At 41.5% G+C, this 72,089-nt stretch overlaps 4 protein-coding genes across 7 annotated transcripts in view; all 4 read right to left on the reverse strand.

Moving 5' to 3' along the window:
- kiaa1549la (KIAA1549-like a) overlaps positions 1–4,356 on the reverse strand; it is a 104,619-nt gene extending 100,263 nt beyond the window's left edge. The window contains exon 1 of the mRNA XM_080438154.1: positions 4,308–4,356. Within this exon, the coding sequence (XP_080294280.1) occupies positions 4,308–4,332 (25 nt within the window). The 5' untranslated portion in view covers positions 4,333–4,356. The remainder of the gene's footprint in view (positions 1–4,307) is intronic.
- Positions 4,357–12,002: 7,646 nt separating this feature from the next.
- On the reverse strand, positions 12,003–48,169 carry LOC308092460 (homeodomain-interacting protein kinase 3-like). 3 transcript variants are annotated; one of them, XM_080438368.1, is made up of 18 exons: positions 47,828–48,169; positions 42,037–43,103; positions 41,120–41,311; positions 40,089–40,270; positions 30,981–31,104; positions 27,202–27,321; positions 26,582–26,668; positions 26,249–26,433; positions 25,475–25,640; positions 24,159–24,282; positions 23,631–23,725; positions 23,063–23,202; positions 22,525–22,695; positions 21,496–21,861; positions 20,870–21,031; positions 19,987–20,261; positions 17,153–17,307; positions 12,003–16,655 (listed from the first exon to the last, which is right to left on the reverse strand). In XM_080438368.1, exons 2-18 carry the CDS (start codon positions 43,099–43,101, stop codon positions 16,062–16,064), a joined length of 4,203 nt encoding a protein of 1,400 aa, XP_080294494.1. In that variant the 5' UTR covers positions 43,102–43,103; positions 47,828–48,169; the 3' UTR covers positions 12,003–16,061. The 3 variants fall into 3 exon arrangements, with proteins under 3 accessions (XP_080294494.1, XP_080294493.1, XP_080294495.1); XM_080438367.1 differs by having other exon boundaries at positions 23,063–23,205; XM_080438369.1 differs by lacking the exon at positions 20,870–21,031 and having other exon boundaries at positions 23,063–23,205.
- Positions 48,170–50,041: 1,872 nt separating this feature from the next.
- Positions 50,042–56,573, reverse strand: tcp11l1 (t-complex 11, testis-specific-like 1). The gene is made up of 11 exons (XM_080437476.1): positions 56,440–56,573; positions 56,258–56,353; positions 55,223–55,377; positions 54,837–54,969; positions 54,259–54,379; positions 53,712–53,932; positions 52,803–52,939; positions 52,048–52,226; positions 50,947–51,128; positions 50,553–50,725; positions 50,042–50,351 (listed from the first exon to the last, which is right to left on the reverse strand). The coding sequence occupies exons 3-11, from the start codon at positions 55,356–55,358 to the stop codon at positions 50,128–50,130; spliced, it is 1,506 nt and encodes a 501-aa protein (XP_080293602.1). The 5' UTR covers positions 55,359–55,377; positions 56,258–56,353; positions 56,440–56,573; the 3' UTR covers positions 50,042–50,127.
- An 8,363-nt stretch (positions 56,574–64,936) lies between these two features.
- wt1a (WT1 transcription factor a) overlaps positions 64,937–72,089 on the reverse strand; it is a gene marked incomplete at both ends in the record, with an annotated part of 22,298 nt that continues 15,145 nt past the window's right edge. For both annotated transcript variants that reach the window (XM_080438737.1, XM_080438736.1), the window contains 5 exons: positions 64,937–65,058; positions 65,557–65,649; positions 66,468–66,557; positions 67,165–67,309; positions 70,501–70,591. In XM_080438737.1, coding sequence (XP_080294863.1) covers positions 64,937–65,058; positions 65,557–65,649; positions 66,468–66,557; positions 67,165–67,309; positions 70,501–70,591 — 541 coding nt within the window. The remainder of the gene's footprint in view (positions 65,059–65,556; positions 65,650–66,467; positions 66,558–67,164; positions 67,310–70,500; positions 70,592–72,089) is intronic.

Genomic DNA, 72,089 nt, shown 5'->3' on the forward strand with positions numbered 1-72,089 from the left:
CAAAGAAAGAATATTGCTGGATGCACGTGTTAACAGGTAAGAAAAAGAGTCATGCCCCCAAGTCATACATGCCTGCTTTTAAAAATAGAACGATCAATGAGTGGATGGTTTGGTCAGACTTAACAGGAAGGAGGGAAGATACATTTATGTTTTTGTATCTAATGTCTTGGCTCCTCATTGAAATTAATATTTCAAATTCATATAATATATATTTATTTTACAAGCATGGTGCATTAACAAACACGGGCCTTGTTCCAAATGATCATCTGACTCTTGTAATTTGACATTATTCACTGACAGCCATCCACTACAATCAGACAGCAAGATAATCAATCCAGTCAGCCAGCCAGTATTAACCAATCAACTAGTTCTTATAAAGATCCATACGCGTAACTGAAACAGACTCCAAAATAGACCTTTTACACAGCAGACATTTTGACTGGTAAACGTTATTACCTTCAACTGTATTTACAGTACCTGCTGTCATAATGCCTGAATAACCCTGCATATGGACCCTAAAATAGGCCAATGATGTAGGCCTGTGTTTCCTCAGACAATTTTTTTTTTTTATAATGATTTATTTATTGACAATGTACAACGTACACATCATTATCACATTTCTTCTTCTTTTTTTTTTTTTGTAAACAAGACATAATAAAAATACAAAAAATAAAGGAAAAGACACAATACACAAAAACAAAACAGAAATAAGACAAAAATACAAAAACAGTCCTCCCATGCCCTCCCCCCACCCCTTTCCCAGAATGGTACACTACTCAACAGTCAACATTCTCTTATTTTCCTTTTTTTTTCTTTTCACAACACCTTTCAGACAGTATCAAATATCATAAAGCAAACAAAAAATAATAATAAAAACCAGAGGAGATAGAAAAATCAGCTGTTAGGAGATAGTGATGGAAGAACTTCAAAGAAATTACCCCAGATTTTCTGATATATTGCAGGTTTTCTTCTTACATTATACAATATCTTTTCTGGTGTGCAATAGGATGAGAGTTCATTTAACCAGTGTCTCTGTGAAGGTGAATTTTCGGATTTCCAATTAACTAGGATGACTTTCTTCGCGGCTGTACTGGCGAGCGACACGAAATATTTTTTATTAAAATTTATATTGAGCGGATTGACGTCCCCCAGTAACCATATTCTTGGGTCATGTGGAATGTCAGATTCCACGATCTCCGAGTCCTCAGACAATTTTTGCCAAAACAATCTTGACAATGATCTGTAGCAAATGTTGGTTTCAACATATCTAACACATTGCAAAATTGGTTAGATAAGACATAATATAGGTCTCAGAAGTAAAACCCGCAGTAGCAGGCCTGCTTAGTAGTTGCATCTTCAGAACGTTAAGACTTTGCTATAGGCTCTATAACCGCACTGATGCTAGGTCATGCTATAGCAAGGCTGAACATCCTAAAGGCATTAATTTACAACGTTGGTTTTGAAATTTTACATTCAAAACTCTAAATCACATTGCGACGTGTTGTGGAGCTTGTGGATCTGCTATTTATGAATATTCGAATATTCAACCAGAAAAGGGATACTGGGGTTCAATTGGGTAAATGATAGGCCTGTGCGTAAATTCAAGCAGCACGCTCTCTTTGGCACTACTCAGAAATGGACTCTCTTAGGCTAATAAAACATTTAATCCATTGCTGCTATTGTTCTGTGCATGGCTATATAGAGATCATTAATTATTTGTTTATAGCGACATGAGACGTCCTCCTTATGGATCTGTCCATGGTAGCTGATCCCAGGGTTCAACATGGAGTTTGAATGAATAAGTGTTTCCTCTGCTCCCATAACGTCAAAGGTAATTGTACAGCTGTCAGACCCAGGCTCTGTCTTCTATGCCATTTGATTGGAAAATCTAAAGACAGCTGGTTAAGTTTAGGCATGGATTTGGTTTGGTGTGGTTTAATTAAGTTTAGTTTAATGTCAGATACTGTTTGTATGGTTGAGAGTAGGCATTTGTTGTGGTTTCGTTCATTTATTTTTGTTAATATTATGTACCGATTGTGTGGTTCAAGGAGCACTTCACCATCATATAATTGGTCCTTATTAACGCTGAATCGCTGATTATCAGATAATTCCTGTCTACTCACTCCAAGTCTCTGGAGGGCTAAGGACAGTTTAGAAACCTGCCTACCAATGACATCATCGATGCAGATTCTAGGCTAATAGAAACTTCTGCTTTTCTCTTACTGGAAAGCTAGCACACTGAAATAGAAGGCAGCCATTGTAATTCCATTAATAAATTTTAAAAAAAAGTTTGAAATGAGCAAAAATGGTTAAAGATTATGTCACCAGTAGGCATGTTTCTGAACTGTCCACAGCCCTCCTCTGGCTCTGAGACAGAACAGACAGGGACTATCTTATATGAGCCTAGTGAGGACCAATTATATAATGAAGGTTGAAAATGGGTGAAGAGCTCCCTTAAGCTTGGGTATGAGTTCTGTGTGGCTTCATTAATTAGGCTAATGTTATTTAAGGTTGGTCACTGTTTGCATGATTAAGTTTAATGGGTTTAGTGTAGTTTCATAACTGTTAATATGGTTGGGCATTGGGGTGCTTTTATTTAGTTGGCTTAGGCGCTGTATGGATACGTTTGAGTAGGCTATGGGTTTGGTTTCATTATTTAATTTTAGTTAGTAAGTTAACGGCTCAGTCAGTGTAGGCTGCGTAGCCTTGGATCAAGACTATCATAAATGTATTTGATCGAGTCTGACTTTTACATTCGTATCTACGATAGTCTTGGCCTGCACTCCCCAGTGCGTCCTGTGTTTTCACCAGTAAAGCCCGTACTTCTCCGTACATGTACAAAAAACAAATATAAGGTGCTTACCCGGTTGCCCCAAATGTTAACTCGCGCTTCGGAGTCTTTGTGCAATGTATTAGTCCGTATTTTTCAATAAAGTAGTGTTTTAATCCCGTCTGTGTCGGATTCTGTTCCCTCAACTTCCCTGTATTCCTCAATGGGCGGAAGTAACAGGGCGCATCCGGTGAAAGTCGGAATTACATGCAATGTAAACAGGAAGTAAACGAGGGGGAAATGAAGTTCGGCCACAGACGGGATTAAAACACTTCTTTATTGAAAAATACGGACAAATACATTGCACAAGGACTTCGAAACGCGAGGTGACATTTGGGGCAACCGGGTAAGCATCTTATATATATTTCTTGTACATGTAGGGAGAAGTACGGGCTTTACTGGTGAAAACGCAGGACGCACTGGGGGGTGCTAAACAAGACTATCGTAGATACGAAAGTAAAAGTCAGACTCAATAAAAGACATAATGATAGTCTTGATCCAAGGCTCTGTCCAGCGGTTGACTGTCCACTGCCAATAATTAGCGATGCGCCTCTGTTCCGGCGCGCGCAATGCTTCGGTCCCCACCCCCCCACAGAGCAAAACAAAACAAAAATCACACAACACAAAAAACACAAAAATAAAACGTATAGAAATTTAAAACAAGCTGTCAAACCCTAAGTACTAGACCAGACATTTTCATCAGTTCAATAAAAACATACAAACAGTTGACCACAAAATAACACACCCCTCATGTTCTATGACGACAGCAACTTTACAAGAATGAAACTCAGACCAGCCTACAATGAACAGATGAGCCAAAAGGTCTATGCGCTAACGTTGGTACAGCTTGCAATAGGTTAGCAGCCTATCTCTCAATGTGTTCCCCAAAAACATTTGGGGGACTGATCGATAATGGCTATTTGGTGATGATTGGTCCATGTTTTGGGCCAAGAGCACAATGCCCATTACAACTCTTACACAACACAGGGCCAGGGGTCATCGCCATGCTGGCTTGTAGTGGACCTTTTTGTCAAAATTCAGTTTTTGCCATGAATATACAAAATGAAAGTAGACAAACACATAAAGAGCTAGAGCCCTAAATGACCATTTACAGGTCTGTAACTCTGAGAGTGTACACATGTAACTTGGTCACGTTTTACACTCTTGAGTTATGGCCGGGGGTCCTTGAAAATAAAACGTTTGAACCACTGTCCTAGTGGCCTTCTAATAATGTGCCATACAGATACATAGTGTCCTAGACAAGTAAATCAGTGTCATACATATTCTGAAGAAAACATGGAGACTGACATTCAGTAATTGAGTATTGTCTTGTGATCATTATAATGGTGTGTAAAAACAAAATAAAAAATGTGCCACGGACAACGTGTATGGACATATTGATGACCCCATGCTCTTACAGGTTGGTCATGGTCAACAGCACAAATCCAGTATAGCTGCCTTTGGTCACATAACTTACCAGTGGCAGCCAACGAACACTGCATCAGCAGCAGGAGAATCCCAGTGGTTAGAAAACACCTGGCCAACATCGTCCTCCTTCCGACGGCCACCGTCCCCGCAGCAGCATGTCTCCATCCCGCGGTGTTTATCCCTCCGCCAACAGTCCAACAAGCACCGGGGCCGTTGCTGCCGATCCTCCCGCTGCCGGAGCCGCGCGCATATTTGGAAGCCATTTGGTCAACCAATTAATCCTGAAACAAATTCATCTAACGCTGTTTGTTCCTGTGAACGGCATCTGATCAACCTGACACGCGGCGACAGTCTCTCCACGAGCCCCTGCCAGGAGGCTCAGTGGACGAGAGGAGGGCAAACGATATGCCGTTCGCGTGTCAAGTCCCCCTAATGCGACTGCAATAAGGCGCTCTCCATTTCCACTTGGTGCTGAAAAGCCGCGTTTATGTCATTTACCTTGAACAAAAGCCCCCCCCCCGCCCCCGCCCCCAAAACGCTGGAACATCCACGATCGCCCCGGTCAGTTATTCCTGCATCCTCCTATTCCTCCTAAACGCTTTTCTGGCGTAAGTTTAAGGTTTAAATCATGGTATCGTTCTCTCTTGTTGTTTACCGTCAACCCCCCCCCGTGCTATCGTTAGAAGGCAAATATCAAGTCTGTGACGCCAGCACTGCCTTGATGTACATTTTATTTAGCAAATGTGGGAACAGCCAGGAACTAGGCGTCCTCTGGTGGGAGCTGACGGCAGAACGGGTCGAGCAACAGAGTGAAGGGAACAGTAAATAACTTAAATTAGGAGACCATGCCATTGATGGGACGCTTTTCCCTCTACACCCACTTATTCAGTAAAACCTATTGCAGGCAGAGGTGGGTATAATGAGTTACATTTGCTTTACATTTACTTGAGTAGTTTAAGTTTTTGAATAACTTGAACTTGTAAGAGCAGTTTTAATGCTACACACTTTTCAATTTACTCAATTATATTTATGAAGAACAAATGTTACTTTTACTCCAAATGTAAAGGAGTAAAAGTAAACATTTTCAAATGCTTTGTTTGGCTACATTCTGCTTGTTACTTTTATTTCTATCAGTTTTTTATTATTACATGCATGTTCTGTTTGTTTCATTCTCTCAGAGACTTCAGCAATATTTTATTCTATTCGACAAGCACAATTCAAGTCTTATTTTAGACATTACATTGAATAACCTTAAATAAAATGAAGTAACTCAGTACTTTATTAGTCTTTCCAATACATAGTTTCTTACTCTTATTCAAATAATTATTTGGATGACTATACTTTTACTTATTTTTACTACTTTAAAAGTAACGATACTTTTACTTGAGTACAGTTTTTGGCTACTCTATCCGCTTCTGATAGCAGGTGAATTTGTAAGAAAAAGAGAAATGCAATCCCCTGGGTTCACTTGCTTCATATTTTAAAAAATAGCTAAAAAAAAGCTTTTCTTTAGGAAATATAGCCCAAGTTAAAGTCAAAGCTGTCTGCAATTTGATTCCTTGCTAATATAATATAAAGGGCCAACAATAATCGCAGTGTGGTGTTGATATTTCAATACAAATAATTGAGGAAAATACAAGAAACATGGTGTCATTATCCCAACACCGAATGGTGAAATTGAGTTATTTGGTAATTTAATATGATGACACACTTGGCAAGCAAGAGCTTGCTGGCTGTAAATTAGGTAATTTTGGCTATAGCAAGTGTAGGCTTTATACAGGTTTTACAGAAAGGGCACTGGGAAAGCACATGTCTAATGAGCTTTCCCAGTGCCCTTTTAATCTAGAAGCAAGTCCTCAAAAAAGGCTTTCGTTTTTGAGATACCCTAACCGAAATAGAACAAAACACAACAGCGTTTTCCATTTGTTCCAATTATTCAAAAAAGTGACCCAAGTCGCTGAGTAAATGTAACTCATTACCACCTCAACCACAGGGAAGCGAAACAGGAACTTAACGTGTTTGTTCACAAGCACCTGGAGTTCCAACAAGCACCAAAGTACCTCAGCATAATGTCTGGATAGGACACTGCCCTTCAATCAACACCAGTGAATACTGTGCCTCAACCAGGTGTAGGAGCCCACATGTCAAAAAGGTTGATGCTGCAATCAACAACTTTCTCCCAATCATAAATGGCTGTCTGAAGCCCACCCATGTCCTACCTGCCAGTCCTTGCAGGAATAGGCTCTATACAGCAGCTACATTGGAAAGAAATTGGGCATCTTCATTACTACTTCACAGGTCTTTTACCAATTATACTAATTGAGCTAATTGAGCTCTTGAGCCTATTGCAATCTACAATTACAATTTAGGCATTTAGCAGACGCTTTTAATCCAGAGCAATTTACAGTAAGCAAGGTAAACACATACACCAAATGCATAGAGACAGTGTAGTGTCTAGCACCAGTCTAAACAATATAATATATAAATAAAATAGAAAATAATGATCTGTACATTGAAACTATACAAATAGAATGCCAGCCAGGTCAATGATGAACCTGGCATCTGTCTAAATAACATGCTGCTATCTAAATTACATTTTAACCTGTGCATAAGACTGCATGGTCATCAAGACTAGGTCAAGTGCTACGGGCTACTGGCGTCTGAAGAGGTGAGTCTTCAGATTATTACCCCAGCCGGCCTCTGACGAGAGCCCATACCATCAACCTAGCAACGACAGGCCAGATACTACATGACTGGCATATCCTGCAAGACAGTGCCTTCAAACAGGCTCAAGTCCCCGCACCTATACGATAAGGTGGCACCAGAGCTGCTCGGTTCCATCCCGGAGGACTGCAGGAGCGCATGTCTGGCGGCATCCTGGAAGCAGGAGTGGGAGTCTGCCAGGCCCTCACGTATCCACCACTACATCTGTGAGCCAATCTACCACACCGGCAGGGGACCTCACCTGCGTACTGGGGTCGGCAGCTTAAAAACTACTATGGCAGACAGCGCAGCATTCGAGTGTGGCGAGCCTGAGCAGCCTGCCGAACACATAATCACCACTTGTGCCCTGTACAGACCACCTTTGGAGGCCGGCCTCTTCCACCAGAGACAAGGGCAACACTGAGTTGGACAGTTGAGGCTGATACATGAAAAAATAAGAAGTGTTTTCCATGTCTCCAATGAATGAAATGGATTGTTGTGAATTAGGCCAGTCCGAATATGGGAAAGCCAATAACTTGAGGATAGTACTCACTTTTCAGATTTACTGATTTATGAAAGAGGTATCTGCCCTATATCACCATAGTCAGAATGTACATGTAATTTACCTATAAACAAAAGATACTTAAATATATCCAAAGGTTGCTGAATGTTAGTTGGTCATAGACAGAGTAGGCCCCTTTATTTTCAATAAGATTACTTGTATTAAACACAATCTCTAATGTCTGTTTCCGCAGGCTCATCATTAATGAAACAAGAAGATACTTGCAACTAACTTGGGTTAGAAGTTTCTTCACACAGCAAATCAAGGTCAACATAGTTTCTTCAACTGGAGGCAGCAGAAAAAACAATGCTTAAAGATTCCTCCTGCAAGCGTAAGAAAACAATCAGAATCGATTCACCTCTCCCTATGCCACCAGATGGCGCAAAGATTCACTTACTCACATCCTCACAGGGACGTTCATGTCCCTACTTTATAATAAAAAGTTATAATAACCAGAAAGGCACATATGCAACACCCATATGTACAGTAAGACTGATTCAAACGAAAATATGACGATCAAAATCTATAATATTATGTGGAGGTCATAATTGTAAATAATGTAATACTGTAGGTAAGACCTAAATACTGTGTTACAAATAGCCTACTTTACGCATTATATACTTGTGTATATACTGGTGTATATACAGTACCGTTGCTGTCGGTATCTTTCCCATAAATCAGAACACCCTTTACATCTGTGTGTTGATTAAAACAAAAAGGCTTCTGACAAAACCTCCTCCAACTCCATTGGATCCTCAAACTTTCTGCTAAACCAGCTAAGTCCACCAAAGGGGGGTGGAGTTGGCTGGTTTTGCTGACTCCAGGCTCCGCCCCCTTTTGACCTCCAACCTCATTGTGAGCATGGAGGTCCATTTAGCTGTTCTTATCAATGATGAACAAAACCTCCTAACTCCACTTTTTGTTTTTTGTTTTTGTTTTTGTTTTGTCAAAAAAAAAAAAAATTAACATTTTGCAGTTAGCTGGTTTCTGCCCGACAGCAGAGATATATATACTGTATACTAGAATTTCAGGCCGCATAGCGGCTTTCAAATCCAGTCCTATATTGCGCTGATCAGAGCAATTTGTGCCATGTGGTGGTGTTTGGTGTGCACACTGTGCATGTGGCCTCTGGCGTGAGTATTGTCTAGACAGACCCCTGGCCCTGAACAGTGTTTGTGTCAAGTTTGGTAAGGATTGGTGCAACAGTGTAGCCCCATGGGAGCCCCTTTCTTTTTTTTTCACCCTTTTTCTCCACAATTTGGTCGTTATGCCAATTGATTCCTCTCCCATTTCTGTGTTGTCACTGCTGTTGTATCCTACTGTCTCCTACCTACCAGTGAGGAGTCCCCACCAGGACGACGTAGAGCCTTCGTCCTATTCCCCCCGCCCAACATTCCCTGCTGACAGGTGCCGCAACCTCCACGGTGGTGGGCAGGTACTTAAAGGATCTACACCATGAATTAAATTTTTTTTTTTGATATTTAATATCATATGGTGTATGTCCCTCAAACCTTTTTCAAAAGGTTTGAGCCTAAATCATCACTCAGATATACTCATCCCAAGTCAATTGTCTCTGGCTTATACAGCACTTTCAGCTGCAATACCAAAACGTCCTCTTGGGCAGGGGGGGGGCTACTGAGCAATTCTGTCTGTTAATAAAAAAAAATATTAAAAAAAAATATTAAAAAAAAAAAAAAAGGAACAATTCTGCATAAAAAGAAGCATCTAAGAAAAATACAAAATCGAAAAAAAAACACTTTGAACATTTTTGAACAATTCCACCAAGTGTTTGAGGTGCCTGTTTCACCCACTTCCGGGGGGCGGAGCCAAAATCCGAGCCCGAAGTATTTGTACGTAGACCCCCACTTAGGGGGGGTAGAAAAAGTTTCGGAGCGATTCGGGCACTTTTCATTTAACATTGGGTTTGCCATCATTAATGTTTGTGATGTCAGAAACATTGCCATTCTGAGATCGCCTGTTCAGACACGCCCATTCTGGAAATCCATGAAATGAGAAGGAATGACTGAATTAAAAAAAAACAAATTTTTTTTGGGTACAAGAGACACTGGGGACCCCAAAAAATACAAAAAAACAAGAAAAAAGTGATTTTCATGGTGTAGACCCTTTAACCTCTGCACCACCTGAGCGCAGTCTTTTTCATGGGGGCTCCTAACATGACCCCTGTTGTGACAATTGTCATGGCAGACCCCTGGACAGTGTTTGTGCCAAGTTTGGTAAGGATCGGAGCAACGGTACACCTGTGGCAACCGTGGGGGCCACACGTGGCCCCTGGTGTGGCAATTCTGATGGCAGGCCCCTGACCAGTGTTTGTGCCAAGTTACACAATTCTGAGTTCTACAAACTCAACATTAATTCAATTCAATTCAATTCAATTTGATTAAAGTGTCAAATCACAGAGAGGAGAGAGGATGACTATAGGGTGACTGAGTCTATACACTTCGGCTATAGGCTTTATCATAGAGAAAGGTTTTTAATTTAGTCTTAAATATACAGAGTGTGTCTGCTTCACGGACTGAGACTGGGAGAAGGTTCCACAGCTGAGGTGCCTGAAACTTAAATGCTCTGCCTCCTGTTCTAGCTTTTTTGGGGTTTCCTGGAGCCGTAAGCATTTTTTCATACTGTGGACGCAATGGTGTTCTGGCTGGTTTATAGGGCTCGATGAGTTCTTTGAGATATACTGGTGCCTGTCCATTGAGAGCCTTGTATGTGAGGAGGAGAACTTTAAACTCTATTCTGTATTTAACCGGGAGCCAGTGCAAAGAGGCCAATGAAGGAGTGATATGATCTCTTCTTCTGGTTCCTGTCAGTATGCGCACAGCGGCATTTTGGACTAGCTGCAGGCTATTTAGGGACTTACTTGTGCAGCCTGATAATAAAGCGTTGCAATAGTCCAGCCTAGAAGTAACAAATGCGTGAACAAGTTTTTCTGCATCATTTTGGGACAGAACGTGCCTAACTTTTGCAATATTACGCAGGTGAAAAAAGGCATTTCTTGAAATTTGTTTTATGTGGGACTGAAAGGACATATCTTGGTCAAACGTGACTCCCAGATTCTTTACAGTGGCCTTGGAGGTCAAGGTAATACCATCAAGGGTAAAATTATTAAATTTCTAAATTACATGAGGTCCAAAGGTAATACTAGTCCTATGTGAATAGTAATTTGAGGAATCCCACAAAGCCAACATTAAAAGGGATAGGAGGGGCACCAGACCAATTATATAACATTTTAAGTTACACACATCTACAACAGTGGTCCTCACACCTACGTCGCACTGCCGATCCGACCAATATGTCTGAGTGTTGGGGGCTTTGTCAGAGTACCCGTTGCAACTGTGTCCCTTTCGTGCCCATATACAGAGATATCTGTTTCTGTCTGTCCTTGTCCTTTTTATGAAAAGCAGATACAACCAATATGCCAATATATGGGCATTCCAATATATGGGCATATTGGTTGGATAGGCTGGACAACTGGATATCCGAACTACTCGACGGCACTCCCTCAAGTCCTTGCCGCTGCACGTGCCAAGACGGTCGGTCCTATATATGCACATGCCATATATGGGCATAGCGGTCGGATCTGTGGCTCTGGACAACCGGATCTCTGTATGTGTCAGTACTTGTCCCTTTTATGCCCATATATGGAGATCGCTGATCATCAGTATATACCCATATATGGGCATGCCCCCTTTTGTGCCCATATCTGGAGCTGACTGATTTGTTGACGACACATTGAGGTTAGACAACACACTCCATATTTGGGCGTAGCTGCATTGGGAACACCTTATATGGTTATGGCTGAGTCAGTGACGTCAGAGGTCCGCCGGCCCTCCCATTAACCAATTTTAATATAGGAAAATGGGATCTCATTAAAAACGCTTCACTCTAAACAAAACAAAATATATATATATTTTGTGCAAATTTGACATATTCCTACATTTGGCATAAAACAAAGACCCAAACATAAACATAAAAAGCTTTCCCTCAACATTGAATCTGATCTAGAATTGGTTGGTTTTACCTTGAGCACTCTCTAAATTCAGAATATGCACCCACATGAAAAGGAGACAGCGTTATCACAGACATAGATTTCTGCCCTGTAAAACTTTGAAGCACTAATATGAACTTGCAGGACCTGTAGACATAACAAGGAAAATTATTGAACCATTGTCTGTCTGTTCTAGTCCTTTCACCACAATGAGATGATTAAACGTGGAAGTGACCATAAGTGGCCTTATGTCTCTTACTGGTAGCATCGGAGGTTGTGAACAATGATGCATTGTGATTAGCTGAGGGAGTGGAATGTGTCATAATGCATTATAATGCATAACACGTACGATAATACGTACGATCCACTGTAAATGACTTCATGCTGCACAGCTCTCATTAGCTCTTGGTTAATCATAAAAAGGAATACAATTAATTCAACGCAATACCAAAACAGAGCACAAAGTCCAGGAGTTGAAGCAAAAGATCCTTTTTTATTCAAAGTGAATCTTGACATAGTACACCGTCAATTCATAATTTGACACTCACCAATAAGAGTCACCAAGAAGGAACCCGCTTTGTGTGACAAGTACATAAGGCTTGGTCACATTGAAACTCACTGAGAACTAGAGGGGGCAAACTGATAAGACACACATGAATACATCCAAACATAATCATTTCCCCAGTCCTCATACTGTTGTATATTGCACAGTGCAGTTGCTACATGTCAAACTAGTGTAGCATTTAAGAAAAATCAAAAAACGAAATCATAAAGCCACACGATCTACACACATTTAAAACAGTAACAGCTTAAATTTAGGAAACACGTCTACATTTTTGTCTCTAAGTATATTAAACGTGAAGCCAGCAATTATAACTTTGTGGAACAACTTCTACTAAACATGTGTCATAGGAATCGTATAGGAATTCTTAAAACTTTTTTTTTCAGCCCAGTACCCAAATTAGATACTTATTCTTTCTTGACCATCATTAAACCTATTACAACTTTTATATGGGAACATAGCGAAAACAGAATGATCAATATTTTCCTGACTTGAATTGGATTATTTTGCAAAGGAGGGGGATTGGTAGATTTAGCTGAATGAAGGCACTCCATCACCAATGGAGAAAATATTAGCTACTTGAAGGTATTTGTAGAACAGTTCCCATAACGGTTTTCCCATTTTGCTAGGCAGACTTAGATTTTTGATATGCAACCATTTGACCCGCTGTGACTTTCTCTCTGCATAGGGCTACAGGCAGGTGGTTTATTTCTGGTAATAATACCCTAAGCGATCAATTAAAAGTGGTGGTGTTATGGTATAGTAATGTACATTACTGTAAACATACATATGCATATCTTATCATGGGTGCTGAGCTGACAGAAAAAAAAGAACACATGGGAATCAAGAGAGGCTGCACATTACAGAATTAAATTGAACAGATGATCATTTTTCTATTCAAATCAAGATTCTTCAAGTGAAGGCAATCAGTGTGCCACCAAATCCATTCTTACATTTTTAATTCTATACTGCATCCAGAGCTTAGCAGTGCATGCTCCTGTGCTCCTCTCTTGTATATCCAAATATCAGGGATTGCCAACACAGTAGCATATTAGACAAATACAGAAAGCACACCCGTGACTTTAACATAGCAAAACGGTTACATCCTGACACAATAGATTAGATGTTGCATGGGGAGGGGACAACTTTGGACCAAAAGCTTTGTATCTGAGAACTAATAAAGCAATATGAAATATCTCAACTGAAACACATGATGGTATCTGGTTAAGCCCGAGTTATACTTGGTTGCGCATCGTATCACGCACCGAAAATAGCCGATCTACAAGCTCACAATGTAACGCGCTGTGAGCTTGTAGATTGGCTATTTTCGGTGTGCAACTAAGTATGAATCAGGCATTATGGCAATAGCTGCACACAAGAACTCAAATAGACATCCCGGTCAAAAAACAGAGAAGATATCTCAGAGTAGCCATTACAAATGCAATCAAATATGACCATTACACATGAAGACCAAAAGACAAGACATTTTAGTTCCACAAATACATTCACGGTTGTGAGAGTAAAGCTTTGCATTTGCGTGTATTCGACCATATATTTGAGTACTGTACGGTGTTTCTTGGTGCTTAAAGAGTGTAGTAAATGTTCCCTGACTTATACTTTCTTAGGATTCAGAAGGAAAGCAAGGATTGTTTCAGACGTCAGCTTTGTCTGGTAAACAAAATAACTTTGGGGTTGCAAGAGCTGAAATTAAGAGCTGATCCCCTTAGCAAGAACAATACAAAGTCGAACTGCTTTGATATCAATATCAACACAAGACACGATCTGTGAACCACTCATTTGAAGAAGGCACTAGTTGTACAGTACAGAGAAGTGTAAATACAGCCAAATAATTAATCAGAATAAAACTCGGGGGGGGGGGGGAAAAGAAAACATGAACACACCAATTACAGAATGCAAGGATGAACCCAACTTAAATTCCATGATGAAATACTGATGCTAAATGCATACACACACACACACACACAAAAATCACACCCATACACACCAAAAAGCAACAGAATAAAAAACAAACAAAAAGAAAACTTATACTTCCATTACAGCAGTTTACAATCACTTCAAAACGACAAAGCAAATATACAGAGGCACTAGCATATAAGAATACCATTTAATATACTCTATGATCAAAATAAACCCAACTCTATTGTATCTAGTCATCAGAACTACAATACCATAGAATGAATGCAGGGTAGAACAAGATTAGTCCTCTAATTTCACAGCTACGGAAGTGGCAGATAATCAGTACATAGCAGCGTATTATCTATACATTCGACATACAGTTTGCCAAACAAAGCTAAGAAAAATAAAACCTCAACCTTATTTTTTAAAATATAGTTCTCACAATATATTCTGATATCATCTCAATGATAGAAACAGTGTGTGGAGGTGAAAGGAGAGGTGAGGAGTAGAGCCAATGCTTCTGAAATGATTAATGAACAGTCTTTGACTCTTTGGTGCTGATTTCAGTAACATACCAGCTGATACGAGAGGCAATACCATTTGACAGAGAATACAGAGCTCTATGATACTAGGAATCAAATCCAGTTTTAATCGAACTCTGAGAAGGTAAAAATGCACCCGTATGCATTTGTTTTACACTCAAGAGTTAAATTAACACTTAGGGTTTTGCTGTGGCATCTACCCCGCAGGAATGTATCAAAACTGACAAAACAGCATGCTTCAGACAAGTGTTTTGCCAGTATAGGCCAACTTGAACACTTGACACTGTAAATATTTTAGGTTATTTAAAACACCGAGAAGCCGTTTGAAATTAAGCGTGAAACAATCTACCTGCTTGTATATTTCTTAATCAATACCACTCCCAAAATGTTAATCTAAAAAGTCAAATGCATTAAGTATAGCCTAAATGAAAACAAAACAAAAACAAAACAAAACACAGCAACCCGGAGGCCATCTAGATTGTATTGCAGTTACAGTAAACAGTGACAATACTGTTATGAATTAAGTACTATAGTGAATAGAAATCGATTATCAAAATATCAAATCACAACATTCTTTATGTACATGAAACGCTCTTTCAGTCAAAGCCCTAAACGTGCATCCACTTTACCTATGGTAAAATCATTCTCTCGGTTAGAAAGCAAAGTGACGGGTTAACCCTTGCTGAAATTAAAACTAAACCGCACCTCTATCAGCTGAGCCCGTTATATTCTTAACGGAAGCCGAAGTTGAAGTGCTGCGCAAGCCCGTTTCCATTAAAATGTTAAATCGATGAACCATAGACTCCATTGTTAAGGCACTAGAAGATGTCAGCAGCAGTGAGTCTGCACCCCAAAAAAAGAGAAGAACATTTTGAGTCTGTTCAATACAGGATGGCTTAACAAAAACACAGAGCTGACTGGTTAGCACACGCTACAAGGCAACAGAGATAAAGGGAAGGGAAGGAAGGCTTGATGGGGCTCAGACAAAGAAAACCCAGCGTCATTTCATATTCCTAACATTACGCAAAACAGTAATTAACGGGAGATAATGTGCAAAAGACACATTATGACTTCGAATTTCTCAATCAGCATCATTGACTTTAATCACCATTATATCATGCCACTTCCTTTGTAAAGCTTTGCAGATTTGTATCGGCTGACATGATTTCACAAGGAAGTCTCTCAAGAGTCTACCTTGCTCTGACATTCAAACAATACCACGACTGCAGCAGAGGTGACGAAGGTCTTTCACTTTCCTCTCGTCATCGTCCTCACACTGCTCACAAATCTTTAAATCATCTCGAGCAACGTCTCGGCTCATTTCACTCTCATTTATACTATATTATCATCAATTCTCCTATCATTAATTGCGTCTTCCTTGTTCTCTTCTTTTTGTTGATGTTGTGGTTTTAATTACAGATGTCCATGTTGATTTCTACCGCTGCTTCTACCCGCCCAGGTCCCAGCCCGTTTCCCCATCATGTGATATTGCTGCTGCCCTGTCCTGCTCCTCAGATATACGAGTACTGGTGGTGGTGGTGGTGGTGGTGGTGGCTGAGCTTGGTGGGGCTGAGGGGGAAACCTGTGTAGGCAGCGGGCGAGGCCATGTAGGTGTGAGGGGGAGGGGGGAAAAGAGGCTTGAACTGATGCGGGTGGTGGTGGTGGGGGTAGCTTGGCTGGTGATGGTGATGGGGGTGTATAGTCGGAGAGGGCAGCAGCCTGTGGGTGTGGGGAACAGGGTGTCCAGGGTGGTGGGGGTGGGTGTTGATGCCCAGAGTCACCTGGTGAACTATAGCTCCTCCTTGGGGATGCGAGAGGCCGTAGCCAGGCTGGAGGAGAGGGGGAGGGTGAGGGTGAGAGGAGAGCATGGCGTGGGGGTGGTGGTGGTGGGTAGCGGTAAGGGGGCCGGCCGGAGGGTAGGACAGCAGGGTGTGGGTGGGGAGGCCCTGCGTGTGAGGGGCGGCGGCTGTGTGCGTGGGGCTGCTGTGCGGCAGATGGGTGAAGGTATGTGTGTCCATGGTAGGGGGGATGTAGGCGTGCGGCCGCAGGGGGCCATAGTTGCCGTTCCATTCCTTGCTGCAGTGGTTGGAACCGTAAGGCTGCACCTGAGGGGGAGAGCGCTTCGTTAGAGGCCCAGTTTGTTATCGTTTCTTTTATAAAGTTCAATGTGTTCTATGAATAAAAATGTTTTTCTTTCAGCAGCCTTGATACAGAGACTGAAACACCAAGATCAACTGTTTTCAATCGAGTTAATTTTGAGTTATAGTGGTAGGAGTGAAATCCTAAAGGCTACTTTTACTAAAGATATAGCAGATACAAGCTCATAGCGCGGCACCGAGTGCCGCGCTACGAGCTTGTAGATCTGCTATTTTTGAAAAATCACGAAAAAAAAATTTTTTATATTTTTTTCAAAAAACGTTTAGGATTTAGATTTTTTTTAAGAATCGCCTCAGGTCTTAATGGGTTAAATAAGCAATGCCAGTAAAGTTGTGAGGGTTAGGATCCGGGAGGGTCGATTATCCAATGACATCGTGTGACCTCAAACTCCCAGATTCTGAGCCTGCAGAAAATTGGGTAGAGACAGGAAGTGAACAGAACTGACCTGTCCAAAGCCCAGTGGCTGCTGATGCTGCAGTGAAGTCACCTTCTGCTGCCGGGGCAAGAGGGGGACGGAGGGGAGGATGGCCACAGAGGAGGGAAGATTCTGTCGACCTGCATTGCCGCAGCGTCCTTTGGACCGGGACCATGAGTCTGAGCCTGGAAGATGAACAGAGAATACCCATACTCATCAGGGGGGAAGATAAGTGACCATACTCACACCGTGGCCATCATGCCCTTATGTCCCGGGTTGGGGTTTTCTACCCCCCCGAGTATGACTGTCGTAAGATCAAAATGGCCGCTGTGTAAATATGCTCAATACACCAATTTCAAGTTCAACCCGCATCACCTGCAGGGATTAAAACATCCAAACACGCAGTCTTCAAACAATAAAGACCTGAAGGGGGGAAAAAACTCATGCAACACAGAGGAAAGGTTCAGAATCAGATAGGATGTATTTTCATGATAACACAGAGTCCTCTTTGTAGCTTTTTCAAGTATTCGGGGGGGGGGTTCTCTTCATGCGTTTTCAAATCATAAAAGATTGGACGGTTGACTTGAGATTCAGTTAATAGGAAGTTGTGGCATTTATTACAGAGTTAACCTCAAACTTAAGGGATCTTGAATAACTTTAACGGTCCTATCCAGTTTCTCTAAGATGGATAAAGAAGCCACTGATAAATCAGTGACAGATCGTCACTGATGCCACTAAACTTTACAATGCTACGTATCAGCACGTGACCGGAGAATTAACTAATAATGGCACGGGTCCAGTGTTTAGTTCACTTATATACAGAGCAGGGCACAGACATGTTGACCAGGCAGCAGATGGCAGGATGGGTGCGAGGCCTGCATTCAGAGCCTAGCACTGCCACAAACACATGGTGCACTTCCTGTCAGATAACTTGCAGAGAGTAGATATTTATAGAACCTGACAACTCTCTGACAGACACGGATTACAAGGCCTGTTTCCACCAATGTTAATATTAAAGCCTGGTAACAGACAGAGGAAAATAAGTAATAATAAATGGATACAGATGTTTCGTCTCAGATAAATCTACAGCACACGATTATCAGGATTATGCCGCTTATGGACAAAAATGTGGTCCTTATTCTTTGTGGCATATTATATAATATATAATATATAATATTTGCACTTTGAAAAGTTATTTTTATATAAAGCAATACTGTAGCTTGTACGGAATTACATTAGGGATCCCCAAAATGTAACACAGCACAAGTTCCAAGTGGGAGGTTACATACAAATGATCAAGCGCCAAGAACGACTACATTAAGTACATATGATCAGTTTTCTGGAGAACTGGGTAATATGATCAGTTTTCTGGATAATCCTGTTCTCTGTCATTGTCCCCTTAAGGCACTGGCTGAGCAAACATGAAAATGACTGACGATGGAATGTTTGAGCTACAGTAGTGGTGTGGTAGAATAACAAATGTCCTTTCATGGCTGCAGCATAATGTAAGTTTTACTGCTGTCAAGGAACGATTAAACCCATCTTTCATATAAAATGCATGAGCATCTTTCTTCATAAAGGCCGGGCACTGTGACAAATTGAAGTAGATAGTTAAGTACAGGCTGGAGAAACAGAGGTAGAGATACACAAGAGAACACACCAGAATGTTGGCACTCAGCAAAAAAGCAAAACAAAAGCACCTCAGGAGTTAAGTTGATCTTAGACTCTGATCTACAGACAGTTTTAAGTTCTGCACCCCAAACAAACTGGATGATTGGGGAGAATGGCAAGGTGAACTAAACTGAGATCAGTGTCTACAGGCAACTTCTGCCATTTGGGTAAGAACCAGCAGAGAGAGACATTGGCCGTGAACCAATACGTAAAGAAATGCATCCATTTCCAACAGGACTGTATACAGAATATAAAGAATATGTTGCATTATTTTCCCCAGTGATGTCAAGGACAAGGACAGTTAAATTGGGGTATTTCAGAAGAAGCTGAGACGCTTGTCTGTCCTTCCATAAGAAATCACTCATTGGACATGTGGGTACGGGAGTTATGAGTGGGTGAGGGGGCGATGTGACTGACGTGACTGCAACCCGATAACCTCCCCCACAGCCATCACGGTGACATGTGAGACAGGCTAATGGTTTAAATGAGGTGGTGTTTTTGTATTGTTATATATGGCTCTTTCTTTCACTACAGAACCAAACTGTACGAATCAGTCTTGTTCGGTGAACCAGCTTCGTTTAAACATGCCAGTACTCATTTAATTAGATAAACTGGGTCCAAATACATAAATTAGATAGATATTCCGGTTTAGACCACTGCAATCACGTTAATGAGTATGGAAAGGATGTGAACAGAGCGGATCTACAGGATGGACGGTCTAAAAGTTATATGATGGGGTTTTTCCAATTAATAATAGTCTCCCATAAATCACAGACTATGGTCAAGGGAAAGGAAAGTGGTATTCATTAGTCATTATTAAACATTATCTTTAGATAACACTAGTATTTCCCGGTATGGATGCATTTCTAAGGTATTAGAACATGACCAGCTCTGCACCGGTCATGTTCTAAAATTATCACCTGTTACAGCCTCTATGACCCACTACGGGGTGGTAAGCCCCGATTGCTCCCATATGACCTGCAAAGCAGAAATGGCCAAAGCACAGGTGACAGACCCAGTAATATGGGAACAGTTAAGTGAAGAAACATTCAATTAAATCCAGTCATAACAACACGTGTGATGAGCATACAAACTAGATTAGCTATATAAAAACATGTTAATTTATCAGTTCCTCAAACAAAGACACACACACAAACACACAGTCATAATTTATAACTCACTGTGCCACTCACCAGTTCTATGGCCACGATCCTCTGTTCCCGGGCAATTATTGTTGTTCTGTACTCTCATTGGTGGAACCACCATGGTCCTGACTCCGTGGGGACTCCTCCCCTGGACCACAGGCGCCGCCAGTCTTGCCACCATTGCAGCCAAGGGCGGGCGGTTGTTGTTGCGGTTGCCATGGTAACGGTAGGGGCTGTTGCCACGCGGGGAGGTGGACGTGTCAGAGGTGGGCGAGCCCTCCACCGTGTCACAGCCGCTCTCGTGGCCGTCGTCCTCAGACATACTGGACGCAAACAAAAACAACAATGGCCAGTTAACCACTTGAACCTCAGCATCCATAATCAGGGGGGAACAATAGCTAAAAATAGCAGATCTACAAGCTTGTAAATCGGCTATTTTTGGCGAAGAGATTTGGTGTAGAGGGAAAAAGCAGTCCAAGTACAGAGCCAACTCGGGTCCAATTTACTAAGTCTAGAGGGTTTAAGGGGTTAAATAAGAAACATTAGCCAGTTGATGTGGGCATTGCGGTACGCTGGGAGGTAATTCCTCACAAGTGACTCCAGTACAGCCGGAGTCAAGTACTCAAATGTCAATTATGAGGGAAAAAGTGTTAATTTGAATTGAGGGAAAAAGTGTTAATTTGTCAACGCTGATCTTTAAGGTCGATATTATTACCATTTTAATCAGTGAATAAATTAAAAAACGCCCACACACGTGTGCAGATATTGGCTCCAATTTATTCTCTCAACTTGAGCCCTAACGTTAATTTGCTACCCCAAGAATTGCCCTCATTATCAGCAACTTGACCGAGCTTCCCTGAGACTTGGGTCACATAACCCCCATCCGCCCGCCCAACCAACCAACCACTCCCCAACCCCTGCAGAATGCTACCTGTTGGGCCTCTTGCATGGTGAAAGAGAAGGACTGGACTGTGGTGAGTTGGAGGCAGAGGAGCCGGTGCTTAGGCTGCTGTCTGGGCTGCTGAGAGAACACACTCTCTCCATAGACACACTGGTGTTTCTGCACGCCTCACAAACACACTCCCCTTTACACCTAGAAGAGACAGAATGTCAACTATCAATGGAGAGACACGTGATAGTACGGCTCACATTCACACCTCCAGCCTGAGATTAATGAATTTATAGAACTAGTTCTATAAAGACATATCCCCCCCATCCCTCACACACACGCACCCCGTGTCTGATTTTCAGGCGCTTGTGGTCAATATCTGTTCATTCATAATTTACGTTTTGGGCTTTTATTAGTTTTATTGCACATAATTAAGAGTCACTCTGAGAGGAGAGAAAAATAGTAGAGACTCTGAAAAGAGTTAACAGCCAGGTTCATGACGTGCTTAACACCTAAATAGAACCTTCTATTGTGAGATAGTGGGTCTGACATTGCATTAAGCTTTGAATTATTTGGTCTGTAGCAGATGATAGGCCTCAGGGATCGAGAGTCATCCAGAATCAAGTTTCTGTAGGCTGTGAAAGATTAACATTATTGGTGTTACTCACTCTCGCAGACGGCATCTCAGACCATCTTCGTCCTCCCCGTCTTCCCCTCCGTCTGTCCCTTCACTACGAATGCTGATCACACTGGGAGTGGGGCTTGGCGTGTCACCCATTAGGACTGCTACTTCTCGCTGTTGCTGATTGGACACCTCCAGCTGTCTGTTAGAGGGCGGTGCCACCTCTTTGAAACAGCTCACATCCTCGGCCTCATCTTCCTCTTCATCTGTGTTCGGCACTTCCTGGTTTTTGGTTCCCTGCTGAGGCCAATGCCTCCGTGGTTGATTTCTTCCCGGTGCAACCTGTCCAACAACGTCCACCATCTTGGGTGTTCGACACATGGACACTTGGATGTTGCTGGGATGAGAGTTCCTTCAGATAGAAATAAAGAATCATACAATAAACTACATTAAAAGCAAAAGTTCAGTATTTCAGTTGTCAGGCCTGTTGAATGAAGGTCTAACGACCAAAACGTCAAATAAAGAGCAACCTTTTTGCAAATTACAATTTTTTTTCTTTAATTTGTAAAACCCCATAGGCATTTTTTTTTCAAAATGTAAAGAAAATATTTATATCGATTCTAAAGATCTATAAGCTTACTATGCATCACAATGTGACACGTGAGATTGATACTGCTATTGTTGCTACTTTTGTGTGAGATAAAAATAAAAATAAAAAGAATATGACAAGGTTTCTGCCCGACAGCGACGATATATAATAAATGGGCAGTTTATGTAAAAAATAATAATAATGTATTGGGGCACCTTGTGTCCAAATACATAGAAGACACAAATAGAAAAGGTGGGAAATACTACAAGTCTTGAGTCTTCTATTTGAGCTTGTGTCTTCTATTTGTGCTTCTATGTTTTGGGACATCAAGTACCCAAATAAATTGTTCTTTTGCACTTACTGGTGGCTCCCTTACTCATTTGAGTGTACAGTTTAAACAGGGGCAATTTCTTCATTAACTGTGTGGTATATAATGATATAAGTAAGTACTGGACATATCTGTTCCTTCAAGCTTAAAAGACTCACCTGTTGTGGGCATGTCGTTCCTTAATGTTCCTTTTATTGGCTGGCTGGGGCCACACAACGTGAGCTATGCCAATGTTGATTGGTTGAGGGGCATTCATAGCTGACATGTGATTGGTCAAGAGAGGCTGCTGCATCACAGAGTTGTAGTGGCCGCTATGAGGATGCAATTTCCTGCAACAGGCAAAAATGCACCAAACTGAAGAATGTTGTGCTTTGATAGAACGTGACAAGCATAATTTTCCATTTTTTTAAATGGCAATTGTTTTAAATATAATTATTTTCCATGAGCAAAAAAATGCCAACATTTTGACTTTTCATTTCACGTGATTGGTTTATTCAACAAATTGTAAAGTTGTTTGTGAAATTTAAACCAGCCTGTAACCATTCTAGGCTTAACATAATACATGAGATTCTTTTAACTCTGGAATAAACCCATTTTTCATTACAACAAAAAACCCCTCCATGACCACTGAGAAATTCCATGCCACGGGAAAATCCTAAAAGCAGGGAATTTCCATGATTTTGACGGGTGACTCACCCCCAGTCGCTGATCCTCTGTGGCCCAGTGTCGTTGGTTAGGGAGGGGGGTGGGGGAGGGGGGTGAGAGGGAGGAGGGCCCACCGCAGTCATCTGTTGCCAGGCTGGGACGAGGATTTGCTGCCCTCGGCTAGACCAGGCCTGCTACGCGGGACACAGAGCATATGTTAATACATAGTCAAATCCTCAGAGTTCATTACACACTCAAATGGATAAATTAACATAAAGGATTTAGAGGTTAAACAGTTTGAACAGTTAATCAAAGTAATTGATTTAATCAATTATAACGATAGATTTTTTAAATTTAAATAAAATAATAGATTTTCAACACTGAAAATAGCAGATCTACAAGCTCACAACGCATCATAATGCATTGTGAGCTTGTAGATCTGATATTTTCGCTGACACCTTGTACAACGAGGTATAAAATAGGGCTTAGGTAGCTTCACATTTTTGTGTCCTCAATCTACATGGCTTTTACATGCATGCATTTGAGCTCACGGGTGACAACTCTGCAGCAAAGATGTGCAGCAGTGACACCAGTCACTTGTAGTAGAGATGTGTTTTACCTGTGCTATGACTCCAGGCCTCATCGGTAGGGGCTGTATGGGAGGGGCCTGAGTTACCATGGGAACCGAGTACCCTCCTGGCTGATTAAGGTTGCCTAAAAACAGTAAGAGTTGCCATTTATTCAGTGCCTTCCAGTGATCAGCATTGAGAGAGATGCAGTGTTGCAGATAAGGCAATGCATGTTCAGCAATGTTATACCATCTTTGGTCAACTTGGAGGTTAGAACTTAGAGATTAAACTTAGGCATAATAATGCTGGAACTGGTTATCTAGCCATTTGTGGCTGAGATGGATTTGGATTTATAACATGTATTAAGATTTTGTTTTCTTTCAGCCTGGTGTCCCTATATTGGAAATGTCAGCGTAAATTCAAAGAAATTCCCCCAAATCCTCAAAAATAGCAAACATAGCCGATTTACAAGCTCACTATGTGTCACATCGAGCTCGGAGATCAGCTATTTCCTCGATAATTGCTGGAGGACAAAGTAAACAGGGCTTACGTGGTTAAACAGGAAGTGGACTTCATACCTTGCATGTTTGGCGGACAGAGAATGAGAGCGGGTGGAAATGAGTCACTGCACCCAAACTGACCACTTCCAGCCGACAGAGCTATCCCAGGATGCATCACTGACGGTGCTGACTGGGTCATAGCCTGCATGGGGGAAGAGGGGCGAGGGAGAGAGTAGAAGGAAAAGGGAGCATGTTAATATAATGAAAGGGGTGAGAAAGAACATGACATGTAGAATAGAAGGTGCAGGGCAGTGGTTCACCTTTTCTGGGTCAGGGCCGGCGGCCCACCCATCTGCCCACTTACGTTATATTATTATTATGTTTTGCAATTATGTGCAACCTGACCACAGGTTGGAAATCACTGGTGTAGGGGACATTAAAGTAAAAAAGTGGTGAGATGAGTCATCACTGTTTGTCATCTTCACTCAGCTGCACTTAAAACCCCCAGAAACTAGTGGACTGTGATGATGCTGCAGTACCACCTTCTCTCCAGAAGATGACAACCTTGTTTGAACCACAAAAGTTGGCAAAAGTTGCACCTACCCATTACATAACCCAAGATTAAATAATATAGCCAAGTGTATTTATAGATATGTATTCATACATTCTGTGTTCTGGACATACCCAGAGAGGGTGTCCAAAGGTTAACATCTAATGAGTGACATAATGTCTTCCCAACTGAATGTGGGATGTCCTGGAGCAGTGGGCATGGTTATCGTGATCTTAAATGGTTAAATAAAATAATAAAAAAAGGTTCTGATTATGAGTATTTTATATAAATGTGTTTATTATTCATTGTATAATTAAAAGTTAAATGTTCTTGAACATTCTAGCATATAGTTTAGCTTCTTTGATCCATTTTGTATCGCAGAGACAAGAAAATATCACATTGGGGGCGGTATACAGTAATGCTTAATTCACCATTTCATTTACTCACATGAACCCTAGTGTCCCTATTCTGGAAATGCTATAATAGGCGGACATTCTGGGAAATGGATAAATCTACAAGCCCATAACGTGTCACAACCGCTGTGAGCTTGTAGATGGGATATTTTCAGCGAAGACATTTGATGTGGAAGAAAAAAAGGACTGGGGGACCTCGGTCCACAAAGTATATAGGCTTAAGTGGTCAATATCCCAGTGCCAAACATCCGAGCCAGATTGTGTATCTGGAGAACACTGCTGTGCCGCTTCAGTGCACCATGACCTTAATGATCCTTACAAAACATTTTACCAACTTACATTTCTACCTGCTTTTCTCTGCCAGCAAACTATGCACACACACGCGTACACACACACACACACACACACACACACACACACACACACAATACCTGAGAGTGTACTGGCATGGTGCTGTAACCCATAGGAAGGACAGTCGATGTGGTAGGGGCGGGTGGGGGTCTGGAGAACTGAACCGTGTTGTGGTTCACAGCGTCGTACAGGGAGCTGGTGGGTCGATTGTGGCACATGTCCATGATGTGGAAGCATGACTGCACACTAGGGGAGGAGAGACAGTGAATCACAGAGGAGGACTGAGTAGGGCTGAGCAATATATCGATATTATATCTATATCGTGATATGAGACTAGATATCATCTGGGATTTTGGATATTGTAGTATTCTGATAATGTCATAAGTGGTGTCTTTTCCTAGTATTAATCACTTATGCCCCATCTTTCAAATATTTCAAAATATAACCGATCTAGACGCTCACAAAGTGTTACATTACGATGTGTTATGAGCTTATAGATCGGCTATTTTTGCCATTTCACAATTTGTAAAGAAAAAAAAAACATTATAATCACATTACGAAATTATTGCCACAATATCGATAAGAGATATTGAGAGAGGATAAGATATTTGTCCACGTCACCCAGCCCTAGGACAAAGTCAATGGAACGTGACTGCATGCAAAACCACTTCGGAACCACTGAAAGGGCAAAGAGGGTGACGCAGGACGTGCCGCAGCAAGTAAGCGGGAGACTGGACTCTTTCCTCTTGATTTAATTGGTTACTATAAAAGACTGCTTAAGAACGTGTCACGCATGCGTTTTGTTTTGCGTACACCACGGTGCACGCGTCAGTCAGTGTCTGTATCTAACTTACTGGTTACTGTGCGGGTAGTCCAGCAGATGAGTCATGGTGAGGAAAGGATGACCGAGGACATCGGACGGAACGGTCCTGTCCTCGGCGTCGAGCAGCAGCATGGTCTTCAACAGAGAGACAAACTCCCTCCTGTCGGCCTTCTCCACCTGCACGTCACCACTGTCAGGACTCAGCACCAAGTTCACCTGAGAGAGTGCCAGATCAATTCAGAGATACAGTTTAATAAAAAGAAAAACATGTTTTTTTTGTGGTTTCTCGGGCCTACAACTAATGGGCTGTCCAAATAAATATACCCATGAGACCATGATACGTAGCAGTCCATGATCTACTCACATGGGCAATGTCCTCCAGACAACTGAAGATGTACTTCCTGGCCTCTTTGGACTTCAGTCCCGTCTCCTTCTCATGGTCTTCTGTTGACTGGATGGACAGCACAAATATTCAGATTAGGGCCGCTGGATTATAGCAAAAATCATTATCACGATTATTTTGTCAATATTGAGATCACTATTATTTAATATGATAACTCTTTGATTTTTGGAAAGATCATGCATTTATTGCGCTTCAACAGTGGATTTTCTTGGACTTTTCTCAGTTTTGGGCTCCTTTATTTTTTGGTCATAGACCACTTTGTATACTTTGTGTGTGTGTGTGTGTGTGTGTGTGTGTGTGTGTGTGTGTGTGTGTGTGTGTGTGTGTGTGTGTGTGTGTGTGTGTGTGTGTGTGTGTGTGTGTGTGTGTGTGTGTGTGTGTGTGTGTGTGTGTGTGGGGTATGGTGGTGGCCTATTATGGAACCAGTTGCATGTTAGGTATGGTGGTGGCCTATTATGGAACCAGTTGCATGTTAAATCATACGGAATGAAAATTACAAGGGACTGTGAAATGTAAACAGGCCTAACAGTAGGGGTGTGTGTGCACGCATTTCCCATGTTGCTGTAATTATGTTCACATACCTTTAGTCTCCAGGAGGCGTAGGGAGAGTCAGACTCCTTACAGAAGAAGCGAGTGGTCTTTGTACCCTTGTTGAGCAGCTGCTCTCCAGGCAGACCCTGAGTCTGAGAGATGTACCGGATCTGACCACACACGGAGGGGGGAGAGAAGGAGAGAGAGAGAATTAGAGATTGACAAAGGGGGGCCGAGACGAGATAGAGACAGGACGAGGCGAGACAGACGGACATAATGAGGTGATAGTGGGGAGGGGTAATAAGAGAGGGAGAGAGCGTTCATTCTCTTGCTGTTCTGAAGTTACATTCAGAAAAACTTTAGATTTATAGATTTTATTTTTATAGATTGAATACATTTGTCATTTGTATTTCAACGTGTTTTTGTGTTCAGATGAACCAACCAAAATCAGAGACAACGGCATCTCCATTACTACATTGGCAAGTTTGTGGTGTATTAACCATGAGAGGGGACACAACTGTTTCTTACAGTCAAAGGTTGAGGAGAACCCCTTGGTACAAGACAATTCCGGTTGTTCCATGAAGAACATAAGGGAACACATGATGTAAATGGTTTACATTTAGTTTTTTGGATTTTAGCCAAATGGCAGCCTATAAGCTACTGTACATGGTTATTTATTGTGCAGGGTTATATCCCTGCCTGCACTTCAACCTTTACTACTCTGCCAAGACTGCATGTGCTGTAAATATCGTACATACTGTATACATATACTGCCTGAGTCAGGCAGATCCCGTTTTAATGTGTTTGTGTTTTAACAATGGAGTGCTATTGTACTCTCGTTCTTCTCCAAACTTGAAAAGATAAGTGTCTTTGTTATAAGTTACGCATAATTATAAATATTTATAACGAGTGTTATGAAGCATTATAAGTGCATTATGATGCATTATAAATGTGATTATAATGCATTATAGACCCGACCTTTAAGTAAAGCGTTACCTGGGAGTTTTAATGTGCTGTTCCACTGAGTTTATAATACATTATGACCAGTCCAGCAATTATAAATTATATTATTACAATTTATAAATTATATCTTTACAAGTTATAATTCTTCATAAACCTTTTTATAAGTTTTTATGCATAATGCCTTATAAGTGCATTATAAATGTGGTTAAAACGCATTATAGACCCAACCTTAATGTAAAGTCTTACCAAAATCATTAATGTTGATGCATTGATGAATTATGTCGAGTTATTTCCTGGGATATTTTGGGGGGTGAGGCGTGAAGAAATACATGAAAGCATTCCAATATTGGTTTTACCATGGCAACAAATGATGCTTCAGAGCATTTAGGTCAACCCTATATTAAAAGTGTGATTCTTTGTACAGTAAATACGATTATAAAGAATATCTTTTTGTAGAGTTTCTTCCATCTAAATGATGTGCAATTAATTATCACTATGATGAGTCTCACAACGCTGCACATCATAGTGAATTCATGTAATTTAATTAAAGTCACTGAGGGCCCATACTCTGCAACCTTCATACAGACTGCAGAAAAGGTGCATCATAAAAAATACAAGTCAGTCTTTTATTTGTATAGGTGTGGTCTATGCTCTCAGGGCATGGTATGTTTCTTGATATGCGTACACGTTAGAAGGTAGCACGAGTCCACCGGGAACCGGAAACCCGAGACCCTACCCGAGAGGGTCCAAAATATTTACATGTCCCTTGGGTACGCATCAGAACTATTAGAATTGCTGCGGGTCTCGGGTAGTGAGTCTGAATTGGATAGACCGGCATAGACCCGGTCAGCTTTATTTCCATATTAAACTCATAATTACAACATATGTGTTGTCATTACGTTCGGAAATCCATATAGTTTATTCTCACATAATGAATTAGCCACATTTAAAGTTAACAGCCGATTGGAACGCAGCCAATCTCAAGTGCAGTGTTCACTGACTGTTCAACACCATGGAGGTTTTCTTTAGCGAGGTGAAAGAAAACCTGTTGAAACACAAACAAAAAAGCTAAGTTGGAAGTTGGAACGTCATCTGTGTGGAACACGTTTGTGGTCCATTTCGGACCGGGTCCAATTATTCTCGGGTCCGTTTCAGAACGGGTTCAATTTTTGGGACCTGTGCTACCGTCTAGTGCACATATAAGGAGTTAGATAACCTATGCATTTAGATGGATTTATAGACTTTTTTCAAGTAAATATTCCCAAAAGTTATTTTTTCTTCTTGATGTTTTCAGCTGGAGTACAGATCTCTCTCTCTGTGAGAAGCCCAACCCCACTGGGCATGGCGTACAGTGTCAAGCTAACTGATTTACAGTTAAATTATGACATGTCTCCACAGAAAGGTTAGGTTTAGGTTGCAGGTTCTGTTTCCCAGCCTAAATACCAAACCGTAGTCTAGTTTCATACACTGCTTCACAGCCAAACAAGGCTTAGTTGGCTTTTTGATCAGGACGTCTATAATGACTGGAAGAATGTGGTAGATCCACCCTCCGCTTGCCTCAGGCTCACAAACTCTCACTTCCTCAGTGAGGCCAGTGTCTAGTGAGTGTCTAGTAAAATAAATGTCTGTGTTTGGTTAAAGTCAGAGTGTGATGAGTGCAAAACAGGAGTGAGTGATGAAAAGCATTGGCGATTTGTTTTAATACAACTCTGTGTGTGTGTGTGGTTACAGCGCTGAACAAATGCTCAGAAAGGCCAGAGAATACTGGACTAAGAACCTGCTGATGATGCACTGCACACTCACCATAGTGTGTGTGTGTGTGTGTGTGTGTGTGTGTGTGTGTGTGTGTGCATGCGCAAGCACACGTGCGTGCATATTTCTGTGAGCACATGCACATATCTACCATCAGGCTTATGTTTATAAATACATTTTGCTGTGCAGGGTGGAACTGGAGCGAGCCTTGGCATGGTTTAGCGCTCTTTCGGGGGCTCACTGGTTTCACTGTGTGCATGTGTGTGTATACCTCTATGTACAGTATGTGCGAGCGTATGTACGTGTGTATGCATGTGTGTTTGTCCTGGCAGAGCCCAGAGATACATCCGAGTTCTGTGCTCAACAAATTCTGAACAACCACTGCCTCAGACTGATGACTGTTCAAACTTGCCAGCTACTGTTGTTCACATAAAATGTGGCACCCCACTGAAGTCAGCACAAAGCTCATATTCACATCTTAGTGGGTTAGGGGAAAATGAACAAAATTCTAATTTTGCATCTTTTAAATTCCCATGAATTGCCTATAATATCCATAAGCAGGGGGTAATCTTAACATGGTCTATGAAAGTACTGTTTTCTTTCTTACTTTTCCCAAACCCACACACAATCCCTCTCACTAGGAGGGACTCCATTCACAGTCCCAGGGGTATACTTTAGACTGCACTCTCCTGTGGGAAAATAATCGCAGGGACAATTTCCTGTTTCGCTTTGGCGCAGATTAGCCTTCGGTTGATTTTATACAGGATTTGTTGAACTTCAGACATACACCGTCCATAGAGCACCCCGGAGAGCAATAACAAAATGGAGATTTAGCAACATAATCAACTTGCTGCTAACGTTATTGAATTACTGTTATTGCGAACGGGGAGACTTGAGAATTGAAAGCACAGATTTGGATGGTTTTGCACCCCAACTCCCAATGAAGTACATAAATAAATAAATAAATAAAAGTCTTTAACTTACTTCATTTTGGATTGATTTAATCAAAATTGATATTATAATGATTATTATGATTTATAATCAATTAAATCGATTTGGTCGCCTAAGTGTTGCACCCCTACAGGGCATCATTGTCTCTCTCATGGTGTATTACCTGGTCATACTCCAGTGCTCCGGGGTAGAGGGGCCAGCCCAGGAAAAGTTCAGCTATAACACAGCCAAGTGACCACATGTCTATGGCCTCGCAGAAAGGCAGACCCAAGATGATCTCAGGAGCCCTGCACAAAGCAAAGAGAGGAGAGATTTAAAGACAGATTAGTTGTAGCAGCAAATTAAGAGGCACAATTCATGTGTTCCAGAAAAGGAGGGCTTGGATCCCTGGATTCTGGGTTTAGATCAGAGTTGGCTGTCCTCTCAAAGACAGGCTTGTGTGGGTTTTCTTTTTACATTAGACTCATATGATGTTAATGCAGCACTATTATTAATGATGACGGAAGAGTGATACTCTTACAAAGAAACTCATGCAATTCTAGTAATGGGAATAATAATCTTGCAGCATGGTGTGAGGCATCGTTTAAATACAATGGGCTATTAGATCTGGGCAAAACAATGTGGGGCTAAGCAACATTTGCTGTAAATAGTAACGCCTGCTGTGACGACCACAGTGGTTGCCAAGCAATAAGTGGTCACAAGACCATAATATGACAACAGTATGGGCTGGCAAACTGGGCCAAAACTGGTGAGTACACAGATACATACATGCATAGTCACAATGCATTCAATAAATCCATTATTTTATGCAACAGTACATAGATTGCGTCCTCGTTCAGCTGGAGGAGGAAGTTAGCATTTGCCATTTCCTGTGGATCCTCAAAGAGAAGGAAGTGTTGAGTTGTGCAACGTGTGGAGAAGGGGAAAAATCTGCTTAGAACATTTACGGTTCAGCATTAGGGAACAATTCTTTAAGGAGTTTAAGACAGAAACTCAGGTTGTTGCTGGGTTTTAATGAAGCTAAGGTTGTACAATCGCAAATAAGATGGGCATTCCTTCCCAGCCACTGGGAAGTGAAAGGCACACAGCCACCTATAGAGGGAAACATAATAGCTACACTCAGGATCTCACTCAGGTCTTAACTGAGGACAGGCACAAATTGTTCCCATTCAAATGCTTATGCAAGGAAAAGATACAATATATCACATTTCACATCGTCATTAGGCAGGCTTAGGAGAGAAAGAAAAAAAAAACACCCTGGTGGGCTGCCAAGAGAAAACACTGACAAAACTAGCATAATTACAACATAGTCTGGACTCCAAATACCAATAGAGTTTTTAAGAAAATAGACTGTTGTGTTTTCTAAGGAAAAACAATCCATTTCACATTCTGTACATACATACCACCCCCCGGCCCCGACTAAAGATGAAGTTATCACACAAGATCTCACTAACCTCAACTGTGGAAAGTAGTTTACAGGCGTTTTTTTTTGTTTAAAGGAAGAGGAGGTGGGGAGATTTGGTACAAGCTGTACTTTTTCATTTTGGCTTGTGGTGTTACTAAATGTGCATGCATTGAGTGAAACTTAAGGGGGAAAACATTTTTCCCACACCAAATCATCATGACCTGACCAGTCAGGTTATATATTTGAATTTGAATTAGAGAACCTGATAATACTGTTTTACGGTTACTGGTTATGGATAGAGTCTATGACTTCGAGAATCTGGGATCTGGACAACATATAGAATAAGGTTGCAGTCGGGTGGAAAACCGTAAAAGAAAACCGTTTCAAAACCTATATCATCATTTTGAACATTTTAAAATAGTGAAAATAGCCGGCAAGCTGACAACACGTAGCATCGAAATGCGTTGTGAGCTTGTAGATCTGCTATTTTCACAACATTTGTGCAACACCCTTGTATGATGAAGTACGGCATTCATTTATGGAAAAAAACAAGACGATGAAATATGGAGAGGTTTCTGCCCGACAGTAGCCTCGGAAACCCAGGCTTTTTTTTTTGTTACAAAAGAAAAAAAGCCTGGGGGAGCCATGCAGGAACGATGGTCTTGGACCTTGTTATCTCCTAACCAATCAGAGTGCAGAGGGGCGTCGCTCTAAATTTGGTGACGTCAGCGTGCTCCGTGCACAGGCCGAGGGGGGGAGGGGAGGGGAGGCGGGGACATAGATTGGTGAAGCAATAGGAAGCCACGCACAAATCCGGGCGGCTGTGTTTGGATCCGCCCTTCAAGACCATGGATTGAGCTCGTAGCCTCAGGCTAGCCCGACAGTGACGATAACTAAGGACAATGCAGGGAAATGCATTCAATCATAAATGAGTTAAAACCTATGTGTCTTTAATCAAAGGTCACCTCAATGTTTTTCATTACACTACCAGACCTTTATAATGTGGTATAAATATTGGCATAAACCTGTTCTGTTAAGAGACAAATAACTGTTCAGACTTCACAAACACTTGTTTGGGGGCTGGTTAGCGTTTATTGGTCAATTGCAAAACAAAATGCATGTTTGCGCTTTGACTAAAAGAGACTTTGATAATGCCATATTGCTCGTAACGCCAGTGCAACTGCTAGTCATACAAGCCGCAGCAACAACCCACCAGTCCACAAACCATGCATGTGTGTGCATAATCCTGCACATGCACACACACATTCTGGTGGGTGGGTTTGCAGAATTAAACTGCCGTGTTGAGACTCAAGTAAGATGGATACCCACACACTGGCTGTGTGTGTGTTAGGGTTGTTCAACAGGAGTATGCCAAGTGACTGGACTGGGGTTTGAGGATGTAAACCAAACACCTCAACGCCTGTAGCCAAAACAAGCAAAGAACTCTACACATCACATCGCATTGGCTGAATAGACCCAGTTCTGTGTACAGCTTCAGTGTGAGAACTGACTGAGGGATAACTGGTCATGCATGTCAAGAGACCACCGCGAGTTTCACTCTTAGTCAGAAGGCAAAGTTTATCCTCCAACTGAATTCACACATTTTCTCCTTATCTTCAGTAAACGCAACGCACTGACTTTTGTCTTTTTTGTTGTGTTTTCTAGCACCTTAACATCCATAAGTATATCATGCACACATTGCACAGTATATATCTGTTGCTATGCTCACACACCTTTATATCTTATCTCAGGTACCATGTGTAAATATGTAGATAACTTGTTTTTGTTTTTTTTGTTCTCTTGTTTGATCTCCTTTCCCCCCCCCCTTCTTCCAATAGAGGCCTATACGATGGGAACTATGCACAAAAACTAATTTCACCCACCTTTTTACTTCTGTAAACCTGTGAGGTGACAATAAAGCTGATTCCGATTCAGTAGCTAGAAGCCATACAACTGAATGCTCTAATATGTACCGTTACTTGCTACATCACTGATCCAAGAGCCATGTGTCCACCCGTTTCAAAAGGTGTGTTAGCAGTAGTACAAATTATTCATGATGTAGGCTATACGAGACGTCGCCTTAGAAGTAGGTTAGACCTCCCTCAGGCAGACATGGCCTCCCAGATGACCATGGTTGGACCTCACAGGTGGCAGGTGTAATGGGCCCCAGGATTCCTAAAGGTAACAATATGTTCACACACAGTATTTACATTTCTTAACCTATGCTTCATTTCGCAACACCAACTAAGGCAAAGCAAGTTTAAAGACCTGATTTATACTTGGTTCCGCACTCACGCTGTATTAGAAGTATAAATAAAAAAAAATCAGGCCTAAGAACCCAAATAGAATCATAGCATATTTGCACTTTGTGTTGTAAAGCTCATCCCAAATTGGCCTCGCCACAACACAAACCAACAGCCAAACAAACCTGTATAGATTAATGTTCAGTCACACTAGGCCACTACCTGCGAGTGTAAAGGAACACCTCTGTCACAAAGTAATCACACCATGATGAAGGGAAGCGTAACAGCCGCCCAAAATCTCAATGCATGCCAAGATGATAGCCCTCTTTCCTTCCACCTGATCTGCTTGTCTGAATTATTCACATAGCCCTGCGCTCCATTTTCTCTGTGAGAGGTGGTTTTACGTCACCAACCCCCGCAGAACAGAGCAGTCACCTCACCAAGGCTTGCTGTGTCATGGCTACCATGGCAACTCTGCAATAGAGCATGACATGCAATGAATAGGCCTTGAAGAGGGCCTTCCCTTCTATCTAGAAGAGTTGAGCTTACAACAACAACAAAAAAAACACCAAAAGAAATCTGCAAAACTCACTTGCTCCAATACTTTGCATGTTTAGTAAGTGTCCTAAGAAATGGAACAATTAGAGCATAGTTTTGGCCAGCACTGCTTAGCATTGCGTAGCATCAAACTGGTCTCCAGCCAGTACTAAGTGAATGGCTACGGGGTAAGAGACAGGGATAGAGGCCAGCTCTGAGACGGACTCTTAATACATTATGCCATTCTGGATTCTGTTTACTTTGCTACAAGCAACGTCCATCTTAAGGCTGAAAAAAATACTAAAGATTTGCACTAGATGTATAAATAAAATTGCTTGAATAATGCCTATAATTTGCCTGAGAAAATCAGCTAAACTCACACATTATGCAGTGTTTTCTATGGCCTGGGCTGGATGAGGATGGGCCACGGAGGGAGTGAGCGGCACTTTGGACATAAGACGGAAGGACATTCCCTGTAGTGTACCTTATAGATCAACTTACACATAACATAACACTACAAACAATGTTATAAATTGTGCTGTATAGCTATTATTACTGAAAAAGTTACAGAATGTGCATTTTAGTTTTTTGGGAAGATTAAAATGGGTTCCCAAAGCAGCTCCAAAAACTGGATGCATAACAAATCTAATCAACGTATTTTGAAAAAATGCCCCTGGATGCGTAAAATAATGTATATTTTTGACTAATTTTCCATTAATAATCCATGGAATGGGCATTTTCAAGGACTTACAGTACTTATGTATGATTGTTTAGTCCAGCAGAGAACTTTGGTGAAACAAAAAAGTCATACCAATTGTTTTACACATGCACAGCGTGTATGAACTTCAGATGCAGTACAAAACAAAGGGCCATTGCTCCATAAACTGTTTTTTAACTAGGCATGCTGTTGACTAAGTGCTGTATTATTATTTTTTTTTGCAGAGCTCAATCCAAGGCCTCACTAAATACTGGGTAAACCTACACATTTTGAAACTGGGTTGTATAATTTTGTTATTCGTTTTTTGATAAACAAAGACCCGTCTTGGCCTGCAAACTTTTTAATCACAGAAACTTGGAAGCAAACCGTGTACTCACAAACTCATGGGTTCAAATCGGACTAATATAGTATCATAGAGGCTATTCAAATGAAGAACAAAAACACAGCAAGGGCAGACATCACACTGGGAGGTATACTGTAGGTCAATATGGCAGTTTGGCAAGTCTTTCTGCTGAAATATGTCTTCCTACACAGGCCAGGCCAGTGGAAGTCAAATGAGGGAGATGTTATGCAACGTCAGTACAGACCAGGAGTGGAGACAGAGTTCTATCCCTTCTATCTACCTTGCTGATAACGTCTGTGGTCAGACGGTGACATCCTGAGTGAGAGCACGTGCGCGCACACACATACGTCCACTTAGGAATTCAGATATTACATAACACCCAATAGTAGATAAGAATATGCCATAATAGCCTAAGTGCACCGACACCTTCCTACACATACAGAGAATTGTCTATGCACACTTCAATTTAGATCACACTGGATTATAAGTTTCTAAGTTGTGTGGCCAGTGGTTCTGGCCAGAATATTTCTTCGTACACAGGCCAGGCCAGCGTTGCTGAAGTGAGTGAGATGTTATGCAACATCAGCAGACACAGGGAGGAGACATAGAGTTCTGTTTCTTCTAGTGTTGCATGGTAAACTGGGAATGAACCAGTACCATGGTATCCAAGTTTTTTTTTTAAAGGTACAATTCAAAATATGTTTACATTTTCATATAAGCAAATGACTGATCTGGTAAATGGGGACCCGTCTCTTTAAGAACAGCACAAACAGCCGTGACGTTGCAATAGTGATGTACCAGGAAGCCACCCCGACTGAGTTTGTAATATGAATTGCAGTCCATGTGACAGAGCATCGGTATCGAGCAGTGGTTCTCAACCAGTGGTCCGGGGACCACCAGTGGTCCTTGAGGGGGTTCCAGGTGGTCCCCAGCTAAATGATGGAGATTTGGTAACCAAATGGACCCTTATAGATCTTTAACTCATGAGTGTAAAATGAACCAAATGGACCGTTTCATTTCTCTCAAGAGTTCAATTATTGTTAAACATCTGCATTACTTAATTAAAGAATGTTTATTTTGATATGATCCTTGGTCCTTGATATGAAAAGGGTTGAAAACCACTGGTGTAGAGCAGAGCTCTGTCCAGTAAACTGAGTGGAAAGAGACGGTAGCACCGCCAATAACGCCCCAGCTCGTTGATAAATGAAGTGAAATGTGGTGACATTTTGGATTTGAATGTGATTTTGGATGTGAATGAAAAAGGCCAGTTATTAAATACAGCTGCTTCTCTGTGCAAATGGTGTATTTGGCAAGGCAGGAAACACAAACTTTGCTGATCACTTGTCCGACAAACAACCCAACTTTTTCAAAGGGTTGAAGGAACGACAGGGAGGTTTGACTGCTTAAAGATCTTCTGTCATGTCCATGAAACAAACACAGAGTGATGAAAAGTCTCTTCAAACACTGTCTATTTAATGTTTCATACATACTGTATAAAGAATAAGTACCGGTATGTTATTTTTCCTTTTTTTTAACCTATCTTAGATTATGTTGAATCTAATCGGTACTCATTAAAATAATTAAATTATAGACAACTAGTCGACACACACTTTCCCACCCACTGTCTGGGCTATGGGACCACCACTACAGATTCGATAGAACCATGGAATCACTGTCTATCCACGCTATAATGGGAACACAACTGTGACTACAGATCCCGTGGCGAAAATGTTAATCAAAAGCTTAGAACAACTGGTCAACCGACACAGGGTGCCATCCTGTGTGCACACACCGACAAATGTAGATGACAAATACACTCTACGCCTTTCCTGGATGAACAGAGATTAGATAACTCTTTCATGAACCACAGAGACGAAGTAGTAAGGGCATGAGAGTATGCAACCTCCTGTGTGTGGTGTACCGTTTTTATTTGAACATTTTCCCGTGGAATGGAGCTAGGGTTAAGCAATTTCTCTGCATCACTTTCACGGAATACTACTACTGAAAATATGTTACTGAAATGAGTGAGGAGTGCTAGCCAAAGGGAAAGTACATTCTGTAACAAACATTAGCCAAAGTATCCACCCTTTGCGGCTGCTGAATGGACACATGGGCACATGTCAGCATGCATATGCACACACACACACACACACACACACACACAAAGGAATGTCTGAATGTTTTTTTTCCTGTGTCTAAATGTGTGCTTTACACGCGACATTCTTTCCCAGTCTTCCATGTCCTCGGTGACCTCCCTGCTCTTCAATAGCTACCCCCTTTTAAACAACACTATGATCTCAGTCTGGTCCGGTAAACACTCACACACAGTTAATCAGGTCATCTGCAGAGCAGGGCCTTTACGTTATGCAACAACTGGGGTTCAACATTTCCCGTGTCTGTCTGAGAGAGGCAGGCCTGGAAAGTAGCTGACATTCTCCGTAGCAAACAGGCTGTACCCAGAGGGTGGAGAGATCTGGGCTTGGCTTCAATGCAGAAACCCAAACCAGGAATGTGATTTTAAGTTGTTCTAGTTGGTAGTTGTTCTAAGAGGTAGAATTCTCATTTAAAAATTCTAATAGGAATATCACTTTCTTGATTTGCGACTCAGATTTTAACTATTCAGAATCAGATCCATGTAAAGAAAGCAGTATTTCATTCATTCATTGGGTCTACTTTACGAGCCACCAGCAGACATTGGACCTCATGTCCTGTTGTGTTGCTCTGATAGAGCCTTACAGTAGAATGCATGAATTGTGTGAGCTGAAAAGTCAAGGTGTGCTTTGCATTGGCTGCAGATCCTGTCAGTATCTTAAAAGCTACCGCCGATTGCACAATGTTTGAGGAGTTAACAATAGTTCAAAATGTTATCACCGCACTTGCTGTAACTTGCTGAAATGATTGGTGGCAAAGGAACAGCGACAGCTTGCTATTGTGTGGTAAAATGAAAAGAAGAAAATGTATAGAGCTTCAGAGACACTTTGCCTTGAAAAATTACCTCCAGATTCAGCACTTCATGCAGGTTCTTCTAGTGTCAACACATTACGCCATAGGGCAGAGCGAATCGAAGAGGGAAAAGTCGCCATGGATGGATGGATGGATGAATGAATGAATGAGCTTGGTTAAGCAATTTCTCTGCATCACTATCATGGACTAATAACTACCACTAAAAATAATGAATGAATGAACAAATGAATAAACGAACAAACAAATTATAATTTTTGTATATTGTCCGTGAGAATGCATGCCCCACAGATTTAGTGCAACTCAATCTTGATTTCATGTATGTGCTCTAACAGCTAACATTTGCAATTTTGCATGCAAACAAAAATTGCATACAAATATGCTATATCAACCCAATAAAGACAACTTTATCTTACATTTATTTTACAAAGACAGTGGAAAAGATATGATTGGACTCTGCCATTGACAATATTTCAAGTATTTGCTGAACTGGTGTGGGCCTTCATATTCCAATAAAGTCACTGGTCACAGTCTATAGGTGCAGTGTCCATGCAGACAACTGTCTTCCCCTTTAATTCATTCCAGGCTATGAAACATGCCAAATATTACATACAGCCTTCCTCGTAAACATATGCATTCCTTGCACAGCGTTATGCAAGAGCAGGCCGTTTAGGGTGCGACTCCCTCGACATGGATAACACATGAACACACAACATATTGATGAGAGAGAGAGGGGTATAGAGAGAAAGAAGAGGACGACAAGGTGCGAAACAAGACCCCAGTGAGTGTGCAGGTTATTATGGAGCTCTCTGTTCACATTACATAACAGCAGAAAAGCCAAAATACATAAAGCCGGGGCAAGACAATGCTAAGCCCTGTGGGAAATACACGCATACACACACGCACACACCCAGCGGGACTCAAGTCGACTAGCTGTGATCTGTGAATATCATACCATTTCTGAATACCAATAACATTGGGTTCTTGTCAGCCATATAAATGCTTTTAAAAATCTCCATTATCCCCAAGTATCTCTAGATTTCAGTACCCACACATGTCCTCACCTGTAGTATCTGGACTGCAGGTATGTGGAGCAGACAGCTTTGGAAACGTGGCTCGCTGATCCAAAGTCAATTACTTTGACCCTGTACGGCTGTCTGGAAGGGTCCACCAACATGATGTTCTCTGGTTTCAGGTCAGCGTGAATCAAACCCAGAGACTTCAACTTCTTCAAGGCTGTCGCCACCTGCAAGGTTTCACATTTACCACTTTTAAAATCTATATACTTTGTTGACCTGGGTCCCCCAGGCCCCCTCCTTTTTTCCATATTTTATACCATATATCTGCATCAAAAATAGCCAATCTAAAACGTGTGACATGACATGGCAAAGCATGGTGAGCTTGTAGACAGCTATTTTCACAGAATGTTCACCCACACTAGGGCTCAGGTGGTAAAGTAGAAGGCATCAGTTTATTGTTGCATTTCCTCAGCTATGTACGTATGAGGGGACCAGATAGGGTACGCATGCAGGCCTGCTGTTAATGCGTCTCAACAAGTTCATGCATTATTTTTTCAGGAGCCTGGCTCATAACAGAGAGATTATGGAACATAGAGCTCTAACTTTTTAACAAAACAACTTATTTTCTTTTTTTTACAAAACCAATATAACTTAAACCAACTTTAAATATGAGCTTTTATTAAGCTTTTATGAATCTGAAGTTATATGTGTTACAAATCGGACCCAGGCTCTTCAGGTCATTGTTTCTACTTGCAGCGCACACACATGTAACATACATTAGAATATCTAGGCTATGACAAAAGTGTCGAAAACTGCCAGTCTGCCACCACTGCTGACTTTATTTGTATTCATTTTACCACCAAAACCCTGCTTGCATGTTTTGTTGAGTTCTAGCAGTTCCAGCAGCTGAATGTGACAAAACACGACATGTACTTGAAGCTGAACGGTCCCAATGTCAATGACCTATCTGTCTGCAGATGTGTGTATGCGTTTTGTTTGTGGTTATGTCTCCATCATGAGCATGTCTGTGCATGTGCAGTGTTTGTGTATGTACTAGGCCCACATTTGCATCTTACCTGCTGCAGAACGGGCCTGATGATTTTGAGCGGCAGTGGGCTGAACTTATTTTGCTTGAGGAAATCGTATAGATTTTGCTCCAACATTTCAAACACCAGGCAGGTGTGGCTGCGATGCTGGAAACACTCCAGAGCCCGCACCACGTTGTGCTCGTCTGCATTCTCACCACTCAGACGGGCCAGGATGCCCACCTGGGGTTCAGCGAAACATGACAAAACACAAGGTAGGAAAACAGGGTTAGAGCTCTGCACATGAGAGTACAGGAAGGACACACATGGAATGTTAGGGGTGCAACAGTTAATCGAAATAACAGATGTTTGTTTTTACAGTAGCAAAAACACTGAAAATACTGCGGGGGAGCTCAAAAGACGTCACATTGCTTGTTTGTTTATCAGCTATTTTTTCCTTCCGGTATTTTTGTGTGACATCGTTGTATGACAAAGTATAAAATAGGGCTTCAGTGGTTAATCAGACAAATCGATTTAGTCGATTATAGTCTATTTTTTTTGGCCAATCGTTGATATATTAAAATAAAACATACACACACACACACATATACATATATATATATATATATATATATATATATATATATATATATATATATATATATATATATATATATATATATATATATATATACACATACACTCATCTCGATTATTCGAAAGGTATTCAATAGAATAATGGGAAAGAAAATAATCGATAGAATTAAACATATTGATAACAGGAGGGTGTTAAAAAGGCCGATCTTTTTTTAAAGACGTATCACACTGCAATTAATCAAATTGTAAACCGCGGCCAAAATTGTCTGCCTTATCATGTCAAGCAAAGTCCCATGAACAAAACACTGACAGAGCAGCGTCTGTCCTCGACTCCATCGTCACAGAGGAACACACAAAACAAAAGTGCTCACCTCTATCTGTCCCTGGCGGGCATAGGATGGATGGTTCTTCAGTATTTTAACAGCCACCACCTCGTTGGTGCCCCGCTTCCAGCACTTCACCACCTGACCGAAGGTCCCACGGCCCAGGAACTCCAGCACCTCGTAGCTATTCTTCATGGAGCACAGCATCTCATGCTGGACCAGCTGATAGTCCCCGTCTGCCGAGCTGGTTCTGGTCATAGTGGTCCCAGCCGCCGCCACCACTTCGGAACCCGCCGCAACGGCACCGTTTTCTGTACCGGCAACTGAAGCCCCGTTACTGGCTCCCGCATCGATCTCCTGCTGCTGGGCGGGCGCCGTAACGCCTCCTCCCACGCCGACATTGTCACGTGTATCGCTCCCAACGCTGCTTTGCAACATGGCGGCGGGGGGAGGAAGTGGGGGTAGTGTAGTAACGTCCTCCACTATCTGCATGGCTCCCCCGCAGTGGTTTTCCCGCTGTAGTTCTGTGCCCTCACCTGACTGCCAGTGGCATCTCTGGGCTACGCCGTCTGGGAGGTTCGAGTCTCCGGCTCGCTCTTGTGCTCTCCTCCTCTGCTCGCGTGCCGCCGCCGCCTCCTCCTCTGCTCCGACGCAGGCCCTCCTCAGGAGCCCGCAGTCCAAGCCACTCCCCGCTCCCCCTGCTGGGGTGCCGCCGCTGTCCCGGCGAAGTCTCACTTCCTGTGGGCCTCGGGTCTGACAAAAAGGCCCCTGGCCCTGGATGTCAGTTTCTCTCGTTCCTTCCAAGCACTCCTCTCTCTGGAACCTTCTAGTCCACAACGACCTCTCCTCCCCCTCCTCCACCTGGACTTCTCTGTAAGGCCTTTGTGAATCAGCTCCAGTTGAGGATGGGATGATGTTGTTCGGATATGCAATGCCGTAGTTGACTCCAATCACGTATGTCTTCGCTGGGGGCCGTTGCTGAAAAGCTCTGCTGGTGGTGGCGTCGCGGTGGGGTCCGCTTGTGCGTTTGCTGGTATCACTGCTGATGGTTCCTAAGGCACTTGTTTGGGCTGGGTACAGGTGTGGTGGATAGACCAAAACTTGTGAGGCCATACCTGATGAGAAAGAGAAGGGAAAAACAAACTTGGTACAGCTAGTAGTTTTAAACCTTAGTTCTGCAGGTTGGTTGCAACACTAAGTGAACTTGAACTTTTCAAGCCTCCATTTTATCAGTTTTTACTTTCTTAAAACAAACTTTTGTTGCAGTACACACCAAATATCTTCTCGGCTGTGACACGTTATCTTGTTGACAATAATGAAAAGAATGTTGTACGTTTTTGTAGGCAAGACTATAAATGTCATTAACAAAGTTTATGATATTTTATGTATTGCAAACTATTGCACATCCAAATCTGAAGAGGTCATCCCATAACCATAATCACCCACTTATTAAAGTGACTTTTATGCCCAGACTTTTATTTGGCAAGGACGCATGAATTTACAGTCTATTTTATATAGACACCTCTTAAGAAATGACCAAACTGGTCTAAACACATCAACGTCATTAAAACACTACCAAATGTAGCTGAATAAAACTGCACCGTAAGACACAGGCATTTGAATTTCATTCATAAATCAATCTTTTCCTCTATCGAGCTCGAGGACACCATTCAAAGTAATAGGGCGACAGAAAGAAAAGGGCGGCCGCGTCCATCGAGTTCAATGGAGAAGTGGTGCCATGTTCTATTCGGTTCCTCAAGCTTGATACTATTTTAAGCTAGGCTTTTCAAAACAAGCGGTACTTTAAAATGTATTCAAACGCAACAATAATGTAACTTTGACAAAAATGTAACGGTGTAATTACATTTTGCGTGCTGGATTTGATTACCTATCTCAAGCAAGTTTCATTTATACCATACTGAAATGAATAGAAAACAATGGGCTTTCTCTCCAAACAAATTACAGTGCTTTGGAAAATGGTCAGTATCAAGTGTCAAGTATACAGTGAGTCGTAGTCAATACGCTAAACATACCAGAACATCAGTAATGGTCCTTTAAAAGCTGTGATGTAGCTATAGTGGTGATTGTGGTGGTGGTGTTGGTATTTATTTATAGTTATTTCAGATAGAAAGTGAAAAAATATATGGATCAGAGCGTTTTGTGGATCAACAAATCTCTCCTTTGGTTGTCAACACTAAAAATGCTGAAATGCATTTACAATGCCAAAAGAAGTTGGCTTAGGCTGATGGGTGTGCCAGTGACTTCCAGTTTCTATGACCCAATGTGCTTGTTGCCTCATCTATCTAAGTATGACCAAAGCTAAAGAAACTAAGCTTCTGCTTTAACAACATACTTCCATACTGACAGATGGGCAACAAAACTACATTTAGATGTTATGTATAGTAACAGAGCTGATTGGAGCCTTTAAAAAAAACTGATAACCAATATCTTAATGTGTATTGAAAATATATAATGAACTGGCTTGGGACATTCTTGTAGCTGTGAAAACAGACTCTTGAGGTATAAACAGTTGTTTTTTTCACATGCAAATATCTGGACCTAGGGGGCAAATACCCTGAGAGCATTTCTTTTTTCCCCTCCCCACATAGCTTATAATCTAAATAAAGCTGTCATAAAGGCCACCAAAGCCAGTACACAGCTGAGCCATCGTGTCACCTTTTTCAGAAAAGAGAGACGGCCTACAGTAATAAGAGAGGGGGGGAATCCCTCCCATCACATCATTAGTTTGTCCCTGCAAACTACGCTAGAGTGTCAGATTCACACAAAGTAGAACTGTCGAGCAAGCAGAACCCAGGGGGAACTGCTACAGAAGCTTGATAAGGGAGCTATGTAAATTCACTGCCATTTTAGTCTCGCACATATGCGGAAAAACACTATGATTTTACCATATTAGCTAGGTGGTTGGTTAGTCAAGTGTGCAGTAAACACCCAGGTCATAAATTCAGCCGGAGACTCAGCAACATGTACCTCACCACTTGTATCATGTGACCACCGAGCAGAAGGGTCAAATTTGCTAACCCATACTTAGGCAAATACTACAGTAAGCCAAGAGCTCACAAACAGAACTACACTGCCTCCACTTTTAGATCATAGCTTAGGTCTTGCTGCAGTGAGAATAGGTCCTACTTGCTGACAGTTCCTGGTTCTCACATAAACAACACTCAACCAACAGAGGCCTGGGGAACCCTGCTTTTTCACACAGCCTACATGAATTCCAAGCCTAAGAGAAAAGTGTTAACTTGGGGATTTGCCAGCTTCACAGTCATATCTGCACCAAGACAGATTCACTCAGTCCCTCAGAGTTTGTCAACTGATGGCGGAAACAAACCACTGTGAATTTGGGTGAACATAGTGTAACAAGAACAAGGCAGCCTGTTTTGTTTTTTTCGCCATGCCCATCCTCACAGCATACAGCACAATGACATCTTACTGAGACAAGGCTAAGTAAATTCTCCATCCCATTTAGCAGCCATGTCCGTCATTGACACTTGGTCAGGTTTGGGAACATTTAGGTAATATTTGTTGAACAATGACAAATCAACCAGATAAGACATCTATTTAATCAACTAAGAAGTACATATTCCAGTTACCCAATTTCTTAAGCAAAATTACACTTTGGTTGAGGTTTGGGTTGTGTAGTCATCTTGCCATGATGTAAATCCAAATATTGATTTGAGATTTCTTCAACTTAGCTCTGTTGATAATTTAAAATATTGAATTCTGACCATGTATCACTATCATTACAAAACCTGACAATTTATTATTTATTTCATTTAATAAAAAAATGTTAAATTCCTGTTGATTTTTACTATTTGAAGATCTGAATTGTCTTCCTAAACAGTAAAATCACCTAGAAGTTGACATTTTAGATTTTGTGTTTGATGAAAATGCAGTGTTTTGTTTTGATACTCGACTGGCACCGGTCTACTCAGGGACCACACAAGTCAGGATCGATGTAAGTTGGAAATGCATGCCCTACCCGGCTATGCAATACCCGCTGCTGTACCCATTGTCAGAGAACCTGTTGTACCCGTCGGTCTGTGTCCCTTTTATGCCCATTATATGGAGATCTATTTATCTGTCTGTCTATATCGCTTTTATGCCTATATTTGGGTTTGATATGTATCTGCAGCATATTGGAAGGATCAACGGTTCTGGGAAACCGGATCACCATTAAGTCAATGGGCAGAATATTTTGAATTATTTTAATCAACGGAAAGGAGCAACTATTGAAGAAATCTAACCAATATTTCATGGCAAGGTAAACTACACAAACTAAACCTCTACCCAAGTGTAGTTTTGCTTTAAGGCACTAAGCTCTATTACAATAGTACAAGACACTATAGCATACTTCTAGTTTAACAAATGAATTAAACATGTGTCAAGAGGGCCTGCTCTTATGTTATACACCCCGATGCTGGTTGTCTTGTGCAAGGTGCTTTGTGTGTCAAATAAGAGGTAGTGCGAGTCGCAGCAGTCTTCTTAACTATTAGATTTTCATACACAGGCTCAGACAGGCCGAGGGAGAGGTGTGTCAAACGTCAACATGAAACAAGCCCTGCAAATACACACTTTACCCTCAATGACTGTCTGGCAACTTCTCTTGTTGGGTATACTGATACTCACACCAGCCATTCTAGCTCATCAATAAGTATTGTAGAGAGGTAGGTTATTGATTCCATAACTGAGTATAACTGTGGTAGAGCTGTGTGAATAACTATTGTCTTAGCAGGTGAAAGACTGTGATTAGAAATGTAAAATGGCATTTACATTATTCAACTATTATTGTTAAACGGTACATAATACAGGACAGATGGGATAACTGAATCCCTCCATATGCCCAATTGATTTGTCTAGTGGAAGGATTAGCACATCAGCCCTAAATCTCCACTCATTGCTAAGCCTAGAAAATAGAAAATAGCTGCATACAGCATAGTGGACATTTTAAAGTTTTACCATCCATATTGGTTGCCTGGTAGATTAAAGAATTCTGCTCCCCAACAGCAGCTGGTGATGACTCAGTGAGTGAGTCAGAGTGCCTGATAAAAACGTAATGGCATGAGAATAAGCCACCTTACAGCTGGAGAGAGATAGGGCTAATCTATGTTTGTCTTTAATGGGCGTCCAAACAGTCACACAGACCGTCTGTTGTCTCACAGCCAAGGAAGGAAGGAAGGTAGCCTGATACTCTGCAAGACTTAAATGAGCCCTGACATATAGGAGTGTGTGTGTGTGTGTGTGTGTGTGTGTGTGTGTGTGTGTGGCCCTGACATATAGGAGTGTGTGTGTGTGTGTGTGTGTGTGTGTGTGTGTGTGTTGTAAAAGGATGACAGCTGTAGGTGCAATTTGTCATTGATCAATCAGGGAGACAGACAGCAAACATATGGGTGCCGTGTGTGTGTGTGTTTGGGGGAAGGGTACTAACAACCTATACACCTGTTGAAACTCGGCTTGCCTTGCTGGCAGCTATAACTTCTTCCATTCCTTGTCACAACTCCACGAAACGAATGTCTAAATCAAAACTATAACAAGACAAGTAGGCCTTACTTATCATCACCAACTAAAGAAGGGATCGCCTATAATGTTATTAAAATGTTAACATTAGCTCGTTAGCTTTACAGGGCTAAATGCGTTGCGGCGGAACCAGAGAGGAAGCAAAGTTGGTTAGCTTTAGCGAAACAACCGCTAGCCCGAAGCTATATTAAGTCATTCGTGGCTTCAGATACAGCGATACTGTGTGAATAATATACAACCATCAGAGCACAGGGAACAAGTCATGTATTGGCCATCAGTTAGACCAGATCAATAAGAACATTACCTTAATAGTAAGAGCAGTAAATGTGTTGGTCCAAAGCGTCAGGGATCCAGACCACAGTCCAGTCCTGCATGGATGCTGCTGCCATCTTGTTCAACTAAACGACGAGAGAACAACCCCGGACTTTTTCCTTGTGAATCGTCCACAAATATAACACAGAACTAGAAGTTCTAACTAGGCAGCCATGGTCCGCGTCTCTTCCATTATGTTGTTAGTATGGACACACTGTGACTCCTGTAGTCGTTTAGCAGGAGGAAAGCGTGTTTGTAAACTTTTGCAGGGCTAAAAAAACTGTGACGCCTTGTTTCCCCCGAGCGCTGCTGCTGCTGTCGATCTAGCCTCAGCCTGTTGCTTCTCCGCATGTGTGGAATGTGTGTGTGTGTGTGTGTGTGTGTGACGTGTGAGAGAGACCGACAGTTGCGAGTTCTTTTTTTGTTGTCTGTCTCCATGTAAAAACAAAATACAAATACAAAAATATATATAATAGTATGCATTGACATGTTCAGTAGACAAAACTGGATAATAAACAGTGGTGTAAAAGTACTACAATGTTTTAGGACCAATACTGCAATGTAGAAATACTCTTGTTACAAGTATAAAAAGTCCGGAATTCAAAATGTACTTGAGTAAAAGTACAAAAGTGATGGTATCAAAATGTACTTTTTTTAAGTACAAAAGTAAGTACCAAAAGTAAAAAGTATTCATTATGCAGAATATGCCATTAATTCACAAGTTTTCAAAATGAATAAAAATATGTTTTGTTTATGTTTTGTAATGATAATCAAAATCTACAAGTAACTCGTAAAAGAAAAAGTACAATATTTGCCTCTGGGAAGTAGTGGAGTAGAAGTAAAAGTATTGGAAATTGGAAATACTCCAGTAAAGTAAGAAATACTGTACTTGAGTAAATGTTCTTAGTTACTTTCCACCACTGATAATAAATAAGGTAGTAGCTGAAAATATATGAATAAGTTCGGAGCTCCCTGGAGAGATGATATAAATAGACCCTGCACAGTAGGATTTGACGGTGGTAAATAAAAACATTAAAAACAGTTTTTATATACCACTGCAATAGTGTCAGATTATCAAATGTGATTCTGGCTCCCTCTACTGTCCCCCCTTTTTATTGCAGGCATAGTAGGGTTTCTTTTTTGCATCTTGAATGTAATGTAATCGTCAAATCAAATCAATGCCATTCAGTCCACTTCTCTGTGACATTCCTCTCTGTGAAAACTAACCCAGACACAGCCATGAAATACAAAGGACAACATGCATAATTAAAGAGCACGTAGTGGTGTAAAAATAAATAGCATTGCTTTTTAAGCGGGAACAACAGCTTTATTGACCTAGTAGCCTACATGGTTTATCTTTCAAAGAAAATGATCAGTGCAGTTTGTGTAATCAGTCACTGAATGTGTTATGAATGTTAGTTATAATTTTGCTTTGAGTCACTGAATACGTCATCTATGTAGTCTGTGATGACAAGCCATAATCTTTTTAATAGAGCAGTAGAGCAAGCATTGACTATCAACGTCAAAAGCAGAGGTTCTAGTAAGATATAAATAATTAAAAACCGTCATTAACCATCATAAATAAACACAAACAGCAAAGAACAAAAACAAAAACGAAAAAAAAAACAATTTGAAGTTGGTCCACAACATCAGTCTGTTTTCATTTCGATACCTATTTCTCTACTGCTGGTTCACAAGTTAGTTCCCTTTCTTTGAAAACACCACTTACAAGAAATGTCCTCGAGTTGGTACAAACATTTACTCACAATTTCAGTCTAACAGACTGTAAACTACTGTCTGGTACATTATTTTGTTTTAAAATGTGTGTTATGAATATAACCATTGGTAATACTTATTGTACCCATGTAACACAAGCAGGTGATTTTAGGAACGGTATTTTAGGCTAATGACGTCACATGCACGCGTGCGCACACGCTCACCGCCACCGGTAAACCTGTTATGCAAAGTAGCCATTTGGGTACTTGCGTGAATCTAGGGGGGTGAAAATTTACCAGTGGAACGCTGTGGTGTCCCATGTAGCGACCAAAACACCACTGAACACGTAAAGTAAATGCTAGAGAAATGGTACTCTTTTAGGTTTGCTATCCTGACGTATGAGTTTATTAAGCAACACTGAGTGAATACAACAGAGATGGTTACCAGCGATAGGGTTTTTTGTTCTTATCCTGTTGAATTTGAGAGATGACCACCTTATCCTAATCCTTTCCTATGAGAAAATCTCAAAATCTCCATACCACCCTTCAAATCCCTCGAACGCCATTCTGCTTCCATTCAAGTCTCTGTGGTCGGTTCCTCCTTTGCCTGCAGTATGCTCTGGAGAATCCTTTGGTAGAACGGAGAAAAGACTAGCTTGTTGAAGTTAACCAGGCGACTGAATCGAACAGCCAGCTCCGTCAGCTCCCTGCTGACTGGAGCCAGACCTCCAGGGAAGGGAGGAGGAGTCTTGTGTTGACTGGACTCCAGGTAAGCCAGGAGGTAACTTTGGATTCTAGCATCTGTAAGAAGGGGAGAGTTGTAGAAAAACAAAATTGTGGTTGTAATGAAGTTATAATCTCAAGACAAAGAGAGGAGTGTGCTTGAACTTGACTCAGTAGCCTACATGTTATGTTCAGCTGTTACAAAGATCCTTATGGAAAAGATTGCTGACTACACAATCACGCAGAAAGGAAGTCATTCATAGGCGTCATTGCAATTACCCATTAGCTTGCGGACAGTGTTGTCCGGCTGGGCTGTGGCTGAGATCCGTCCCTTTAGGGTGCTCTGTCGGTCAGTTGAGAATGGAGAGTGGCCATGCTGGTCTAGCTGCCGACTCAGCTCAACAGACAGTCCCTCTCCAATGGTTGCCAAGGCTTCCTCTGCACTAAAAGTCCTAGGAAGAAACAACAATATATAATTATCTGTTTTATTTTAATTATCTGACTGTCTTGTGGACACCTGCATGTATTATTTGTGTTGGTTCATTTAGAGGTGTGCATTTCCCTTCAAAGGATCATTTAAAATATGGAGTCACTGCGATTCCTAGCTGTATTCTCCCTGTGTGTGCAGAGCATGTGTGTATGACTGTTTGGCACTTGGGTCGTGTGTACTCACGGCGATTGCATGTCCACGAGCATCGCAGCCACTGTGGTTTTCAGTGTGTCCATCAGTCCAGGCAAGCCTGAGATGGCCTCCCCTGTTAAGGTGTAGACAATGAGGAGCACAGACGACAACAGCGCCAACCGCTCTACCTCCCACTGCATCTCCTGGAACCGAACCTGGTCCATCAGCACTGTCTGAGGAGGGGAGGTGTATGAAGCCACAAATGTATACATATCGTCCCTGTCGAGCAGAAACCTTGTATCTACATATTTAATCTTTTTGTGTTTTTTCATAAATGAATTAATACTTTGTCATATGACAGTGTTGCGTAAAAGTTGTGAAAATAGCCAGTCTGCAAGCTCACATCGCGGTATGTTATGAGCTTGTGTTGTGCTATTTTCACTATTTTAAACATTTAGGAAATTCTTTGACTATAATAGACATGCCCCAAATAGGGATGCCGAAAGTGGTTAAGTCTGTCTGTACTGTGGGTTTTATACATATTTAACCAATGTAGTATCAATTAGAAGTATTAACACTCACAAGCTTGTGACTAAATGATAACTATATTCGATCCATTGGAACATAGGGCATAGCAGTGGCGGCCATTTTGTGGTGCCACAAATCGAAAGCCCATTCATTTTTCCCATCGAGATTTCCGAAAATATTTATATTAATTATTCTAAGCCTGGAACCAAGCCATCCAGGCTCCTGGTGAATCATGACCATAAAACATTTGATTCTGTGAAAAATATAATATTTGAATATGAATTATATGAAATACTACAGTCAATAAATGCCTGTTGTTTTGCGGTTTTCAAATATTTTCTTTTCACAGAATCAAATGTTTTATGGTCATGATTCACCAGGAGCCTGGTTGGCTTGGTTCCAGGCTTTAAATACTTAATATGAATATTTTCGCAAATCTCTATTTCAATTTGTGGCACCACAAAATGGCGGCCACTGCTATGGTCTATAAAGTAATGGTTTTGGACATTCATATCGCCCGACAGCAACGATATAGAAAGAAGTGTTCAAGAGATTAGGACACACAGGGTTGCTTGCGTAAAGGAGTCAAAGTGCAGGGTTGGGTTCAAGGCTATAGACACTTACCTCTGGGAAGGGGTCTGATCCGTGGTCCCACTTCAGCAAGCGCAGATAGGCATTATTATGGACATTGAGGGGGAGCAGAGACTGAGGGTCGGATGAGGCTGCACCAGCACTGTCAGCAACCACCTCTCTTAAACATCCCACCGTGTCCTGAAGCCACTTTTCAGTGTAGTCTAATGCATCTGAAAAACCAATTAGAATGAATTGGAATCTACACCGCTACCTCCAAAAATTATATCAGATTCACATGCATGAGTCATAAAGTAGAAAGTGGAATTTATTCAGACAAGACTGTCTCATTGCAAGGAAGCTTCCAGGTAGGTTGTTGTTTTTTAATAAAAAATGTTATGGCTGCTTTGGACTGTCTCATTACAACAGGAAGTATACATAGAAGACAGTACATCCTAGTTAAGTACCTGAGGCAAAGTTTAGAGGAAACATCGGCTGTGTTCTACATGGTTCACTCACTCACTACATAGCAAAATCTACCGTATACAGTATTTCACAATGTAAGGAACAAGCAAACTAAACAACATCACAACAAGAAATGTGTTTGGAACACATAGGCTATCCCACAATCCCATGTGACGTCCTTTCTAGGTTGTTTTAAATCATGTAATCTTTTGGACTAAACGGGTACCTAACAAGAAACATTCCTAACTAGGTAACTAGGAATCTTCCCTGCAAATTAGACACAAGTCTTGATTGAATGTTGCTTCATACACCGCATGACTTGATATGGATGACAGTCTCCTTACTGGGCTGTTTCTCCAAGAACTCCTGGAACTTGTTCCTCTCAAACTCTGCAGACTGCTGCATCAGGTGGGGCCTAATGCTGCTCACGGTATAGTTGACCATGTCCAACTTCATCAAGTCTAGTACAGAAAATAACCCTCTAAAAGAGAGAGGTAATAGATAGATAGAAAACCGAGAGAGGCAGAGGAAGAGGTTGGAAATATACAGGGAAAGAGACTTGAGATTAACATCATTTATGATGTGGCTAATAAATGTGAAATTAATAATCCTAGCCAGTGTGTAGATTTCAAATAAACTGAAGCAACATCATGCCACATCAAACAGATTTGCGTTTTGTTTGTGTGACACCTGAGATTCAAACACAGATCTCCTGCGTGGGAAACCAAACATCTACTACTAAACCAAGAGTATGGTCAGAGGAGATATTAGCCCTTTGGCCTTCAGACTGAGCTACTCCGCTACATTCACCCTTTTGACCCACACACCAGGAAACCTGATCCAGGTCACATGTAACTCCCAAGATTCAAACCCGGGTCTCCGGCATGGGAAACCAAACATCTGGCACTATATCAAAATGGAATTTTCCCTTGACCAGGGGAGATGTTAGGCTTCTGAACTACTCTGCTACACTTAAATATAGTGTAAATATCCAATAAACAGTAGAGGTGTGGTAGAGGGATAAAGTGGAGGGAAATAAAATGTACATATGGCCCCAAAAGGTTTAGAAACCGGGAAGCTGATTTCTCGGCAGCAAGGACACATTCACTGTACAGCATAGCATACTTCAGTAGAGACATGATTCTGTGCTAAAAATACATAAAGTTGCAGGAGCTCAAATTGATTGTACAAAGAGCTGAAACAGGACTAAAATAGTCTCTTTAAGTAGTCTACTGTCTCCTTCTTCATCTTACTTGAGCAGAGGCACCATTTCAGTGGTCTCCTTCAGCTTCTGAATCTCCCCATCTCTTTGGGGGGCACAGAGGGTGGCCATCATCCCCACAATGAACTGGGCCAGCTGACCAATGTCAAGTGCCTGGTTCTCAGCCTGCTGCTGGATCAGAGGAAGGTCCAGGACCTCTTCGATACGAGTCCGGAGTCGACCGTGGCCGGGCAGCAACAATGACAACAGAGACTTCATGAGGAGAGAGGAGAGAATGAATGAACAATAGAATAAACCTATAGAGGAAGAGTGATGGAAGGAACAAAGTGAAGAAAGGAAAGTTGGAAGAAGAAAAGAAGAAAGAATGAACGTAGGAAGAGAGGGAGGATAGAGTGATTGTTTTGTATATGCAAATATGGCACAGCTTTGAGACCCTTGATCACTCTTCAGAAGACAGATGAGTAAAATGATTATGGATGGAGTGGATGCAGAAACAGGTTAAGACTAAGAGTAGGACTGTTTTATTTCCTTTGCCTGTATTTGTTCCTTATATATATACATATAATATAAGCCCTGACCTCTTTGATCTCTGCCAGCAGCCTGATGGAATGGTTGTATGATGGTGGATCCTCTCTCAGTTGAGCCTCCAGACAGTCCCAGAATGCTTTGTGCATGATCTCCTTCACCCTCTTCTCCAAACTATGCAAAGGACAAAGGATTGAGGTGATGAGGTGGTGACTAAACCAGTTATGTACTGACTACTGACACATTATAACATAATAAAAATGTCATAGTTTTGATGTCCAGCTTGGGACCTGCATTTAGGTCATTCTGCCTCATTGTGCTCACTTCGATTCTTTCTTGTCCCAATACATGGGCATAAAATGGACACAGACAGATGGATACAATGGGTATTTCATAACCGGTTGGGGCTTGCATTTCCAATTTGCAACGTTTGCTACTTGCATGGCTCCTGTGTAGACCGGGGCTCAATAAAAGCACACGTCATAGAAATCATTTAAAAGAACAGATGCACCCAAAGTCATGGACAGATTTGGATGCTTTTGTATATGTAGTGATTTGATTTCCAATAAAACTAGCATATTTTGAACTGACTTGGGGTCTAATAAATCAACATCATCACCAATATCATCACCTTCCGTCTGGAAATTCTGCAGGTTTGATTTGAAAATCCTTGTTGACTATTATCTCGTGGGCCAAAGCCAAGTTTTTGACTCCCTTAGCTGTCTCCATTAATTCCTCCACAGACACAAACCTCGGAGGGCTTGCTGGAAGGAAAGAAAACAAGACAAGCTAGTCCAGGTCAGAAATCTAAATTATCGTTGATAGTATATGAATACACAGTTTTCTCTCATAAACAACTGTTTCACAATGCTAAACATCGAAACAAGACTATGTCTTTAGAAATAAAGCCTGAAACAGCACCATTGACAATATTCTGTAAGAACTGGCTTCGTTCAAGGTTATTCTTCATTATTACATCTTGTGTACAGTTAAGTATTTCATCTAACCATTATTTACCTTGTGGACTGTTCCCTCGATGTGGGCTTGGGGTATTAGCCCGAATTCTCTTCCTCACCGCTTCCTCAGCATCTCGTGTCCTCTCCTTTGGTTCCTTGTCTCCTCCATCCTCAGGTTGGTCTAAATCCTTTGGCATGGTACAATCAGCAGCAGTGCTAGATATGAGAAGGATGTTTGATATGTAGTATACTTCGATTCCATGACATGCAAGAGTTTCATATTAATTCAAAAATGATTAGCGAAACGTTTCTGCTTCCATAATAACAACGTTAACATAGCAGACTGCTGAATGTCATGATTGTACCTACCTTGGATCAAGACTATCATAGATGAATTTGATCGATTTTGAGATACGAAAGTAAAAGTCAGACTCGATAAAGTACATCTATGGCTTGATCCAAGGCTAGATTGTACCAGTCAGAAACTAGCATTCAACAAGCATGTGAGATTGAGAACAATAAGAGTCCTGTTAACGTTATTGTTAACCTGTTAACAATCATGATTTGCAGTCTGCAATCCCAATAAGTGCTTTTTGGCATTATACTACACAGGCCGCTGTGAAGTAATTTAAGGTGTGAAGGAAAGGCATCAAATGTATATGTAATCCTATTGTCCTCTAGACCAGTGGTTCTCAACCTGTGGTCGCCACATGATTGTGGGGGGGTCCCCAGATGACAGTGAAGTGACAATTTAAGGAATTTAAGACCTTTTTAATACCTAAAATATAAATCATCACTGCATCAAAAGTAATAAACAAACTATACTATAAAAACTGGTCAAACATTGGCCAAATTGTCAAATAGTCAAACTAAATCGAATGCCCCAATTCCTACATTCATGCTCATCAGGGTGGGGTACGGGGGGGTCACCAAATATGATTATTTTGGGGTTCACGGCCTGAAAAGGTTTAGAACCACTGCCCTACTATAATGATTGCGATGCACAGATTTTGGTGTGACAAACAATAAAGAAAGGCTTCATGACATTCTACGGAATCTACGTGTCAATATTACATTGTAATTTGTGTTACTGTACCTTGTCTTCGTCGCAGGATGAAACCCAGTGAGATCAGATGGATTGATGATATCAGATTACTGGACGTTCGAGTCGTCAGGATGAACACAGCAGCCGCTATGAACAATAACAAAGCCCTATGACACAGCTATTTGTTACGTGTCCTCATACATAACGAAAATAAGACTTATTCATATATTCACCATTGTCAACGGCGGGATACCGTTTGATCCAGCAAAAGTCGCACCTTTAAATTTGACAGATGATTCCTAAATATTTGTTAACGTTGGAGAAGATAGATAGTTGAATAAACCCTGGAGTCAGTCTTCCGGTATCGGGTGGGGCTTAATCTGACGTAAGAGTCGAGCCTCCATTCATTGTCCTCATCTAATCTTTACTCAGTCTGTCTGTCTGTCAGCAGGAAATGTCGAGCAATATTTAACAGGGGTCTTCAACGTTTTTCAGGCCAATTAGGACCCCTTTGACTGAGAGAGAGATGAAACAGGGACCCCCACTACATATTGTATAAAAACGTTTTCATAGATTTAATATGGCGTCATAGACTTGTTTGATAGCACCCCTTATTTTTAACTATGGATAGCACTGTCATTGTGTAGTGTAGTGTAGTGTTGCGTTGTATTGATGTTAATGTGTATTTTCAGATAGTTAACCACTTAAAGCCTCAATACTTAGAAAACGTGTAGGCTACTTGATCTTCTTTTTTTTCTCCCTAAACCAAACTTCAAGTTCTTTGCCGAAAATAGCCGATCTACAAGCTCACAATGCCCTGCACTGGGCTCCTGCTAATGTTCCCCTCAGAGTAGGGACGCTATATGGGTTCAAGTGGCTAATGTAACTCTGAGGACCCCCTGTTGAAGAGCCCAGATTTAAACGGATTTACACAAACCTCGTGGCAAGGTTGGCCCAAGCAAGAACTGATTCACTTTGTCACTTGTTGAAGGGCGTGGGTGTGTGGCCTAGGGAGGCTAGCTGACAGCAAGGCCAACACAGCTAAACCATTGTTTGTAATGTTAATTGGTAGTTCTTTGTGTGACATTTTTGTGACAGCCTGTCACAAAAATGTCATACACAAAAACTACTAATTAACATGACACCACTACAAAACTTTGAAAACAATTAAAAATGTTTACCATGGGCTCAGGTCAGAAGAACTTAAAGGACCACTTCACTTCACCCATTTTCAACCCATTTCTGTCTATGAATACAGGCACTAGGGACATCTGGGCACAATTGTTTTGGGAAGACTGGGCACTAGAGAAAAGTGGGCACCAGGAAGAGTGGGAACTTTGGGTGAGAAGAGTGGGCACTAACCCTAACCCTGCAGTCTGTTGGAAGACTGGGCACCTTTTAGTAAAACTATGCCTAACCCTACCCTAACCTTAATCCTCAGTAAAACTATGCCTAACCCTAACCTTAATCCTAACCCTAACTTCACAAAAACTATGCCTAAACCTATAACCTCACAGAACTATGCCTAACCTTAAGGAAAGTGATTATTTTTATTTTTTATTTTTTATTAATAACTATATATTCTGATAGTAATCTCTAGTGTTTGTTCTGTAACATGGGTATCCCTGTCTCTCCAGCTCTTTAATAAACAAGTAGGCCTAATGATACCAAGAAATGAGCAGACAAAATTGGAACAAAACAATCATCTGAACACAGTTGCATTCCAGTAATAGGCATGCCAGACAGGTGCAAAACGCGTTCTGTGGACACAAACCATGAGACTTCAAAGTATTCCCTTTTGGTGGCCGGATATAGTGCGGCGTGCCCACTGTTCTGAGGTCTGGTGCCCACTCTGCTTTGGTGCCCAGATTTCCCTAGTGCTCACTCTTCCGAGGCCTGGTGCCCACTCTGTTTTGCTGCCTAGATTTCCATAGTGCCCTCTCTTCGGTGTCCATGTTTCCCCTAATACCCAGAATGTTTTGGTGCCTACCATTTGATTTGATTCCTGTTTTTAGTTACATACTTATATATTTACTTTATATACATATACCATTATATTGTAATTTATATATTTTTTTTCTTCTCTCATCTTCAGTTGTTGCTGTTGATGTTCATTCAAGCTGTAAACCCTGCACGTTATTACAGGGGTCAACCGCAAGGTGGCGGTAGAGTCCGTCTCTACAACACCACCCAACGTATTGTCAATATAATACTGCTGACCAAAGAGAGATGTTTCCCTCCTTTTACTTCGTGGTTTGGAACGCTTGATTCTGAACGTCTGCCAGGGGTCACACTGCCAGAACAGAGATTATGCATGTTTGTGTGTCTTCTTTATGCTGTGTATCTACGTACTTTGTTTATTTCATTATGTCATTAATGTATGTGTGTGTGTGTGTGTGTGTGTGTGTGTGTGTGTGTGTGTGTGTGTGTGTGTGTGTGTGTGTGTGTGCGCGCGCTAGTGCTTGTGTGTACATGCGTGCGTGCGTGCGTGCGTGAGAGATAGCAAATTGCTTGTTAAGTGTTTGACCTGCAGCCTAGTAACTCCTCTCCAGCTGCAGAACTGACCACTGTGGACCATGCTGTATGTCTTTGTCACTCTCTCTCCATCGTGTGTGTGTGTGTGTGTGTGTGTGTGTGTGTGTGTGTGTGTGTGTGTGTGTGTGTGTGCACGTGCACGTGCGTCCACCCACACAGGTGGGCAATAAATCATTAATGGGTCATTACACTGATCAACCCTGCACCCCTTCAACCATGTCACTGAATTATACAGAAAGTAAAGTGTTTTTAAATTAAGATGACTTTACATCACATTACATTTAATCGGTTGCTCCAAAATCCTTAATCCGGATGTTTTTTCAGTTTTTTATAATATTGATAATGAAATAGCCTCCTTCTGAATATTTCTCTGCAAAGTAAACTGCATCATATTCAATAAATAAAAAAATTGAGAACCAGTGTTCCTCAAAGTGGGGTCCACTCCAGGGACCCACAGGGTTCCTTGAGGGGGTTCTAAATGGACTCCTTACAGGTCTGTAACTCTGAAAGTGTACAAATGGAACCAAATGGACCCGCTCTGATAGTTATGGGGGTCCTTGAAATGTAAAAGTTTGAGTTTTAAGTAAAAGACTTGCTATATGCTCCTGCACAGCAAAATGTGGAACATTCTTTTAATTGAGAGAGTCCGTCAGAGATCAATTAAACGCTCCAAACTTGACCGTGACATAGGGCTGGGCTATATGACTTCAAATCATATCACAATTATTTAAAACTTTTGCCTCAATTACGTTTAATGAACAATTTTTGTGAAGATTTGTGAAAATAGCAGATCTACAAGCTCACAGCTTGTAGAGCGGCTATTTTCAGTATTTGTACCATTGTAGAACAAAGTATAATACAGGGTTATTATACAAGTGGTTAATCAGACTAATCAATTTCATTGATTATAAAAAAGAAAAAAATATTATTTAAAAAAAGAAAATCTTGTCGATTATTCGGTTATAAGTCGGTTATTGGTTCTAAATATCGGATTCAATATATTTTTGGTAAATCAGCTAGACCTGACTGTGACGTGCTTGTGTAATGTATGTTGTGGTGGGTTTGTTGCATTCCGTCGACATTTCATCCTTATTAATGTAACTACCTCTGAGTCACTGACAGCGAGTGAAGGAATGCAGTCTGACTGTTGAGCAGTTCCAGCACCACTTTGTATGTGTGTGTGTGTGTGTGTGTGTGTGTGTGTGTGTGTGTGTGTGTGTGTGTGTGTGTGTGTGTGTGTGTGTGTGTGTGTGTGTGTGTGTGTGTGTGTGTACGTGTACGTGTGTGTGCGCGTAAGTGCATGCGTGTATGTGTACATACGTGTCCTCAGCGTCCAGGGGAATGGGTTGTGCTGAGCCGTACCAGGACCCAAGCATCTAGTATCTTCCCTCCTCAACTGTATTTCCACACAGGAACCCCCCCCCTTTCTCTCTTTGTTATCTCTCTCTCTCTCTCTCTCCCTCTCTCCATCCTCTGCCTGTCTCAATTACACACACGCGTGCACAAACACACACACACACACACACACACACACACACACACACACACACACACACACACACACACACACACACACACACACACACACACACACACACACACACACACACACACACACACACACACACACACACACAGGCACATCTCCACCTGTTTTATGCAAAAGGTTTATGACTGCAATGGGAAAGTTGCCCGGGGCTGAAACAATATTAACGATTTACCTTTTCCACTCTTATCTTCAGAAAGAAAGCATGACGTTGTGGTTCATTTGAATGACTGAAGCCCCTAGGGGAGCCGAATAAGTCAGTATGAACCAGCTGCATTGACATCACAACAACTACAACGTTAACTTGGATTCTCGTGTTCATTCGTTCTGCTCCTCTGTTCATTTTCAAACAACAAGCCCAGGACACACTTCTTAAAAGTGTTGCTGTTTCCCATTACACATCTCTGTACGGAGCATGCTATCTGATGTCTCTCAGCAATTTACCAAGGGCCACGCATTTGTCCAGCTGAGAGAATCCATGTTTTCTATCTGCCCTAAGTAGAGCGTTTTTTGATGCATGCGTCTGTTGTGACCATTGTAAGTGGATGGTACTACAGTTACACAGACCAGCCACCTCACTTCAAAAGGTCTCAGCGGCATGAAGCTGTGACAGAGACGAAGCACCGGCACACACACACACACGCACGCACGCACGCACGCACGCACGCACGCACGCACGCACGCACGCACGCACGCACGCACGCACGCACGCACGCACGCACGCACGCACGCACACACACACACACACACACACACACACACACACACACACACACACACACACACACACACACACACACACACACACACACACACACACACACACACACACACACACACACACACGGATGAACGGACACACACACACTCACACACCAGAGTGAAAGAGAAGGAGGGAGGGCGGCAGAGAGAGAGAGAGAGAGAGAGAGAGAGAGAGAGAGATGAGAGATATAGGCCCAGTCTGACAGGAGAGACATAATGTAGAGCCAGAACCAGGGGAGTTTCAGGGGATTTCCACCAGGGGAATTGGACACATCATCTGATTTACACTAACACTTTGGCTAAACTTATGATAAAAGCTCACACATGAAACGCCGCCGTCTCTGCTCTCTCTTTATCTATCTCTGTTGCTCTCTGTCTCTGCACAGTAAAATCCTCAGTGTTAATTCACATCTGAGCGTGTACAAATGTAACCCATACAGGGTTGAATTATCACTGAGGATTTTACCGTGAGCCTTCTCTCTGTCCAAAGGTAGTGGTAGTTTATGAAGAACACCTTCCTCACTTTATGTATTTGTCTGAGTGTTAATTTAACTCTGAGAGTGTCAAACGGGAAGCCGTAAGGGTCCATTTCTAAGTTCCATTATCACTCAGGATTTTACTGTGGTCTCGAAACGGAATGCTCATTGGGAAAGAATTGATAGACTTTTTTTCACTGAGAGAGAAAGAGCTCTTTACGGAAAAGCAGAAGAGATGAAGAGCAGAGAATGAAAGATAGCCGAGGAAGAGGTGACGGGTTAGAGAGGGAAGGGAAAGTGTGAAAGAGAGTTTGAGAGAAAACACATTCATTTTTTTATCTGGCTTTCGGTTCCTTTTTTTTCACAGAGAAGAGAGCCAAGAATGTGATGAGGAATCTGGGAAGATAAAGAGAGCAAAGCCGATGGCACACAGTAAAGTCCTGAGTGCATACGAATAGACCTGTAAGGTCCATGTTGAGTTAAAATGAACACTCGTGATTTTTGCTGTGTAGGCTACCGTACTATGTGTGCCTGTGTGCGTGTATGTGTGCACGTCTTGTGTGTTACCATGTGTGTTCATGCTTGTGCGTCTGTGTTACCCTTTTTTACATTCTATGGTTAGACTGCAAATGTTTATGTCAACATTGTAAGTTATTGTATTTTTAAGTATTCACTCTTACACCCAAAGAGGCCTTGTTGTATAGCAATCAGGTTAACTCCAGTAAGTAGATAATGCAAAATAGTGCACTTAATTCACTGTATCACAAGGACCTTTTTAATGTTTTTCAGCTTTTGTTTGAAGTGTAGAATGAAAGGGAAATACTGAATAATACCTTGAAAAAGAACAAGAGTTTTGGCAGGGTGACTCTGTTGGTTTGAGAGACTGCCACGTCACCAAAAGGTCAAACAAAAATAATGCATTTTCGAGTAGCATGTTGATAAAGACACTGGTCAGTGTTCACTCAATGTGAGTTGCATATCAGTGTCAGCTCAGTTTTAACTTCTTTCACCCTGGGGCCCCTATTTTGGGCATGATGTTTATAAGCGAATATTGTCATGAAATTCCATAAAATCATATGGAGTATAAATTGGGCTTATGTGGTTAAGTAAGACAGGTATTGGTTAAAAAAAAAGTTTCTTGCAGGTATGTGCACACACTGACTCCAAGAGGAGATCTTCTGCCCATTTTCCTTTCCACTCTCTAATGATTTGTTACATTGTAAAGTGAAAAATACAGATGCAAGAGGCACAATTTTTAGATGAGAGATGTCTGCGAATGGTCCTGTGTGCTAAACAATACAGTCTATCAGTCTGTTGTATACTACAGTATCTACACACACTGCAACTATGTTTTTATAAAACTACCATACACATTGCATATTCAAAATGATAGCATAAGGTAGTAGGTACTGTGACATCAGTCATTTACAGTAACTTTTACAGGCTTGCAATCTTTGATGTATTTTTAGTAATGTGGACATTTGCTTGTGTGTTTCACTCCCTATCAAGGTTTTCTGAATCATCCACTTAGTGCAGTTCCATGATGTTAAAACACAATAAAGACCACAGAAGCTCGTACAGTATAAAAACAACCACAATACATTTACACAGCAGGAAACAAACCATAACCTTCTGTTATCTTACACTTAAAAGTAAAACAAAAAAAACTGAAAATGTTTCCTTGACTTTTGGTGTTTTATGACACATGAAATATTACTTCATTTAAAAAAAGAAAAATAAAAGAAAATACAAAGAGTTCCTGGATCCATCAAATAAATTCAACAGCTAAATTATAACGGTTAAATTACATGTATTCCCCATGAAAACAGTTCCCATGGCGAAGAACTATTATTTACATCTTGACCATAATGTCTTGGCCACAGAGCCAGTGTGACCTAGAATACATATTTTATAGCTCACAGTGTCCAAAACACTGCCAAAGTCCAGCAATATTTACACACTACAGAGACAAGAGACTCAAGGGATTTAGCTTGAAGAGCACTCAGCGCTATTAAAGGGAAAAAGCAAATCTTGCTTTACTCAAAATGAAAATATTTACATTGTTGTTGCTGTTTTTTCTTAAATGGAGACCAAAAAAGCATGTTTGTGAGAAGATATATATGTACTCACCAGACAAAACACCAATTATCACAAGCTCTAATGAAATAACAACTGAGAAATGTTGAAAACAGTGAAATATCATACACAGTTTGTAGTTTCACTGTTTTCAACATGAAAACAGCAATGAAAAACTATCATCATTACTTAATTCTGTTGCAGGTATAAGACCCCTTTCTCCCCAATCATTCCAGTGAAAAAAAGGTTTAATTCACAAAAGTATGATAATAAATAAGTCTTATACACATGTTAAACAATATCAAGCTAGAGATACTGTGTGGAATTATGAACATATTTACAAAAGAAAACAAAAACATACCCAAGAAACATCATTCAACATTAAATATGGACACAAGTTAACTACTTAACTAGCATCCCCAGAATAGGGATGCTAGGGTTCAAGTGGTTAATCGGAGTGCAGTGAAAGACCACGGGCTGCTGTACTGCTCTTGTATGATACAATGACCAATCATTGGACAAGGTGTTAAGATGGAAGAAACATTCCACTGTGGACAGTATAGTACAGTTTACAAACAGTTTACAAATGCTGAGTGTGTATTGCACAGCGGGATGGCCTAAAATGACTGGAATCTACAGTATGAGCCCTACGATACATGTTCTTGGTCCATTGATGTCTATTAAATGCCATGAAACAAAATCATATGATACATTTCTTCCTTACGCCTCGCTGTGTTATCCATAATCAGTTCTAGTTGCAGCGTGGTGAGCTATCGTTGCATGGAACTTTGGCGAAAGACTTTATAGCAGACAATGAGAGACTGTGTGACCTTCTCAGGTCATGATCAATTCCCTTGTACCCTATGGGCCAGTTTGTTTCCCAGAATGACAGTGTTTAGTCTCCAAACTCTTTCGTGACAAGGGTCACTAAACATGGGCATTTGACCGGGCATTTGGCCGAGCAATGTGATCTGCTATCGAAACTATCATGAAATACAACAACCCTTTTCAACAACCTTTGTGTGTGTGGAGGCTTCAAAGACTTCTAAGCTCCCTGGACCTTGGCCAGTGGGCTGGTTTGTCTGTCTCCGAAGGTCACATCAAGTTGGATTTATTTGAAGAAAAATATTATGTGAGCTAGATCCGATCCCCTTTATTTGTTAAACACAGAAGAACAAAGGGGATTGGTTAAAAGCGTTTTCATTTGCTTTGTGTGCGTGCGTGTGCGTGTGCGTGTGTGTGTGTGTGTGTGTGTGTGTGTGTGTGTGTGTGTGTGTGTGTGTGTGTGTGTGTGTGTGTGTGTGTGTGTGTGTGTGTGTGTGGTGCAGCCCAGCCTCAGATGGCCAGCTGGAGCTTGGTTAGGTTCCTCTGATGCATGTTGTGATGTCGCACCAACTCATCCGAACGGGCAAACTTCTTCTGGCAGTTGGGCCACCGGCAGTTAAATGGCTTCTCACCTGGAAAAGAGACAGAAGGAGAGAAAGAAAGAAAGAAAGAAAGAAAGAAAGAAAGAAAGAAAGAAAGAAAGAAAGACAGAAAGAAAGAAAGAAAGAAAGAAAGGAGGGTGATGGCACATGAGAAGAAGAAGGTATAGTGAAATGTTGGAGGTGGAGAGAAGAGGGAGGGATGCAGGAGGAGTGACAGAGAGAGGCAAGGACAGGTTGAGATGGGAATGGAGGAATAATAATAATGGGATAAGAGAGAGAAAGGAATATATTGGGACAGAGAGAAAGAGAACATGAGAGAAATGTTAGAATCATACGCTGGTTGATAAACTGAGTGGGAAGATGAGAGCCTAAAATAACCAGAGGCCATGGCTGGGCATTTATCCAATATACAAAATATATCTGGTATATACTGTTACTATTTAATAACAATAGCAGTGTATCTATACATTTCAAATGTAAAATAAGCCAATAGATGAAGAAGACGTGGAAAAATTAAAGTTTACGCACTTGTTTTACCTGTATGAGTCCGGGTGTGTGTCTTAAGGTGGTCAGACCGAGAGAACTTTCTCTGACACGTCTCACATTGGAACGGTTTAACTCCTAAACACATGGATGCACACGCACAGACACACACACACACAAGCGCGCGCACACACGCACAGACACAGACACACACACATGCACACACACACACACACACACACACACACACACAAGCACGCATACACACATACACATGCACGTTCTCATACGCACACACGCACACCCCCACACACACCCCCCCCACACACACACACACACACACACACACACACACACACACACACACGCACACACACACACACACACACACACACACACACACGTATGTACAAACAAAAGAAAAACAAAAACACCTCGCACAATCACACACACACGTGCACATACAAGACAGTCCAGGCACATAATCCAAAACACATAATCGAGCACACATGTGCGCACGTCCCAGACACACACGCACACACACACGTGCACACACACACACACACACACACACACACACACACACACACACACACACACACACACACACACACACACACACACACACACACACACACACACACACACACACACACACACACAGGGAGACAGAGAAACATAGAGAAGCCATTCCAAAGTAAGCCCAGCTCTCAGCAAACTTTTCAAAGTGCTTATGAAGAAGAACATCAGTAGAAGAAGTACAGTATGATGTGACACATTGTCACAGCTTGCCCCTTAAACCCCACCCCCCCACCCTCCCCCCCCCCACCCCCCCCCCCCCAATTGTCTGTCATGCAAAGAGCTAAGCAGGGGCGAAAGAGAGAACACATAAGGAAATGAAAAGAGAGAACAAAGAGAGGAAGACAAAGGGGAGTTAAGCGGATGAAAAGTCCAACCTGTGTGTCTCCTCTGATGTCTCTTGAGCTGGTCAGAACGAGAGAATCTCCTGCCACAGTCTGTGAAGTCACACTGGTATGGCTTCTCTCCTGAGAGACCAAAGAGAGAAGACACAGGGCTCATGACATACATGATCCTACGTGATCATTGATTAATTAACGCTCATCATTTTTGTCTCCGCCAGGCCGGACAGCCCAAGGCCGGAGAATATGTTTTCACCCCTGTCCGTCCGTGTGTGTGTCTGTGAGCAGCTAATCTCCGGCACAGTTAGACGATCGGCGTGAGACTTTGCACACACATACGAAGGAAGACATTTAAAAAATTGGCCTCGTGGTGATGCCATTCACGTTTTGGCCTATAACTCTTGAACAGTAGGTTGTACAGTTTGTGAATGCATTAAGTTTTTACTTTTTAGAATTTTAATCTTATATGTAAGTCAGTGGAGGTCGGATTGGTCTGAAACTTATATGGAGCCCAAATATGGAGAAGGCTGACATCATAGTATTGACGTCATAGATGACTGACGTCACCGGGCACATGACATCCGAGATCCGCAAGGAAGCCATTCTGTTATTAGACTCCATCTTGTTACATTCAGAGTTGAAGATTTTGCAGTACAGTATATACTGTATACATACACAATCCATGACAGCTAATGGTAAAAGTGTGGTTGCAAGCAGGGAAAGTTGATTCCACCTGTGTGTTTGCGGCTGTGCATCTGAAGGTGGGACAGTTTGAAGTAACGTTTGTTGCAGCCAGGATAGGCACACATGAATGGACGCTTCTCACTGCTCTCTGACCGCACAATGGCTGGGGCAATGCCAGGTACCCGCCGGACGTCCTGAACAGGGCACACACACACACACACACACACACACACACACACACACACACACACACACACACACACACACACACACACACACACACACACACACACACACACACACACACACACACGAAATCTAAATAAACACAGAAGACTCGACACAAAATGAATTTGACAAAGAAAACTGTATAAAGACACCAATAATTAAACCAGTGAATTGTAATTGAGCTAGTTATGAAATAACAGACAATTAAATATGACCTGCAAACAAATAATTTTGTGAGATTTGTCTGGCTTATGGAGCTCATTATATTAAAATTGTCATATTATCATTAGTGAATTAGCAGTAAAATGATACCCAGATTGACTCCATTCGCTAATCGAGAGCTGTTAGTCACGCTTTTAGACAGACCACCAGGGTTCCATTGGGGAGGGGTTGTGCCTCTGTTTTCACCTCTGCTCATTCATTTTTATGGCCAGTGAGGATATGTTTCATCCCTGCTTCTGGTCAGACTGATTTAAATACATGCATTTTCTTGTGGGAGATGTAGACTGAATAATATGTTTGGTATTATGTTTGATAATATCACAATTTAAGAATTTAAAATGTTATTGTTATTGTTAAGCATAAAATCTGTCAAAAATTGTCAAATCTACAAACTCACTAAGTCTCGCGATGCGGCACGTTGTGCAAGGGCTTGTAGATCGGCAACTTTCACTATTTAAAAAGTAATTATAAAAAAGGAACAGTTTTGGACCACAGCAACGATATACAGAGGTAAGGGGAGGTCAACAGACTCAACACTATAGAAAAGTCAATTCTGCACACTAGAAAATCTTCTCACAAAAATGTGTCAAAGGAATCATTTTCAACCTAAATCCTATTGTTCTGATGTGAGGAAATCAATATAGTGTAGCAAAAAATATTCCGTATTTCTCTGGTAAACGATGAGGTAAAACGCATCCTTCCACATCCTGGTGCATACGGTGGGTAGGCACTTGATGCACTTGATGACGTGGAAGAAAAAAAACGTTTTCCTTTAATAATGTTTGATATTTTGAGGTTCTCTACAAGCTCTTGATCAGACCACAGGGGGACATTACTGTAGCGTAAGCACATGAAGATAGATCATGTTTACGTTTACCGTCAGATCCGTATCCATGCCCCCCTCACTCCTACCATCACTGTAACTCCTCTCAGTTCTTCCTCATGGCCCTTACCTGTCTCCTACAAAGCCTGCATGATGGCAGTAAGAGGACTCCTAGAATCTATGCTTCCCATCTCTCCCATACTGACGTCTCAATACACAAAGCGGCACCGTTGTACGATGGAGTAGCCTATGAATTAAGCAACACTCTCCATTTAACTTTCCACGTTTCCTCTCTCTCTCGCCACTCTGAATTCTTCCTCCGTGAAGTACCTCTACGCCCCCCTTTTACTCTGTCTTGTTCCTCTCCTCCTTCTCCTTCTCTCCCCCTCCTGCCCATCTGGTCTTCATTTCTCCACAGTGTTCAGCATAATGTCCCCAGGGGCTCAGGGGTGAGCGCTGGTATAATTAATACAGCTAACACCCAGCAATTAAGTAACAATTAAGCTTTTTACTGGAAGAGGCATCTGATAGAGTACGTCACTTACAGTCAGTGTTGACAATGTTATTGTGTCAAAGCATTAAAAAGGGTGAAGATCTATAGAATAGTGATTCTGTATGTAACTACATTTGGTGAAAGCATGGATATTAATATATCCTACAAATTACACAGCAAAGTCCTCATAATTTAACTCTGAATGGACCCGAATGGACCAGTCCATTCGGGTCCATCTTATAATTTTTTGCTCTGTATATACTAAATTGCAGAGAAACTCCATTCTCGTGTTCTCCTTCGTTGAGTGTCCCATATTTTATAGGTCATCAATCACTTGTCGTACACTGTAAAACCAGTTTTCAACAAGGCTGAAATTATTTTGCCATGTATTGCCTTTGGCACTGACCAGGAATTGCAGTGCTCTAGTCTAATGTATAACGACAACCTATGTATTTAGAGAAAACCATCAACTAACCTTCCCAATCATTCATCTTTTTCTTTTTTTTTAAACTGTTAAACAAATACCATCAAACGCAGAAGTGTCACACTTTGTTAAATCTCATTGCATTTTTGTACACAGCCAAAGGTTTCGTGAGTTCTTTTAGGGCAGTTCTTTATGATGATTAACAAAAACGAGAGCAGAAAAACACCAGTTACAGCACAATGGTGAAATGGACCCCATAAGAAAGACAGATTGCAGAAAGTCCCACTGTGGGCTAAGAGAAGGTCTGGAGAATCTCCGCTTGCTGTCCTCCAGAGCCGCTGACAGACAGTAATTAAACGCTAATGATTTATTAATATGTAGAACCTTGCATGGAAACTGTATCTTCACCCTGGCCTGTGTACTACAGCATGTGTGTCTGTTTGTGTTCATGTGCTAACAGAGAGAGAATGTTTTTTTTGCGAATTAATCTGTGGAAAGTCTTTCAAGCTGCCTTTTGAAAGTATGTACATTATCTGTGTTTGTGTGTCTGTGCATGTGTGTGTCTGTGCATGTCTGAAATGTTTGTAAAAGCATTTCATTCTCAAATCCTGGTCATTGCGTGAGCCTCCCCTGTGCTCTCCAACTTCTTGCTGTTTTAAATTCTCTGTTTTTCTTTCAATAGTGCTTCTCTCACCAGCAGCCATGGATAAAGTTTGCATAAGTTTGTGTAATTTACCATACAACCTTAATGTACCCTATGTGTACTCTATACCACATGCATGCATGTGTACTCAACATTAAACACAATACCAGTGTGTGCGTACATGTGGGAGTGTGTGTGTATGTGTGCTTGCGTGCATACGTACATGTGTGGCGTGTGTGTGTGTGTGTGTGTGTGTGTGTGTGTGTGTGTGTGTGTGTGTGTGTGTGTGTGTGTGTGTGTGTGTGTGTGTGTGCGATTGAAGATTCTGACTTTCAAATGTACATATTTTTTGTTTTGATTGTATTGCTGTATTGTTGTATTGTGCTTTCTGCTTTGGCAATGTAAACGTACAGTATGTTTTCTCATGCCAATAAAGCCCTTTGAATTGTGTGTGTGTGTGTGTGTGTGTGTGTGTGTGTGTGTGCGTGTGCGTGTGCGTGTGCGTGTGCGTGTGTGTGTGTGTGTGTGTGTGTGTGAGAGTGTGTGCGTTACCTGTAAGCCTCTGAAGACTCCATGTGTGTGTATACGGTACTGTGCGCTACAGCTGTATACCATGGGGTCACTGTCATAACCTGCTCCATGACTGAAAACATGGAAGGAGTGTGAGAGAGAGAGAGAGAGAGAGAGAGAATGAGAGAGAATAAGAGAGAATCAGATTTACAGTAAAAGTCTATTATTCAATGCTGCATAGACATACATTGAACATACATATACCACACTACATCCTTCATGAATATGTGTGTGTGCGTGTGTGCGTGTGCGTGTGTGTGTGCGTGTGTGTGCGTGTGTGTGTGTGTGTGTGTGTGTGTGTGTGTGTGTGTGTGTGTGTGTGTGTGTGTGTGTGTGCGTGAGTGCATGCGTGTGTGTGTGTGTGTGTAAATATATAGCATAAATATATACAGTAGGATAAGTAAAAGCTGGGTATATGAGGCCCCAATAAAAAAAAATCTAAATTAATGAGACAACTCAGGATGTAACATTTACCAAAAAGACTTTTTTCTCTTCCACATAATCATGTTTTATATACTATCATGATGATAGTACAGTATGCAATACTGAACTCACCGAGCACATTATGTATTTCCAAAATTATGTATTTCCAGAAACCTTTTGATTTATCGGGGCTAGTAAAATTCATTAATTTTAAACAAAACAGGAGTATTTCAGTGTCTCAGTGAGTGTTTTGGGGGGTTTGAGGGAGTAGGGAGCAGAACAAACCATTGTCTGTTTAACACAGCTGCAAACCTTTCCTCTCATATCATCTTATGATAACATACAGAGACACAGAAAGCGCTTGTCTATAAAATGTGTTATATAGCAGCCGAGCTAACGACATGGGGAGGAGGGGAGTTTGCATCCTGTTGAGTATACAGTATGTCTGAGGATTCATAAAGTCCTCTTTGTCTCCTCTATGGCGATTCCAAGGACAGGAGGAACCCAGCAGATTGGCTGAGGCTACATCAATGGTAGACGTCACGTGCTGTAAATCTTTTGGGAATTATTTTCATTGCGTTAATCACTCTTTTCATTCATTAATTATTTCATTCATTCATTCATTCATTCACTCACTCACTCACTCACTCACTCACTCACTCACTCACTCACTCACTCACGCACACGCACACGCACACGCACACGCACACGCACACGCACACACACACACACACACACACACACAGCCGCATACACAAATACCATAGCATACACCCCCAGAGAAAAATGACAGGGGCATCATCCGATAATTTGCCTCTTTAACTCCACTGACCTCAGAAAACAGCCAAACATCATTTTTTCATTCTCATTTACAAAGAGGTCTTCTGAACTATCATCTAATCAGACTTTCTGACCAAGAACACACATATATTTACACCAGGAGGTTAAGCACTTTGATCTGTTTTGATTGAGTAGTTGCAAAAAACCCAAAGAAACTATCAAGAACCAACGGTTTTCCACATGCCATGCAGGCAGGGAGGCGATAAAGTGCTCAGAAAGAGACCTGAATGTGACGTGTGTGATTAAAAGGATCGTGGCCTCCCTGATCAGTCAAGTGAGTAATGATGTACGCTACAGACAGACCCCTA

This window comes from Gymnoscopelus braueri (assembly GCF_963280865.1).
Source record: "Gymnoscopelus braueri genome assembly, chromosome: 9".
Taxonomy (NCBI): domain Eukaryota; kingdom Metazoa; phylum Chordata; class Actinopteri; order Myctophiformes; family Myctophidae; genus Gymnoscopelus; species Gymnoscopelus braueri.

Bases quoted from the DNA above. Each gene is read 5' to 3' on its own strand.
- LOC308092460 (XM_080438367.1), bottom strand. From the start codon at position 43,101: ATGGCCTCACAAGTTTTGGTCTATCCACCACACCTGTACCCAGCCCAA. The intron at 27,322-30,980 runs GTAATACACCAT...GTGTGTGGTCAG, and splicing joins GAGCACTGGAGTATGACCAG to ATCCGGTACATCTCTCAGAC. The intron at 22,696-23,062 runs GTGAGTCACCCG...TGCCTGTTGCAG, and splicing joins CAGAGGATCAGCGACTGGGG to GAAATTGCATCCTCATAGCG.
- tcp11l1 (XM_080437476.1), bottom strand. From the start codon at position 55,358: ATGCCAAAGGATTTAGACCAACCTGAGGATGGAGGAGACAAGGAACCA. The intron at 54,380-54,836 runs GTGATGATATTG...TCCTTTGCATAG, and splicing joins GCAGAATTTCCAGACGGAAG to TTTGGAGAAGAGGGTGAAGG. The intron at 52,227-52,802 runs GTAAGGAGACTG...TTGGTTTTTCAG, and splicing joins GTTCTTGGAGAAACAGCCCA to ATGCATTAGACTACACTGAA.